Here is a 62,164-nt window from a genome sequence, read left to right on the forward strand (position 1 = left end):
GGGGCCTGTCTCTTATGCCCTGGGACACCCACCCACATATCTGGCCTCTGGGCTCCCTCTGGGTGCAGAGCTTCTTCCCAGTTGTGACATCCGAGACACCTCTGGGCGTGCTAGGTGCCTCCCAGGGACCGGCCGCCTCTGGTGGGGCTGAGTCACGGCCGTGGCAGTGGCCCATGGCTCTAGGAGAGCAGCTGCCTCCAGCCCCGGCTCGGCCCAGTGCAGTCTCACCTCTGTGTCTTCAGCTTCACTGTGCAGGTGGCACAGAAAGACCCGTCTGCAGAGGCTCCTGCGGGACAGCCTGACAAAGGGCCCAGAATCCCGGTTCAGACACTAGACACCACCAGCAGAGAGCCCACGGCCCCAGACAGTCCGCAGCACTCCTGGACCGCCCGTCCTGTGGGTCGTAGTTAGGGGTCAGCATTTAAAGGTCTTATGCCTTTGAGTTGGTTAATAATTCTTTAACTTCACTTTCTGTCGGGAATCGAAGAGAATTCCAGTTGCTCGACCGCTTTACCTGCCTGCACACACCGTAGCCCCAGCGTCACTTGGCCCAGTGACAGTTCCGGGTGGTTGTCCCTCGTTCAGGGAGACCCAGGTCTGCGTCTCATGCTGCCAGATCACCCGACCGCCTGTTCTCAGGAACGCGCTGTACTCTCTGGTCCTGTCTCCTCTCGAAATGGTGGCGATCGTGGTACCCGGTCTCTGGGAGCTTGTTATGGGGTAGCAGATGAAGTGATACCTTGCACGCTGCTCGGTTCACGGTCGAGACCTGTGCTGGCCCACTGGCCAGAGCTCCATAATGATAGCTCATGTGCACTGAGCGCCTACTGTCTCAGGCGTGTGCTCAGAAGGATTCTGTGTGCATTGTCTCCATCATTCCCCAAACAGCCCTGCCGGGCCGCGCGACTTCAGCAAACATTTGGACGAGTTTCCATTGCAGCTTTCCTGGCAGGCGTGACAGGGCGTGACGATGGCACCCCTCCGGCATGTTCTGAACAAAACACGTCCAAGGGTCTTAAAATAATTGTGTTTCTTTTCGGCAGCAGCATCTTTAACTTTCTGACTTGGTTATACAGCGTCGTCAAAGACAGGTTTGTGCTTCTCGAAGGCTCCCAGGAGTGTTGGGAGTGGCTGGTCTGAGAGGGACCATTCAAAGAGCCCAGAAGGTAGCTGTTCCTGGTACGATTTCGTGAGGTGACTGAATTTTACCAATGACGTGCTTCTTTCTGTAGAAAACCCTCACAGAGGAAAGGGCCGACTTTGTTATTCCGAACTTGAAAGCGCTGACCGTGTACTGCGTCAAGGCCAGGGCACTCCTGCACACCCACAAGTGGAGCAGCAGGAGCGCGCTCAGCGACACCGTGTGCCAGAGGACGCAGCCAGGTCAGAGCCCCAGTGCGGGGCCGTGGGGCGCGGGGCTGGCCGTCGCCCAGCGACTCGCGTGCTTTAAAGCCGTCTGGCGCTTCGTTTTAACTGCGGAAACGGAGAGGACGTGTTCTCCGTGAACGCCGTGAATTAGAAGTAGGCCTTCGGGCTAAGTCTTTCAGTTTTAGAAAATATCGTTAGTGCTCAGTTCCATCCATGTTTTTGAATGCTTTACATTTCATCCAATGCCCACATAATTGACTTTCTGTAATTATTACCTTTCAGCATTAAATAAGACTTAAATGTCTTACATGCTCCTCGAAGTCTTATGTGGAAATCAGTTAGTTCTGTTGTGAATTTGGTTTTTCCACGTGGAACTGGGCTGCTCCCGGCTTGTGCTTTCCCTCCTCACATGGGTGTGTCGGGGCCGGGTCCCAGAGTCCTGGGGTGGCCGTCCGTGGGGCTGCCCCCCTCCCGGGGGGCCACTCATGAGGAGCACATGTCCTGCCACAGCAGGTGTGGGCCCAGCACTGCCAGAAATACCTGTAAGGATGTGATTTCGCAGATTTGCACTTACCAGACTCCCTTTCACATGGCCCCGTTTCTCTCCCACGACCCACCACTGCTTTTAACGCGTGTGTGGGCAGAACCCACCTGGGCACTGAGTACTGTGACCTGTGTTTAGGAGACTCTCCCAGCGTCTGGCTGACGGTTGTCTCCTGCACTGTGCTCGCTGTCAGCATCACCCTGTGCGCCCTGCAGGGCCTACGGAGACTGGTTGACTACGTGTTCTTCCCGAGCCGAGCACCGCCCTCCGCCATCAACGAGGTGGGTGGCTCTTCCGTGTCGCAGCGGGATTGTCCTTAAAGGGCAACCGCACCCGATTTCTACAGGATATACGTGTTCTCTGCTATTTAGAAAACAATGCTGACTTCACCTCGTCAGCGGGTCAACTGTGGAAACAGTTGTTTAATGGAACACTGCAGGGGAGAGTGAGGTTTGTCCGTAGTCACGTATTTTTCTGGCAGTTTTACCCCTGGAAGTCTTCGTAGTCCTGGAAAGACCAGCCACTGCCCTTGGGGCAGGAGCTGGGGTCCTGGGCCTGCTGGGGAGGGGCACCTCAGAAGCGGAAAGACAACACGCGCTTCCTCGGTGGCCCCCCGTGAGGTCGGGACAGTCAGGGAAAGGCCTGTGTGCAGTGGGCCTACGCCTGGTGGTGTGTCCCCCTCTGGGGCTTCCCAGGCCTGGCCCAGATGAGGTGAGAGCTCGGGCCCTGGGGCTGGAGAGACACGAAGGAGAACCGGCCGGCTGGGGTGCATCTGCGCAGGCTCTGCAGGCTCGAGCAGGCGCCCCCGGCTGGGCGGGGGCCGGTGCTGCCTCCCCACGGCGTGGTGAGTGGCGGAGACATGAGCTGAGTCCCATGAAAATGCTCTGCGCACATTTCTCTCGTGTCCCTGAGTTTAAAGTCGTTTTGATGCATTCTAATACTCTTCGCATTAAAGAGATTAAACTAGCTGGGGACAACAGCTATTCCCATGTGACAGAGAAAATGAATTTATCATTTTTGTGCTTCTGGGTCTTTGTGGACCGGGTATAAAATATTTATATTTCACGACAAATGCCCACAGTCCAGGCTTGCGCTGTCTGTCCCCTTGGTGCCCCGCCCCGCCAGCAGGGGGCACCTCCCTCGGGCCCCACTCCCACCGGGAAGGACTCCAGGCTGCGTGCAGCCTCGTGAGCAGTGGTTTGGTCTGCGTGGACTTTCCGTACAAAACAGAAGCTGCTAAGACTAGAAAGTTGATTTTTATTATTTTAAGTGATCCATTTCCATTTTCTTTCTTTTTTTAATTAGTACATCACTGAACAGTCACTAAAGAACATACTACTTTCCACTTCCGAGGAGCAAACTGAAAAATGTTTCATAATTGAAAATATGGACACTGTCGCCCTAGTAGAAGAAACTCATCGAACTGGTGAAGGTCACAAGACATACAATTCCCAGACCAGTGAGGATTCGGGGAACTACTCTAACGAAGACGAGAACAGCAGCAGCAGAGCGAGCGACGACCTCGGGCAGGAGGCCAGTGTGTGGCGGGAGTGAGCGCCGACCCCTGGGGGCGTAGCTGGCCTCCGCCCCGGGCTCGGCCCCTCGCGTCTCCCGGTGCCTGTCGGGAGGATGTTTGCTTGTTGGAGGAGAAACATCTCTGTGATGTGGGTCGTAAAAACAGGCCAGTGCTTATTAACCTGTTTACAGAGCAGTTGCAGGAATCTGGCGACAGGCCTTCCACATCGCTTCCCCAAGGGGACGTCTTCAGAGACCTGTCCCTGGGCCTGTCCCGGCCTCTGGGGGCTCTTACTGTGCCTGTCGGTCGCAGCGCTGCTGCGCTGTCACTGGCACGTTCTCCGTCCCGAGGACACAGCCCCAAGTGTCTCAGGAGGTGCTTAGACGTTGGGTCTTTCCTTCTGCCGCTGACCCGGGCCCTAGGGAGTTTCTCTGGAAACGCTGATGGCCACCACGACCAACAAGACTTCCTGAAGGGGTAGCTCGCCCCAGACAGCGTCTCAGGGCCCGGAAACGTGAGACCTGGCGTTTCTCAGAGGAGTCGTGCCCAGAGCGTGGGCTCTGTCCCGCCTTGCAGCTCCCTGAGCTTCCATGGCTCGGGGCTCAGGCCGGCTTCTCTCCGCGGCCGCCCAGATGCCTGGGCCCGACCAAGTTGGGGCGACAGCTGCTGATCGGAATGTGCAGCAGGTAGAGTCGCAGAGAAACAGAGAGCTCCCCAATAGAGAGCTCCCCAATAGAGAGACTGCTCTGGTGTTTTAGGGAGTGGAGAGTGGAGAGGTCGGTGGCAGGAGCCTTGGCTGCGGGCGGGGTAAGCCGAGGAAATCTCGGACCTGGCAGCTAAGAGGCGCCGCTGACATGGGCCCCCGAGACGTGGGAGCGCGTCTCCAGGGTTGGAGACCCTCGGTTCCTGTCAAGGAGCGGTGTCTGGGCCACGGTAGCAGCACGCAGGAGGCCCCGGGCGCTGGCCATGGGGACAGGAGCACGCAGCCTGCCCCGTCTGCTGCAGCTTCACCAGACGCTTGTCCGTGGGCCAGCGGGCCTTTTCCTGAGACTCCGTGGACTTGGGGGCACTGGTGACCTGCCTCAAAACTACCACGCTGATGGCTCTTGGCATGGATAGATGTAACATAAGAGTTTGTGTGAAAGATTTCCGTTGTTAGCCACACTACTGCTATTACTATTAACATAGAAGGTAGACGAGTGTCTCAGAGGTGTGCTTAGTGGCACGGTCTGTTGTCACAGCCACACACACTTAACACCCACACGTGTGTGCCCGCACTGCGTGGCCCGTGGCCCATTACGGGGCCACGAAGACCAAGCCTAGGTTCTCGTCAGAGGATTAGAAATGCTGTTCAGAACTTCAGCGTCTGACCAGAACTTCAGCGTCTGACCAGAACTTCGAGACCTACAAAAGCTATTTTATAAATAGCATTAGAGTTATGTATCTTTTACCCGGCCTGCGATCTCAAGAGCAGTGTCTGGTAGCACCTAAGAATCAGAGAATGCACGGAAACTTTCCTTTTTACCCCTCCTTGCACCCAGTGACTGCCTGACATGTTACATGTTTGTTGTGTCTGGGGTCTGACTGCCCCCACGAGCCTCCGCGCTCTGGGAGAGCAGGTCTTTCCCGTTCCCAGGCGCATCCCCAGTGCCTGCCCTGGTGCGGAGCCTGACACTGTAGGTGCAGGAAACAGCGGTCAAGTGTGAAATGTACAGTTTGATGTGAGTGAGTGTTTCTGACAGTGTCTGTGTGTTCACTGACTTGTAGAAGGACATACCAATGTTTTCCCTGTCTCCTTGTAAAAGCCTTTTGTACCAATAATTCTGTGTTTTTGTCCTTAACCATATTGCTGTAAGTAGTTTTTATGTTGATGTAATAAAACTAGGGGCCAAAAGTCTTTGACTTGGTTGTTGTGCTAGAACTTGGTAAATGTTCATGCACCAGAGGTGCTGCAGCCGGAACCTTCCCCAGGAGTTGGTGGTCCGAGGGCAGGTCCCGGAGCCCCACGGCCAGCATCGTCCTGAGGGGCTGCCGCCGCCACTATCCCACTGCTCGTCCTAGACAAGAAGGCCCTTTGTACTCTTTTCTCAGCTGGTGGTGGACCTGGTTGGAGCACAGCTCACCTGCCCCGCTCTGCTGTCCGGGCCGAGGCTGCCTCGCTTCCCCGGGTTCTTCTCGGGATAAGCACCTCCCAAGGGGACTCCCGGTCCCCACACATCTGCCTCCCCGCAGCTCAGCACTTGACTCTGATGCTGAACACAGTGGACGCCACCAGGAGCCCGTCCACCTTGGTGTTTGTGATAAGCTTTCTCATTTTTTTTTCAAGATGGACAGGGAAGCAAATATTTAATAAATCCATCTCTGATGCCCAACGAAGTCCCTGGTTCTTAAACATGGTGACAAGTACCAGCAACACACAGATTTTCTCCCTGCTCTTTCCCTTGGGTTAAGGGGGTCACAAGTCCAGGTCTGGGCGGCAGGAGGGGGTTTGTCACCAGGGCCTGGTCACTGACGGAGGAGACGGAATGTCGCTGAGGGGAAGGAGGCAAGAGGAGGAAATTCGACGTCTTTCACGCCCCAGGTGAGCCATGTCGTGTGTCGTTCCCCACCCCCCACCCCCGGGAACGCAGGCTCTGGCGGGGGGCAGGCTGGGAGCGAAGGAGCAGTAACTGCAGACGAAGGAAAGAAAAAATCGGTGGGGCAGATATTCTGACTCAGGAAAAGGTCGTGGGAAGGGGGAGGGAATAGAAAAATTAGACCTCTCAGAAGCTTATTTAAATTAAACATTTCTCCTCTCAGCGGCCCTCCCGGCCCTCACCCCCATCCTGAAAACTTCCCAAAGGGGATGGGGCCGAGGGGAAAGGGAGTGGATGAAGAAGAAGAACGTTTTCCTATCTCTCTAAGAAAGATGGTCTGTTTTCTCAAAAAAAAAAAAAAACGATTAGAATTAGTCCTGACATATGTAACAATGAGTATAGTGCTTTCTGGGTACTCAATTCTTGCCTATCCCCTACTCCTCTGGAGTTTTACTTACGAAAAGGGCATTACGAACTTCGTGGAATGAAAGTATACCATCTATTCTGAAGTCTTGAGTTGGGGACTGCCCTGCCTGGTTTCAGAATCTGTAACTGCCCCCACCCCATGGCTAAGGCTGAGTGAGCGGCCTTTGGACCGAAAGCCACTAAGGAGACAAAGCTTATCTCCCTGGAAGGGGCGTGGCTCCTCCTTTTTCCATAACTGGCCCCCAATGCTTGGTCAGTTAGCCAATGACGGGAAAGATTCCTCAAGGGAGGACTGACCTAAGACAGGCCTGATCACATGGAGGCCCCAGGGAAGGACTTGGGGGCTATGGAGAAAGGGGGTGATAGACGGGGCCTGACTCCCCTGAGTCCACGAGAAGTCTCCAAAAATTCCTTGGCTATCTGCCTCCTCTGCCTGACTTAACCCTGAAACAATGACCGAGGGCAGTGCAGCCCTGTGCTGAGAATGGCGGGCTCCCCAGGTGAGCAGGCCTGAGAAAGGATATGTAAAATCCTGTGAAGCCTGCTTTGGTAAGAATGCTCTTAGTTAAATGATAAAGGCCCGGGCAGAAAATGGGTTTGTTTTCCCAAAGTTTTGTAGCCTTTTAGCTGATAGACCCTGATTCAGAAGAAGCCCTAATAGTTCTTTGTGTGCTATCTACTATTTACTGCCTGACAATGATTAATGAGTTGTACCTGAACTCCTACACAATAAAACCAATAAAAGGCTGTCTAGGCAAGGGTCGGGACGCTCCCCCCTTGAAGGAGTAGCCAGGCCGTCCCTTTTCCTCCAGAGGACTCAGTAGTCCGTGTGAATTTGTCTCCTGTCTCATCCATGACACTGTGGGCACGTGTCACTTCCCCACGTAGCAGTCTTCTTGGTGTCCACCTGTCTGCGGGTCAGGCCGAAATCTCCCCAGGGGAGATCTGGGCACATAGCTCACATAGCACCTCTGAGTGCGGCGACACCTCAGGGCACCATGGTGAGGATTAAGTGGGGCCCTGACAGTAGCGCCTGGACAGGCTCACCACTAGGGGGAGGCAAGTCACCCTCTTAGACTCATACCCAGCAGGTGTTTATTGAAACTGATTCCTGAGCGGCTGTCACCAGCAGCCTGCAGACGCCGGCCAGAGCCGAAGGCAAGCACGCCATTTCAAGTTGCCAGATTTGGCTGAATGAAAAGCCAGGACACCCAGTTAACTTTGAATTTCAGATAAACAATTCTTTGAGTATAAGGGTGTCCCCAATATTGCATGGGACGTGCTCATACTAAAAATGTTGTCTGTCATGCCGTGGCTTGGATGCCCCGGCATTGTACTCACAGAAAGAGATGAAGATGAAATTTGTAGTATAAAAGCCTGCCGTTCCCTCCTTGAAATCTTCTAGGTGATTTCTCCCACATACACATGTAGAAGTCATCTGTGCCCTGTCACTCCAGATAAACCACAGAAAACCTTTTAGTCTGCATCTCTCGTAATGCTGAAGGAATCCTTATGGTAAAATATTGTTCATTTGTTTATCTGAAGTTCCCGTGGGGCCAGATGTCCCGTGTTATCATGGCAAACCTGATGATGTTAAGGATTATTAGCACCCCAGGCCCCCACACCAATATAAATAATGCTTTATACAGAAATTTGTACCAGCTCCATTGCACAGAACATGTTTTGTTTACCATTTAAGACAATAGTTAAACCCTGGCTGGTGTGGCTCAGGAATTGAGTGTCAGCCTGCAAACTAAAGGGTCACTGGTTTGATTCCCAGTCTGGGCACATGCCTGGGTTGCAGGGCAGGTCCCCAGTAGGGGGCACACGATAGGCAACCACACATTGATGTTTCTCTCCCTCTCTTTCAACCCTTTCTTCCCTCTCTCTAAACATAAATAAATAAAATGTTTAAAGCACTGGTTAAGAGAGTTAATATTACAAACACTATACAGGGTGAGGCAAAAGTGGGTTTACGGTTGTTCCTATAAAAAACAATGCACTAATTAATAAATAATAGTACAAGAATAAAGTCTGTGTCAGATACTCACAACTGTAACCTACTTTTGTCCCAACCTGTATTGCCAGAAAAATTAATTCTAATCTAATTTGGTCCCAAGGAGAAGGCTCAGGCAACGTCCCCATCGTTGGCCATGCCTCAGCCGACACAGGTCCCGTGTTGCCTCAGCTCACGGCATTTTCATGCCAGTGAGACCCATGTGGGGCTCCTGAGCCCGGGAACTTGCAAGTCGGTAATTTAGTCACTGTGTCCTTTTAAGCCGCTGTGGTAACTTTGTTAGAGCAGCAACAGAAAGGTAGCGTTGATATTTATCGCAGAGAGGAGCCCCTCGGCAGCTAGAAAGGAGCCCCACCCCCTGCCAACCCCGGGACGGTAGCTTGGAGCTGTCCAACTAATCTCCCTGTCACAAGGGGCTTTCAGCTCTGTGACCACCTGTCACACACTGACCAGCGGCAGCCTGGCGTGAACTGAGGTGGCACACGGGTGTGTCTGAGTGCTGCTGGAGGACTTTTGGGCAGAGGCCATGGTGTCTCCCCGTATTTCCTTGGCATTTCATGTTCCCGAGCTCAGGGGACCTTCCAAATGTCTTGCTTCCAAAGCCTGTTGTACCTGAGAATTGATGAGGGTCGGCAACTAGCAGGTATGGGCCAGCAATGCTGCTAAATATCCCAGAATGCACGAGAGAACAGAGAATGGATTTTAAAATCAGCTTTTTAACTCCTATCCAAAAAAAAAAAAAAGCCAAATCTGGTGTGACAGGGATTGCGCTGAATCTCCAGACCAATTTAGGGGAACTTGCCGTATTGACAATATTACATCTTCCAGGCCATGAATGTGGAGTATCTTTCCATTTATTTAGGTTTAATTTCTCTCCCAGCCCTGCCTGGTGTGGCTCAGTGGATTGAACGTGGGCCTGTGAACCTAAAGGTCAACTGGTTCAATTCTCAGTCAGAGCATTATACACTGTATGGATGACATCTTACTAGCCCACCCTGATCGAAGTCATTTGCAGGCAGTTCTAACGACGACGGCAGTCAACACTTTACAAGCTCATGGATTAAAGGGCACACCTGAAAAAATCCAGACACAGCCGCCATTTTCTGGGCAAGATACTACACACTAACTCAGTCACCTATCAGCCTCTGCAATTAAGGAAAGATACATTAAGTACGCTAAATGATTAGCAGAAACTTCTTGGAGATATTAATTGGATTAGGCCCTACTTACGGCTGACTACAGCCGAGCTTAAACCTCTGTTTGACATACTCGGGGGTGACTCAGACTCTAGCTCCCCAGGCAGTCTTACCGCAGATGCTGAGGTAGCCTTGTCTAGGGTAGAACAGGCTATAAACAAGCAAAGTCTTCGCCGTCTGAATTATTACAGACGTTGGCTACTAATCATCGTGTCCACACCACATACACCAACGGGGTGTTTTTGGCGAGATGGCCCCTAGAATGGATTCACTTGCCCGTTTCACAAAACAGGATTGTGATGTCTTACCCCTCTCTGGTTGCCACATTAATATCTAAGGGGAGATTGAGAAGTAGAGAATTATTTGGAGTAGAAATGTCCGAAATCATTATGCCCCACAACACAGAGCAGCTACAGTTCTTATTACGGTTTCACGAGGACGGGCGGATTGCACTTGGCTCTTTCACTGGACAGGCGACATTCCACCTTCCGCCACATCCCTCACCGAAGTCCTTAAACATCCTGCCCTGGCTGGTGTAGCTCAGCGGATTGAGCGCAGGCCCGCAAACCAGATGATTGAGGTTCGGTTCCCAGTCAGGGCACATGCCTGGGTTGCAGGCCGGTCCCCTGCAACTAACGGGGGACTCGTGAGAGGCAACCATACATTGATATCTCTCCTTCTCTCTTTCCCTTCCTCTCTAAAGATAAATAAATAAAATCTTAAAAAAAAAAACCCTATCATTTTTCCAAACAGGACATCGAGTACTCTGCTCCCCCCTCCTGCCACCTTGGGTTTTACTGATGGCTCATCCAATGGAACGGCAGCAGCTATTATTAATAGTACACCATCTGTTAACCAAACCACAGAAAACTCTGCCCGAAGAACTGAAATCGCAGCCNTTGAGGTTCGGTTCCCAGTCAGGGCACATGCCTGGGTTGCAGGCTGGTCCCCTGCAACTAACGGGGGACTCGTGAGAGGCAACCATACATTGATATCTCTCCTTCTCTCTTTTCCTTCCTCTCTAAAGATAAATAAATAAAATCTTAAAAAAAAAACCATATCATTTTTCCAAACAGGACATCGAGTACTCTGCTCCCCCCTCCTGCCACCTTGGGTTTTACTGATGGCTCATCCAATGGAACGGCAGCAGCTATTATTAATAGTACACCATCTGTTAACCAAACCACAGAAAACTCTGCCCGAAGAACTGAAATCGCAGCCGTCATTTTTGCATTTTCTCAGTTAGAGCACGTCCCCTTTAATTCATACACTGACTCTCAATACATCGCTCATTTATTTCCTCACATTGAAGCTGCTTCGTTGCCAGAAAACAAAACAACTCTCTTTCCTTTGTTATAAGCCTTACAAAAGCATATTCACCAGAGAACACGACCCTTCTTTGTGGGGTACATTCAGGCTCATACTCCCATCCCAGGACCTCCCCATGAAGGAGATAGGAGAGCTGATGTATTAACTCAAAATATTGTCTCATCATCAGTAGAAGCGGCTAAGTCTCACGCCTTATTACATCACCAAAACGCTTCTGCACTCAGACTGCAGCTCCGCATACCTAGATAATCTGCTCGTAACCTTGCAGGCAACCGTGGTCACTGTCCTACTCATAGTTCTTGTCTTAGTGCCGGAGTTAATCCTCCAGGACTCAGACCCAGGGATCTCTGGCAGACGGATGTTACTCACGTCCCATCTTTTGGTAAACTCTGCTGTGTGTGTGCATGTGTGTGTTGAGACCTACTCACACGCTGTTGTTGCTTCTGCAAGGACCGGAGAAGCTTGCAAAGATGTAGGACAGCATCTATTTCAGGCACTTTCTTACCTGGGGATGCCCAAGGCTCTGAAAACAGATAGTGCCCCTGCTTATACCAGTAAAGCCTTCAGAAACTCTTGTATTACTTTCAATATAATGCATGGAACTGGCATTCCCTACAACCCCCAAGGGCAAGCTGTGGTGGAATGAGCTCATCAGACTTTAAAAATCCAAATACAAAAACCGCCGGAAGGAGAGTTTAAGCACTGCTCCCCGCATCAGATTTTATATCGTGCTCTTTTTGTTCTGAATTTCCTTGATGTCAACCCTGACGGAAGTACAAACTTCCAAAAACATTGGAATCCGGAGAGTAATAACCCGAAGCCTTTAGTGAAATGGAAGGACCTGCTTACCGGGCGATGGAAGGGTCCTGAGGTGGTTCTGACCTGGGGAAGAGGACATGCTCGTGTTTTCCCGCAGGACGCGGATTCTCCTGTTTGGATGCCAGGTGGTCTGATCCGACCCTACAGACAACCGCCGCCGTCCGACTCCGCCCCCCCGGCCCCCCGGCCCCCCCCCGCCCCCCCCCCCGCCAGCGAGCACACTGCCGCAGAAACTCCCCCAGGAGCGCCACCGCTCCTATTCCAAGCACCTCTCTCGATGAACAAGCCGATTCCACCACTCTGCACCCCGAACCTGCCAGACGGGAGCCTACGCCGGCGCTAAAACCCCTTCTACCTCGTTTGTTGCCACGTTAGCGGTGCTCGCATGTCAGGTTCTCTTGCTTTCGCTTTACATAAGATACATGGGGCATACATCCCTGAACCTGCTATCCTCCTGTTGGCGAGGTGGGCCACTGGAAATACCCCCGTCTTTATAAAGAACCCCAAACTGCTGGGAGGAGAGTCCAGCTCTCCCATTACCCTGCCAACTAACGACCGTTTCACTTTCTCGGGAACTTCCGACTAGCCACCTGTTTGCTTTTCCTTTATGGGTGACCCTCCCCCTCAATTCTCATCTGAGAACCGGGCTCACTGACTCTCCTCCGGCCACCACGGAGAGACGCGAAGACCATCAAGGCCTGTGTGAAATGGGGCCTATAACCTTTATGGCTATAGCGGATGATGAATTTCACCTTTTATATAATATTTCACGAGGGTCCCCTCCTGCTCGTGTTCCCCCTGTGGTCCTCCAGGTGGGCTGTGGGGATCTCTAGAGACAGGGCCACAGGGCACCCTCCGTGGAGTCCTTGTGTGTCTCCGAAAGGAACCCTCCACCAGGCTCAGCAGCCTTCCCAGCCAGTCGTCCATGGGCCTGTAACGAGTCCCACTCTGGCTTTGGGCAAATCGCCTGTTACCCTTCAGCATCTTTTCTTCTGGTTGTGTCTCTGGGGCAGTTCCTCCAAATTCTTCTAGAGGACAATGGTGTTCAGCGGGATGGATGGATGGTATCTTGACCAGGACCATTGACGATGAACAGCATATCCCATCTAAATTATGGCAGTTAAGTTGCCGCCACAGATGCTGTGTGCATAAGACGCCCTAATAAAACTACCACTGCCCCAGAAGTTTATTTTATTCAGGCTTGTGTACAAGCTCCATACGCCATTTTAATAAAAGGGCCCAAAAGTGCGCTAGACATCACTACAGATGGTAGGGAAACTCTTATCTACTCTGTCTCTGGCAAAGACTGCATATGAACTAACTGCATTTCTCAAAGAAGCCAGACAGAGATACTTATAATTGCCCAGCAGCCACCATGTATCATGCTTCCTGGGAACCTAGACGTGCCTTGGTGTGACAGTCCGGGTCTGCACGCTATTCAACAAAGGAGTAATGCACTTTCACGTCAGAAAAGGTTTCTTAGAGCTTTGATCATTGCTATTCGCTGCCCTTACAGCCGTCATTGGAGCAGCAGCAGCCCCCACCACCGCTTCATACAAGGGGTCCATACAGCCTGGCACGTAGATCAACTGACGAAGTATATCACTTTCACCTTGGCAGCTCAAGAAAATATAGACCAAAAATTAGAGGCAAAAGTTACTGCTCTAAAGGAAGCAGCAATCCACACAGGGAGCCAATTACTTTCACTTAAGGGAAGACTTATGTTGAGATGCCACGCTGAATATCAGTGGGTTTGTGACTATAATGCCTCTATAGTTGCTTGGAACAAGGTTCAGAATCATTTGCAAGGTATCTGGAATAATGGTGATATGGGTTTAGATTTAAAAACTCTACATCAGGAAATTCAGGATATTAGTAATTCTAATAATGCTCTTCTACCCGCATCTCAAGTAGCAGCTGAATTTTTAGATAAACCTAAAACCTTTGTCAATGTTTAAGATTTCATATCCTAGCCCTGGCTGGTATAGCTCAGTGGATTGAGCATGGGCCTGCGAACCAGAGTATCACAGTTCAATTCCCAGTTGGGGCACATTCCTGGGTTGCAGGCCAGTTCCCAGCAGGGGACCCATGAGAGGCAACCATACATTGACATTTCTCTCCCTCTCTCCTTCTCTTCCCCTCTAAGGATAAATAAATAAAATCTTTAAAAAATTTTTAAAAAGATTTTGTATCCTTCATAATTAATTTGGCACTTATCACTGGAATTGTGCTAATTGGAATCTGTCTTCTTCCCGTCGCCTTCCAACTCCCTGCAAGAGGAATCAGAGGAAGACAATTCAACGTGGAAACCTTACACTTACACAATAAAAAAGGGGGAAATGTCGGGAGCCGACCAGCAGCCGTCCCTTGACACTGTCGGGAGGGATGAGATGCATCTGCACAGCAGAGGCAACTGTGGCTGGACTTCCTGGCTCTCTCTCCTCACATGTTTGTTTTTGTGATTAATAAGTGGTAGGATTTTTAGACACCTGCATTTCAGGTCCAATGATCTGCATAATTCCAATAAAATTGTACAGAATGATTTCTTGGCCAGAGAACGGAAGTCCCCCCTGATGGGGGAGCCCCTGAACGCCTGAAAGTTGATGAGTCACAGCCTTCACCTCGGACAGGAATATGTATTAATGGAATCAGACAGGTAAAGAAGCAGGAGAAGCTGGTTAGCTATTACAAACTGAGCACGTAGAAACGATTACTAAGGAGTTAGAGTCCAAAGTACAGAAAGATTCTAGACAGGAAGATAGATAGTTAAGTTCGACACCACAAAGGCCTTGTAATAAATTTCCTATAACCACCGTTCAGTCTAGCGTATCCATTTGACCCATGCCAAATTCTAAGAACTTTAATAAACATCTATTCATCAATAAGACAGTTAAACTAACTCTGTACATACGGCTATTTCTAATTGCCTGATTAATGGCTCTCCTGGTCAAAATAACCTTTGTTTAGCATAACTGAATCTATGGAATTTCCTGTACTTTTCCTAGTTACCTCTGTATTGATTTTTTCTGCGTAACTGATCACACACCTGTTCCTTTAATGTTATGCAACAATCTCTATAAAAATAAAGCTAATCAGACTCTGAAAGTTTGGTCAGACCCACAGAGGCTGGCTGTTCTCCGGCATCCAACTGAGTGTCTGACTCTTCACTCGGCACAGGATGGACCTGTGCCGTCCATCCTTTGGGGACCCTGAGACTGGCCGGGGCTGGAACCCAAGGGCACACGCCTGGGTTGTGAGCCACGTCCCCAGTAGGGGGCACATGAGAGGCAGCCACACACTGATGTTTTTCTCCCTCTCTTTCTCCCTCCCTTCCCCTCTCTAAAAATAAATAAATAAAATCCTTTTTAAATTTCTTCCCATGAGTTTTTGTTTTGGTATATAAGCCTTGCTCTTCTTCTTTTGTTTAATTTATTCCTAAGTGTTTTATTTTATTTGATGCTATTAATAATGGAATTCTTTTCTTAATTTACTTATCAAATCATTCATTGCTAGTGTACAGAAACAATGTTTTTGTATATTTATCTTGCATCCTGTGACCTTACCAAACTCTTTTATTAGCTCTTTTTTTGGTGTACTCCTCTGGGTTTTCTCTACACGCGATTCTGTCCTCTGCAAATAGAGATAGTTTTACTTCTTCCTTTCCAACCTGGAAGTCTTGTATCTGTTCACCTTGCCTAATGGCTCCAACGAGAGCATCCGAGACAATGCTGGATAGACACGGAGCCTTGCTCCTGCCTCTGCAGAGCAGCTTGCATCTTTCGCCACTAACTGTGACTTTGCCTGTGTAGGGTTGGGGGGGGGGGGGTTGGTTTTTGTAGTCTTCCTTTACTAGATTGAAGAAATGTCCCTCTGTTCTTACTTCATTTACTGTTTTTATCATAAAAGGGTGTCAGAATTTTATCCAATGTTTTTTCTGTGTCTGCCGCGATGATTTTTCGTCCTTCCTTCTATTAATACGTGTGACTGGTTTTTGCATGCTAAACCGCCCTGCATTCCTGGGATAGAGCTCATTTGGTTACGATGTATGAGCCTTTCGCATTTGGTTGAGGGTTTTCGCACTGATGTTCGGGAAGGACGTTGGTCTGTAGTTTTCCTGTGACGCCATTACCTCTGCTCGGCGATAGGGTGATGCCAGCCTCAGAGAATGAACTGGGAAAAGTTTCCTTGGCCACTTTTTGGAAGAGTTTGTGATGACTTGTTATTAATTGTTTTTCATGTTCAGTAAAATTTCCCAGCGATACCACGCTATTCGGCCTTGTGTCCGTGGGACGCCAGAATGTGATTGGATTGGATTGCTGATTCAGTTCCTCGCCTGCTACAGGTCTGTTCAGATTCCCACTTATTCTTGAATCAGTTTTGTAGTTCGTGTCTCTCTAGAAATGTATCCACCCCACCAGGCTGACCTAATGCTTTGGCATAAAGCGGCACACAGTGTTCCGTATCGTCCTCTCGGGTCTGCCAGTAGGGTAGCGCTGGCTCCTCGCCATCTCCGATTTCGGTCCTTTCAGCCTTTTTCTCTTTCCTTGGCCAGTCTAACTACAGGTTAGTCGACTTTATTGGTCTTTTCAAAGAACAAACTTTGGGTTTTATGGATCTTCTTTATTGCTTTTCTATTTTCTGTTTCTTTTCTTTTTTAATCGTATTTTATTGTTTATACTTTTACAGTCATCGCAGTGTTTCCCTCTTTGCCCTCCTGCACCCAGCCCCCAACTCCCTCAGGCCGTCCCTACACCGCTGTCCACACCCACAGGCCCCGCCTACATCTTCTTCGGCTACTCTGTTCCCCACACTGTATTCTACACCCCCATCACTCTTGTGTAACTACCCATTTGTACTTCTTAATCCCTTTACCTTTTTTTGCCTGCCTCTCGACCCCCTTCCCATCTGGCAGCCATCAAAACACTCTCTGTATCTATAATTCTATTTCTTTTCTGCTTGTTTGTTTATTTTGGTTTTTAGGACCAATTATAGACAAATATGTTATTGCCATTTTATTGTTCATGTTTTTATCTTCTTAAAGACGACCTTGTAACATTTCATATAATACTGATTTGGTGATGATGAACTCCTCCAGCTTTTTCTCATCTGGGAAGCTCGTCATCTGCCTCTCCATTCTACATGACAGCTTTGCTGGGCAGGGCAAGCTTGGATGCAACTTTTCATCACCTTGAATTCTTCTTACCAGTCCCTCTGGCCTGCAAAGTTTCTGTTGAGAAACCCGCTGACAGTCTTATGGGAGCTCCCTGGTAGGGAACTACCTGCCTTTCTCTTGCTGCTTTTAAGATTCGCTCTTCATCTTCAACCTGTGACATTTTAATGATGATGTCTTGGAATGGACCTCTTCAGGATCATCTTGTTTGAGATTCTCTGCACTTCCAGGACTTGTATGTCTATTTCCTTCACCAAGTTAGGGAAGATTTCTGTCACTATTTTTTCAAGTAGGTTTTCAATTTCTCGCTCCCTCTCTTCTCCTTCTGGCACCCCCATTATGCAAATGTTGGTAAACTTGAGGTTGTCCCAGAGGATCTTTGTACTACCCTCATTTTCTTTGGATTCTTTTTTTCTTCTTGCTGTTCTGAATGGTTGTTTTTTGCTTCTTTATATTCTAAATTGCTGATTTGATTCTCAGCTTTATTCCCTCTACTGTTGACTCCCTGTAAATTGTTCTTTATTTCAGTTAGTGTATCCATGGTTTCTGACTGAACTTTTTAAATCCTATTGAGGTCCTCACTGTTTTCCTCGAGCATCCTTGAAACCAGTGGTTTGAACTCTGCATCTGGTAGATTGCTTGTCTCCATTTTATTTAAGTTCTTTTTCTGGAATTTTGTTCTGTTCCTTCATTTGGGCCATGTTCCTTAGTCTCCTCACTTTGGCAGCCTCCCTGCGTTTGTGTCTGTGTGTCAGGTAGAGCTGCTGCATCTCCCGGGCTTGGCAGAGCGGGGTAATGTAGTTGGTATCCGGCAGGGTCCAGGGGTCCAGTGGCACAGCCTCCCCTGTCACCCAAGCTGGGTACTCGAGGTGCACCCTCTGTGTGGGCTGAGCACACCCTCCTCTTGTGGCCGAGCCTCGGTTGCTATTGGCACATCGAAGGGCAACCACGACTGTTCTGTCTGGGCTCACACAGCGTAAGCTACGGAGGGATCTGCAGGCGCTGCTGCTAGTGCTGGGCCTGCAGCACCTTCGTGAGAGATTTGGGGCCAGATGCTGCTTGTCTGAGAGGATTTAGGGGAATCTGAAGCAAGGGCCAAGCCATTGGTATGGAAAAGCCACTGGAAACAGCTTGGGTGGGTGCAAAAGTTAGGTGCGGCAGGGCCTCATGGAGTCACCAGGGCGGGTCAAACAGTGTGAGCCAGGTTGATGGAGTCTCGGATGTGGTGCCTACCTGCCTGCTCTGTGGCTCTGTTGGGGGAAGGCTCAGAAAAGGACCAGCGGCCTCTGCCAGGAGTTCTGTCTGGGAGGAGCCTGCCCCCCAGCTCTCTCCCCGATGCCAGGGTTCCTCCCTGTACATCTCCAGTCTGCTGCTCCCCGCACCGGAGCTCAGAGGGAGCGAGTCCACGTGAGTCTGCATGTGGGCCCTTTGGTCCAGCTGTTTATGTCTTCCACAGCCCCAGTCCCTGCCGTTTTTACAGCCCGAAGTCATGGGGCTGCTCTTCCTGGCCCTGGAACCGTGGGCTGGGGGGCCTGTTGTGGGGCGGGGACTCCTCACTCCCGAGATGTCCGCTCCATTTTTATCCCCCAGACGTGGGTGTGGGCCCAGCCCATTCCACGTCTCCACCCCTCCTACCCCTCAGTGAGGGTTCTTCTCTAATTTCACAGTTGTATGACTTCCATTCGGCTCAGTTTTTGATGGTCCTGAACAATGATTATTTTACCCCTTAGTTGTCATTTTAATGGGATTGTGCAAGGAGGCGAGCCGTGTTTACCTATGCTCCCATCTTGACTGGAAGTCCCCTTAATTATTTTTCAGTCTAACATTTATTACTTACTGACTTCTGCTTCTTTGGGTTCAATTTGCTCTTCTTTTTCTAGTTTCTCAAGGGGAAGGATGGAGATATTGATTTGAGATCTCTCTTCATTCTTAATATTGGCATTTATAGCTATAAATTTCCCCCTGAGTGTTGTTTTAGCTGTATCCCCGATTTGGGGGTGTTGTGTTTTTCTTTTTATTCATCTCCAAGTATTTTCTAATTTCCCTGGTGATTTCCTCTTTGACCCATTTGTTGTTTATGAACACGTTGTTTGATTTCTAGGAACTGCCTTCTGCTAATTGATTTCTAATTGTATTTCATTGCGGCTGGAGAACATGCCTTGTTTGATTTCAATCCAGTAAAACTGAAGGAAACCTTTTGCATGGCTTGACCTATGATCTGTCCTGGAGAATGTTCCACGTGTCCTTGAGGGGGATGTGTCTCCAGCTGTTACTGGCTGGCGAGCTCTGTGGAGGCCTGTCAGGTCTGTTTGATGAGTCATATTGCTCATGCCTTCTGTTTCCTCGTTGATTTTCTGCCCAGTTGTTCTATCATGGAAAGAGGGCTATGGAAGCCTGCAACTGAAAATGTTGGATTTTCTTTTTAAAATATATTTTATTTATTTATTTTTAGAGAGAGGGGAAAGGAAGGAGAGAGAGAGAGAGAGAGAAACATCAATTGATCGGCTGCCTCTTTTGCACCTGTAACTGGGGACCTGGCCTGCAGCCCACGCATGTGCCCTGAGTGGGAATCGAACCGGCGACCTTTTGGTTCGCAGTCTGGGGCTCAGTCTGCTGAACCACACCAGCCAGGGCTGTTGCTGAGTTTCCTGTTTCTCCGCTGTCTGTTTTGGTTCATGTATTTGAGGTTCTGTTGGTACATGTGTATATGTTTATAATTTTTCTTTCTCCTGATGGGTTCACCCCCCTGTCATTATAAAATGTTATTTCCTCTGGCAACACTTTTCGTCTCCAAGTCTATTTTGTTTGGTGTTAGTACAGATGCTCCAGCGCCCTCTTTGTCACTGTGCGCACAGTGTGTCCTCTCCCACACTGTCGGGCTGGGTGTCCATGTGAAGCTCCTTGGTGGACCCTGAAGTGTGCTCAGGTGGAGGACCACCAGAACACACACTTTAAGTCAGGAGAGCAAAAGAGACAATCTGTGGCCATGAGACCTGTTTATGTAGCAGAGTAGTCCTCAAACTTGGAAAACATTTGGACCCCTTTCCGAGAAAGTTTCTGTGCTGCCTCCCAATTTTGGCATATTTTTTGCCATAATTTTCCTTAAATACGTGCAAATTTAAAACTAAATATAATTTTCAGTTCGTAGCTCTCATGAACCACACAAACAAATCCAGTTTATAAATGAATTATAGTCAAAACTGAAGAACAATACAACTAAGGCAAAACCATTAATTCAGCACTTAGGTTAACGCTGTGTCGTTGGAATTAAGTTGCTGGAGCAGAATGAACCCGTTGGAGGGAAGGCTGTTCAGAGTTCAGTGTGACTTGTCTGCCACACCCAGCGACGAACCAGGTTAGCCATTACTTTTTTTAATCACACTCTGATGAATCTCTAATTGGACTGCTGGATGCCTGGATATCCACGTGGCTGACACCACTCGACCCCTTTTGGATGACATAGATCCTGTTAAGTCTGTCCCTGTTCGTGTCCCATCACCTAGAAAGGACCACAATGGCGCCACTACACCCAACGATGCCTGCATGCAAACACGCAGTGGCTTGACTGTGATGGTTCCTGAGCACGCTTATATCCCTCTCTTAAAGATTACCATCAAAGTGAAAGCAAGTTTTTTAATTTCTAGAAGAGAGCTAACACGCCCCCTAAACAGATCTTAAATTTGAAGGACGCCGGCTTGGAAGTGCTTTCAGTGGCGTGCCTCTGTCCTCCCTGAAGGTCTCCCGGGCACGCCGAGGCCCCTGCTGCCCTCGGAGAGCACATACTCACAGCAGGGCTGGTGTGCAGGGTCCCACGTGAAGCCCTCCGTGAGGGAAGCTCTCCGTGTGAGCCCGTTTGCAGCAGCGAGGACAGGAGAGCAAAGGTGAGACTCATGTGTGCTCACCGTCACCTGCCCCAGAAACAGTTTGGTCTTCAGTCACTGGCCGAAGGAAGTGAGACGGAAGGCGTTGTGTAGACACTGAGCCACCACCTCCTCCACGACAGCCTCCTTTGCCTTCTTTTCACGAGCCGGGCTCTGCGGTGACTGAGTCACCGAGAGGGAACCTCCACGTGCGTGGCAATGACCTTGGGGAGCATGGGCCTGACCCTGAGCTGAGCTTGACCTGAAAGGAGACCGCCCCCCAGCCCCTGCACTACACACTCTGCCGCTGAGATGGCCCCTGCACTCTGACTCAGCCCTGCTTTCACCTGTGGGAGAGCCACGGAAGAGGAGGCCGCAAGACAGTCAGTGACAACTGAGAGTGACTGAAGCTTCAGCATCAGCCCCCTCCACGCCCGGACCAAGGCCAGACCACACAGGGTGCCACCTCAAAGGGACAGCCACCATGGAATGCAAGGCAGCGTTCGTTGTCACTCCTCCCTTCTCTGCCCACTGAACCCAGTAACTGGAGTATAAATGGCCTGTGGGGTCTCCTCCTTCCCCAGGGCACGGCAACACAGGTTCAGCTCTGGTGACGCGTGTGGCAGCATTTGGCCAGGACCTGAATGGTGTGTTTGTCTCCATCCTAATCCAGCTAGTTCCCTGAGGGTCCCCAGGAAACAATGGTGAGCCCCTCTGCATGATGAGAAGGAAGAAAAGCAACTTTTCCCACAGTGACAGGCCAATCAGTTTGCCAGGTGCACTCTCAACTTCTCCTAAATTTCTCCTCAAGAAACTGAGTGTTTCCACACATTTTACTTAAAAGGATTTCTTTGAGGCCCAGTTTCCGTGTCACCCAAAGTCACTGCACTTGCGTCGGATTGTCCACCGGTTCAGAGTGCGGGGCACTGTCTGCGGCATTGACTGCACCCGTGTCTGGCTCGGTGGCTGCCCAGCCTGGGGAAGCTCAGCCCCGAGCCCAGCGGCTCTGCCTCCCCAGGGAAGCCAGCAGGGCCGCAGAGGGCTCACCTGGCGCCGGCCACACCCCTGCACCTGGAAGCAGATGGACTCGACACACTTGTGAACGGCCGCCCACTCGCTGCTGAAAGGCCACACAATGCTACTCTCCAGGCTTCGCCCCTTCGCCGCCCGCCTTCCCCCCCCACCCACCCAACCACGCTCAAGCCACACCGGCCCCTTTCTGCTTCTTTGAGCTCCTTCCTGCCTCAGGGGGCTCAGTCGCCCCCCCTGGGCTCCCTCATCCTCACCAAGGCCTCCCTCTCCCAAGTCTCCACTCCTACGTCACCTCCGCAGACAGACCTCTCAGCAGTCAGCCCGTGACCCGACTCCCGGGCCATTTTCTTGGCAGTTCCTGCCACGTTCTGTCATTGTCTTCCGTTCCTGGGACCTAGAGTCATGGAGGCGGAGACCGGCTGCGCCTCCTCCGTCGACACGCAGACCCAAGCTCAGCGCTCCCAGGTGCTGGGCTCCCCACCCTGTTCAGCTGTTTCTCTGACAGCTGTCAGTCTGTTCTCTTTCTCTAGGAGTCGGTGTCTTTTTAGTTTGTTAGGTTTTTTTGTTCATTAAATTCCACATATGAGTAAAGTCCTATGCTGTCTGTCTTTTTCTGATGGGCTTGTTTCACTCAGCACAGTGCTCTCCAGGCCTGTCCACGCTGTGGCCAAGGGGAAGACTTCCTTCTTTCTTACGGCTGAGTAATGTCAGGCAGTCTGTCACTGTCCCACCGCTTTCTCCTCCCCTCATCTGCGGATGGGCACTCGGGCTACTTCCAAATCTTGGTCGCTGTCAGTAACGCTGCTGTGAACACGGGGTGCCCATATGCTTTCCAGGTAGTGTTTCGGGGTCTTCGGATATAGTGTTCCCAGAAGCGGAATCACCGGGTCATAAACCAGTCCCCTTTTTAATTTTTTGAGCTAACTCCATACAGTTTTCCACAGTGGCTGCACCAGTCTGCATTCCCACCAACAGTGCAAAAACGTTCGCTTTTCTCCACACCCTCACCAGCACTTGTTGTTTGTTGATTTACTGATGATACGACTTCTGACAGGTGTGAGGTGACATCTCACCGTGGTTTTAATTTGCATCTCTCTGATGATTAGTGACATTGAGCATCTTCTCATCTGTCTATTGGCCATCTGTATGTGCTCTTTGGAGAAGTGTCTATTCAGATCCTTTGCTCATTTTTTAATTGGGTTGTTTGTTTTTTGTGTGTTGAGTTCTGTAAGTTCTTTATAAATTTTGGATATAACCCCTCATCAGAAATATCATTGGGAAATATGTTCTCCCATTCAGTGGGTTGTCTTTTCATTTCATTTGTGGTCTCCTTGGCTGTGCAAAAACCTTTTAGTTTGATCTGGTCCCATTTGTTTATTTTTTTCTTTTGTCTCCCTTGCCCAAAACAATGCATCAGAAAAAAATATTGCTACAAGAAATGTCTGAGATTTTACTGCTTATGTTTTCTTCTAGGATTTTTATGGTTTCCAGTCTAACATTTAAGTCTTTCATCCATTTTGAGTTTACTCTTGTGTGTGAGGTAAGGAGGTGGTCTAGTTTCCTTTTTTGCATGTCTATCCCATTTTCCCAGCACCATTTATTGAACAGACTGTCTTTACCCGTCGGAGGTTCTTGCCTCCTTTGTCGAACAGCAACTGACCACAAAGACGTGGGTTTATGTTCATCCTGCTCCACTGATCCCTGTGTCTGTTTTCATGCCAGTCCCATGCCGTTGTGATGACCATGGCCTTGAACTGTAGTTTGATATCAGGTAGCATGATTCCTCCAGCTTGGTTCTTCTATTCAGCCTTTAAAACGGGAATCTTGTTACGCGCCGCACCATGAATATGCCTTGAGGACATGATGCTGAGAGAAATCGCCAGTCACCAATATATGTACGTGTCCTGGGATTCTGCTTATAAGAAGTATCTAAAAAGAATAAAAGAAACAGAGAGAGCGGCACTCTCCAGGGACTAAAGAGGGAGAAATGGGGGTTACTGTTCAAGAGATACCGAGTTTCCGTCTTGCAGGCAGAAAAAGTTCTGGAGGTTTGTCGTTCAACAACAAACATGTAGTTAACGACCGAGCTAAACACTGAAAAATGGTGAAGATGATAAATTGTATACTATGTGTTCTTTACCATGCTTTTAAAAAAATCATTCATTGTTTTTTTAATCTGTAATTAATCGTTTTAGAAAAGAAAAATTGGAGGACTTCCGCCAAGATGGAGGCATAGGTGGAAACACTGTGCCTTCTCCCACAACCAAGTTTGGATACAACAAAAGTTTTGGAGAACTAAGACACACCCAGAGACCAGAAAACCGAATTATACGGAAGTCCGACAGCTACGAACCGTTCAATGAGGACGGTAAGAGGTGGAGCCAGCGGCGGAGCTGGGTCGGGGAGGACAGACCTAGGAGCGCAGGCAGCCTGGAACTAGTTGGGGTGCGGGGCAGACTGACCAAGGTCACACATTCGCGCACAGTGAGACGGACCACGCAGGCCCCAGGGGGCGAACCCAGTGGTGGAGGGCTGACAGCGGTGGCACACTCGCGTGCAGTGGAGCGAGGCGCGTGGCCCTGGTAACGGTGGTAGCTGTGGTGCTGGTGGGGGTCGAGGCTGCGGGCGCCGGAGGGAAGCCATTGCCCCTCTTTGACCCCGCCCCCACATACAACATCACAACCCAGCGACTCGACTGAGTTGCCCTTCGGCACCGGTGAGGGCCGGGGTGGCAGGCGGCAGACGGGACGCCAGAGTCCCTCTTTGACCCCGCCCCCACATACAGCGTCACAACCTAGCGATTTAGTTGCCCTGCAATACCAGTGAGAGCCATAGTCCCTCTTTGACCCCGCCCCCACATACAACATCACAACCCAGCGACTTAGTTGCCCTGCTCTAGTGAACACTTTAGGGCTCTGATCCTGCTATGGAACAGGCACGAACAACCCGAAAGATGGCACAAGAAGAACTCAAAGTCCAAGAGCCAATAACTCTAAGCGACCAAGAAATTGCCAGCCTCTCAGAAGCACAATTCAGGACACTATTTATCAGGATGCTCACAGAACTGGTAGATTATAGTCACAAATTAGAGGAACAAAGTCACAAATTAGAGGAACATATGAAGGCTAAACTAATTGAAATGAAGGGAGATGCACAGGAAACCAATAGTGATGGAAAGGAAACTGGGACTCAAATCAATGGAATGGACCAGAAGGAAGAACAAAACATCCCACCAGAAAGGAATGAAGAAATGAGAATTCAAAAAAATGAGGAGAGGCTTAGGAACCTCCAGGACATCTTTAAACGTTCCAACATCCGAATTATAGGGGTACCAGAAGGGGGAAAGAAACAGCCACGAGTGGAAAACGTATTTGAACAAATAATAAAGGAGAACTTCCCCAGTCTGGCAAAGGAAATAGACTTCCAGGAAATCCAGGAAGCTCAGAGAGTGCCAAAGAAGTTGGACCCAAGAAGGAACACACCAAGGCACATCATAATTACATTAGCCAAGACCAAAATGAAGGAGAGAATCCTAGAAGCATCAAGGGATAAGGGGACAGTCACCTACAAAGGAGTACCCATCAGACTGTCAGCGGATTTCTCAAAAGAGACCTTACAGGCAAGAAGGGGCTGGAAAGAAGTATTCCAAGTCATGAAATCCAAAGACCTACAGCCAAGATTGCTTTATCCAGCAAAACTTTCATTTAGAATGGAAGGACAGATAAAGTGCTTCTCAGATAAGGTCAAGTTCAAGGAGTTCATCATCACCAAGCCCTTATTATATGAAATGCTAAAGGGACTTATATAAGAAAAAGAAGATGAAAAATATGAACAGTGAAAGGACAGCAAACACACAGTTATTAACAACCACACCTAAAACAAAAGCAAACCAAGAGGACAGCTAGATCAGGAGTGGAACCATAGAAATGAAGAACACATGGAGGGTTAGAAACAGGGGGGTGGGAGGAGGAGAAGGGGGGAGAAGGCACAGAAAATAGCATAGATGGTAGGTAGAAAAGAGATAGGGGGGAGGGCGAGAATAGCGGGGGAAATATAGAATCTAAAGAAGTTGAGACACGTGGATATAAACTAAGGGGGGAGAAGGGTTGGGGGAGGGAGGGTGCGGGTGGAGGGGAATGAAGGGGGGAATAGAACAACTGTAATGGTATAATCAATAAAATATATTTTAAAAAATTTGATTTTTTTGCATTTATTTTTGATTCAAAAGATTCAGCAGTTTTACAGCTGTGGGTGTCCGTGTCTGTCTGGCCTTCGCTGCTGCAACAGCAACAGCAACCTTCAAGTTGTTACGCGTTTCTCCTGGGAGAGTCTTCGTCTTTGTTTCTTTCCGGCAGCGAGAGTGAGGACTCCGCTGCGGTGGTCCCCAGCCTCCTGTTGATGGGAAGAACCCCTGAGTCCCACGAAGCGGGGCAGGACGCATGAAGAGGAAGCCAACTCAGAGATTCTGAGATGAAAGGCTAGTGGATGAGAAATGGGTGTCACGATCTTCACAGAAAGTAGACATCGGGCAGACGCACACCCACGGCGCGTGCCCTGGCTGCCCACACACCATTTCCTCCTTTCTGCGGGGCCAGCCCATGCCCTTCTCCGCCCGCACACGAGACGGTGTGCTCTGGGCGTCCAGCGTGTGCCAATGTGCTTCGCAAGCAGGTGCACAGTTAGCTGCCCGGGCTTGTGCAGAAGTGAGCTCACGTCGAACAGACCCGCAGCTGGGGCCCCGAGGACGGACGGGCCTGCCAAGGTTCCCAGGGGGCAGAAGGGCAGACAACCTGAGTGCCGTTTTTAAATATTTTCCCGGCCCAGTGTCTGAGAGAATTTTATAAGCCCTGTACTCCCTCACACATTTCATTGACCTCTAAAATACTTCCTGAAAAGTTTACAGAGTTACAAAGGATACACTTTCCAATAGGTTGTAAGTGCTAACATCTAAAAATAGACGTTCCTTATCACTCTCATAAGCATATCCAGCGGAATCAAAGGTCAAAGATGCATACCCACCACCCTGTGCGGCCGTCACCTGCTTTGAAATTACAAACTCTTCTTGAGGCCTGAAATGTGGTCCTTTTTCTCCCTGAATTCATAGTCTTCTTTCCAAAGAGGCTTATGTTGGTGTAATGCATTTATTGGTCCCTTTATTGAGTATCTTTGCAACGAAAAAGCACATAAGTTGATATGCTGCTTTGTTTTTTTTATTTTCTATTACCATAGTCTCTAAATATTAAAACATATGAACAACAGCAGCAAAACCTCATAGCCAAGAAACAAGTCCTTCTTATGATCAATTTCTGCTACTGCTAGGAAGTGTAACTAGGTTAATGACACTTCCCTGTGAAGGTGTCACTTTGTAACAAGAATGTTACGAGGGGGGAAAAGGGCTGGGAGGAGAAGTTCAGGTTGTAAAATAGCAACTCTCTCCTGCATTGAACTACCGCGGCAACTCTTAGCAGTGTATACTTGGTCAAACCACAGATGTTTCACAACTTTGGAGAAATCATTTTCAGCATAACAAGTACAATTTCATGAGGAATGCATTCTTTATGGAAATTGGTGACATTTCTCCAATTACTGTGGATGTCCACGAGTGACTGCGGCTTCTTGCCAGGTTGAGACAGGGTCCACCACCTTCCTGGCCCTGTTTTCTGCATTTTGGGGTGCAGCTTTGAGTTGGAGGAACCCCTGGGAGGAGCAGGGGTGTGTCTCCACTCCTTGGGCCTTTGGATTCTGAGTCATGGGTCAGAAGCTGCTTCGTGAACTTTCATCAGATTACCCCAGTTCAGATGTTAACTTTAACAGCCGCTAATCTCATAAAGAGACACATTGTATAGCTCACGATGGAAGAACACATCACCCTCTGTGGAGCAGTCTTGTCCATCCTAAGCCGGTCACGCCTTGGGTCCACAACCAACTCACAGGAATGCGGGGGAGAAAGGAGCAGCTACCAGCTGCTGGGCAGAGGCAACTAGCAAACCCCAGGCTACGCGCAAGTGATCGGATGTCACGAACAAATCAGCTGCAAGGAAAAACTGTCCATTTTCAATTCTGAAGACACTTTATTTATTTATTTTTAGAGAGGGGGGAAGGGAGGGAGAAAGAGAGAGAAACATCAATGTGTGGTTGCCTCTTGCACGCCCCCTACTAGGGACCTGACCTGAAACCCAGGCACTGGGAATCAAACCAGAAACCCTTTGGTTTGAAAGCCATCTTCTCTGTCCACTGAGCCACACCAGCTGGGGTCCATTTTCAATTTTGATTTAAACAGGCAAACTTCAGAGAAAGAGAGAGGGAAGTTTATGACGTTCAGAGACAATAAGAAATTGCAGCACCAGCCGCATTTTGCGATCTGAGTTACTCATGTATTTTAGGTGATAATGTCCTGGCTCCTTGTATTCTGGAGACACCACACAGAAACGTTTATGGAGGATGTGACAGGGTATCTGGGGTTTAACTCTGAACAGCGCTGGAGGAGCGGCAGTGAGGTGCCCACACCCTTGCTGCCACACACCCACCAGGAGTGACAGGGGACTCCCTCACTGCTGAAGTGTCGCCAGGAGCCGCCCTGGCATTGCCAGTGTCTTCAGGGAATGCCTCACTGAGGAGCTGCCTCACACCAGGGACCCTGGCCGGGGACCGCTGCCTCCAGGGGCTTGTCCACGCAGGGGCTGCCCAGCACAGGACACGCCATGGGGCCCTCACTGCGACAGACTGGACCCTTCCCCTGAACTCCCCGCAGGCTGGCCTGGACCTCAGAGCCTGCTTCCTGGGGACCCATGTCACAGCCAGGGAAACAAGGCCGAACACGGGTGGATTGTGCTTGAGGCTGGGTGTGGTGGGCAGTGTCTGAAGACAGGCCCCACGCTCTCCACACCTGGTCTGGGTGCCCTGTGGGGTGAATGGGACCAGCTTTCTTCCCATGATGAGGTTACGTTCCCAGCACACTTGACCCTGACACAGGGCAACGCTCCTGCGGGGGCCGTAACTTTCCAAGCAGAGTGTTTGCCCAGCTTGTCAAAGGAGAGGGAGTTGGAAGGGACTCCACACGCCCACCGGCCTGAAGATGGAGGGAGACGGGGCCACGGCCCTCGGGACAGAGGGCACGCAGGTCAAGGCCAGGGCTGCATCCTACAGCTTCGATAAGTGAATTCTGCCAACAGCAAGAACAAGCTTCAAGGAGGATTATCTTTCCCTCCCAGAGTCTCCAGACAAGAGCTGGTCCAGCCCACGCCTGGGCTCCAGCTTTAAGACACGCTGAGCAGAGAGCTCAGCCAGCCTCCATGGGTGGTCCATGCACCATAGGCTGAGACACGGGGACGATTCATCTCGGATGACCAGTGACTTACAGGGTTCGAATGTCCATTCCCCAAGTGGGAAGCAACTGTTTGACTTCATTAAAATTGTAACCATATAGGAAATAGTAGCTGAGATTTTTTTTGGGGGGGGGCGGGTAGAGGGCACTGGGTAAAATGTGGCACTTCTTCCAGTTGTTTTTCTGTAACTGTAAACTGGGACAGCACCCCGGCCTCCCGTCTGGCCCTGCACCAGCCGCGACCCGTATCACTTCCCGTAACTCTCGTCTCGATGACGATAACAATCAAGAAGAAATATGTGAGCCGGAGCCCAGTTCTTCCTACTTCGGCTGATCTTTGTCATTTCAGGGAAAGGAAGTTGAAAAAATTAAGGCCAAAAACATTCGTTCGCCTGACGAACCGCGCCCGTGCTTTAGGCCCCGCTCTCTTCGCCACTGAGCCCAAGGACTGCGGCAAATCCGGGCCACCTGCCGCTCTGTGCCCTCCCTTCGGCGCTGAGCCACCATTATGGAGAAGTGTGCGTTTCTCTGGTTCTCCCCGGGCCTGTCTGCCCACTTCCTCAAATGTGCACCGTCTTGTAGAAAGTGCAGAAACCCCCCTTGACTAAGCAGCAGTGTCTGCTTCTGCTTCCTCTCCTGCAGGGAAGCTGACCTTCGCAGGGGGGCGGGGACTTAACACTGCCACCAGAACAAGGGGCGGGGGGGAGGGGGGGGGACTCAACACTGCCACCAGAGCAAGTGAGTGACCGCACGCACCCTCAGGACCATGGGGATGGGCCACTCGGAATGGGCGTCAGGCCTTCCTTCTGAGGTGCCACAATGGTCAGCCTGGCAATTAGGCCCCAAACCATGTGTCTGAGAGACGGGGCATCGAGGTCCAGAACCCGGCTCCTGACCCGGCTCTGCAGCTGCTGGCTGCGTGAGCTGGGCCAGCGGCCCCTGTCTGTGTAAAGGTCTAGCGCTCGGGATGGGCGGGGCATCAGCTATCACCAACGACACCGTGCTACGTGACATGATGCGGCAAGGCGATAAATGGGAAGTTGGGGTGTTCACGTCATGTCACAGGAGTGCTGCTGGGATGAGCAGTTTCTACCACAGTTCACGGTCTCCAGATTATCTGGAAGAGTCTACAGTCCTGTGCTCCAGACACATCACCTTTTTCTAATGAGTCTCCTGTTATAAAGTGAGAGTGGCTGGTGCTGATCAGGAGTCAAACCCACCATACCCACCCTCAGATGCCGTCCCCACCCTCAGATGTCGCCATCACGGCACCTGGCCACTGCTTCCTTCCAGGCCTGAGACAAAAAGCCTCGAGCCACGCTTGACTCCCCCGCTCCCCCGGCCCCGTCTCACTTCCCATCTGCCAGGAAGCCCCGTCAGCACCGCCACCAAAACACGCCGACCCCGACTGCCTCTGCCACCTCCCCAGCTGCCGCCGGCTCTGGGCAGAGCCGGTCCCCGGGGTTCCCACGCGCTCTCTCTCTCAGGTTTGTACCCGAACGTGAGATCGTCAGGGAGGCCTGCTGTGTGCACTCTTCAATTCCACCCCCCATGCACACACATTTTTACCCTTTCCCTGATTTATTTTTCTCTCTAGGAAAAAAAAAAGTTTTAACTTAAATAGCTTGTGTATGTTATGTCTTCCCCCAGCCCCGCCTAGAATGTACGTTCCACAAGGGTAGGAATTCTCATTTTCTTCTTTCACTCCCTCTGAGTCCCTGCCCTACCCCAGCGCCCAGGAAGTGTCTGGCACACAGTAGGTGCTCAGTAACAATTAATGGTGAAATGAATGCATGAATAAACAAACGGAATATTTAGTCACCGGGTTACAAAGGGGCGAGAAAAGTGGAAAGCATGGGGCCCAGTCTGCTGACTGGGCAGGCCCTCCTGGGAGTCACGTGGGGGAGGGGACGCGGAGCCCTCCGGGAAGCAGGTCTCCATTCACCACCTGCCTTTGAAAGCTGGAGCCCGCGCAGGTGGCCACCAACACTGGCACGAAGCTCCTGCTTGTAGACCACCCAAGGTTTTTGCTGTATCAGCCCAAACCAGCTAAGACACTGGGTGGAACGGTTTTCTTTTTTTTTCCAAAAATAAAAATAAAATAAAAAGTTAAAGGAGGCCAGCCAGTAGATTAGCTTTTCCAGCTGTTATGGGCTGAACTGTGTCTCTTTCCTCCCCCCAAACACGTGGGTGTTGGAGGCCTGGGCCCCGAACCTCAGGCCACGACGGCATTGGAGATGGAAGCTGTACCGGGGCAGGTGAGGCAAGATGAGGCCATCGGGTGGGCCCTGATCTGCAGTGACTGGTGTCCTGGTGATTAGCAGACACCTAAAAAACACCTTCACAGAAGCATCTAGAATAGTCTTTGATCGGGCATCTGGGCACACGGGCCTAGCCAAGCGGGTACCTAAAATTAACCATCACGTGATGCCCAATAAGGATCGAGCAGTTGATTGACCCATGAAAATAAGAGCTCAAGCGGCTTGATTTAAGCTATTGTCCCTAAGAGAAAAAAAATACACTGCTTTAAAAATACTTTCAGATTCCCGCATGTTTTTTTAAACAGACGCATGCATTCTCTAACTCACACTCTCCAGAGGGTGTCTTAAAAGAGTTAGAAGAGGGCCCTGGCTGGTGTAGCTCAGTGGATTGAGTGCGGGCCTGTGAACCAGAGGATCGCGATTCAATTCCCAGTCAGGGCACATGCTTGGGTTGCAGGCCAGTTTCTAGCAGGGGATGCACGAGAAGCAACCATACATTGATGTTTCCTTCCTCTCTCCTTCCCTTCCCCTGTAAAGATAAATAAATTAAATTAAAAAGAGTTAGAAAAGGCCTGGCTGGTATGCTCAGTGGATTGAGCACCGACTGCAAACCAAAGGGTTGCAGGTTCGATTCCCAGTCAGGGAGGGCACATGCCCAGGTTGCAGGCCAGGTCCCCAGTGGGGACCACTCAAGAGGCAACCACACGTTGATGTTTCTCTCTCTCTCTTTTTCCCTCCTTTCTCCATTCTAAAAATAAATTAATTAAATTTTAAAAAAAGAGTTAGAAGAAAACAGGCAAGCATTCCGGATGGGGGTCCTGGGCGCCCCGCTCTACGTGGCCACTGTGAATGACTGAGTTGTTCACTGAAGATGGGGACTTTTGTGGTGTATAGATCACACCTCTATAAAGCTATTTTAAAATAACTGGGCAACAAATGGCCCGTTAATCATGTCCAAACATGTCTAGTTCATGACAAACATCCAAAGGAGAGGGAGCCTCAGACCCAAGACAAAACTAGACTGTACAACGTTTCAGCGTGGTCAGGGTCCGACGGGGCACGGACGACCACCGTTGACAGTCACTTTGGCCAGGACCAGTGTGAAGCTGTAGTCACTGTCCATGAAATTCTGTTGTGTTGGCATGTAAATTACTTTGTTCATTTTTAACGAATTAATAAGTATCTCAAACCTTTTTCTCAGTCTTAGTGTCTAACATGGTAGACAGACATGTCAAGCCTTCGTAGGTGGAAGTCATTTGGGGTGCCCAGTAGGACCTTAAGAGGGAAAGGGGTTCAGGTTCGAGAAGCACCGTCCTAAGGAAAAAATGTCACACTGCACGCCCAGCGTGGTCATTCTGTACGCCTGTTCCCGAGGACGACGCCTCCTGTTCACTTCTCGTCTCATTTCCTTAGCCAGAACTTCTGGACCCACGTACGACCATTAGTGGGGGGCTAACTTAGCTCCTGGGCTGCAGTGTGACATTGGGGCTCCACCCCTCGGCTGTCCCGCACGCATGTGTCCCTGGCTGCGCCCTGCCCCATCCAGGAAATGCCGACAGGCGCTCTATAACCGGCCATTGGGATACACTTGTAAACGGACAAACCACCCGTGAAATCAATGAGGAAAAACTTTCTTTGTAGAAGAATTCCGGCCAATACAGGCAAAAGAAACGTAAGAATCATAAAGTTAGCATCTTGCCACTGCCTATGGAATAACGGCTTCAGGAAAGACTCGCCGACAGACGTCAATGCGTGCAGTGGGAAGTTGGAGGAGGGGCGTGTGCCCGGGACCGGGTGCTGCCCCGGGGACCGGCTGCTAGGGACACGCAGTCTTCACAATGGACACAGGGGCCTCCCCTGCATGGCCACTGACTCAATGCCCCGGCTACCCGGGAGCAGTGATGTGATGTGAGATTAGGACCTATTCCTTCCAAAATGTTGAAGCTGAACCTACATGCACCTTTAGCCCAGAGGCAGACAAGCCTGGTGGGGGCACAAAGCTGCTACAGGGTCTGGGGCCCATCTTTGAGAAGAAGAATGCAAAACATTCGCCCACATGAATACTTGCGTAGAAGGAAATACAATGACAAGTTGCAAATCTCAAAAAAGGGTCAGACACCAAGGACATCGCAAAGCCCAGGAAGACAGTGTAATTCATACTTGTTTTAATTGGTTGCCTGACGCCTCTCTGGGACCCTTATCCCTCCACATCTGCTGCCGCCTGTTTGGCCCAAGATGTGACATTATTTCTGCAGAAATAATGTGCTCGGGCCTGGAGATGGCTAAACCCGAGATGTGATGAGGCTGGAGGAAAGGTCCCACCCACCCCACCCCCACTGGGGACAGCAGGAAGCCAACCGTGGCCACCTTGTGTCAGGTGTTAGGATACCACTTCAGAGGGCTCCAAGCTGTGGACAGGGTGGCCTGCCAGTGGCTGCAAGGTGGATGAGTGACGAATCCTCAGAGAGAGGGACACAGACTCCAGCAACCACCGGGCAGGGCACCACTTCGGGCTGGGACGATGACGATGCTGATGACGACAGTGACGACGGAGATGAAAGTCACATTACGTGAAGTGAAGTCGACCTTTTCGAAGTGCAAGTTCAGCGGCACTGACGGCACTCGCAGCCCCAAGCAACCGCCCGCCAGCTGCTGGTTCCAGAGCACTGTCACCGCCCCTAAAGGAGCCCTCGTTCCCGCCAAGCAGTCACGGCCCACTCCCCTCCCCCGGACCTCCCGCAACCTGCTTCCCACCTCCGTGGATTTGCCTGTTCTGCACGTTTCATATAAATGGAATCACATGCTCCGTGACCTTCAGCGCCTGGCTGCTTTTTGCCATGTGATGTTTCCAAGGCCTTCCACGACGCCGCCTACCAGCGCCTCCTTCCTTTCTGGGCAGAGGAGCGCTCCTTCGCGCAGGCAGACCGCACGCGTCTCCGAGGAGTGGTGCGTTTCGCACCGACCTCCGCTGGGCTCAACCTCGCCCCGGGCCCCTCAGGAAACGGGTTGGGCCTCAGCGAATGCCTGTTTCTGCTGCTGTTTTTAACCCCCCAGATAAAACGTCAACATGTTCTCCCTGCAAAGCAAGGCAGATTCAAACAGCACTCATTAAAGCGATGAAAGAGACGCCAGCGTTCTGAGTGTGCCGCGGCAGCTACGAAGCCCGAGCTCGGTCTGCCCACGGGGCCGCAGGGAGCCCCGAGGATCCGCCACCTCCCTCACTGTCCCCCCACCCCCACCTTTAAGCGGGCTCAGGTCTTCCTCAACTCGAACAAGTAGACACAGCTTCCGTGGGCCCCACCACTTCCTCAGCTCCCCACCAGGCCTTCCACCACTCGGCATCCTCACTCCCACACGCTGCCCCAGCAAATCCTGGCGGGGGGGGGGAGCCCGCAGCTCCCTCGCGTCACTGCTGGCCCTGCCGCCACACCCGGGCTTCGGCCCAGCCCCTCCCGTCCTTTTGGGGCCATGGCTGACTCTTTTAACCAGCCCCCCGCTTCTGAGAGCTGCCTTTGCCTGCCCGGGTCCTGCCTTCCCTGTGCTCCCTGTTCTCTCCCCTCTGGTTTGGCTGCACGGCCCTGGAGCACAGCCTGCAGGGCCCTGTCTCGTTCTCCGGAGGCTCACACGCCTCATCAGCTCTCAACGCAGATTTGCGCAGGTAAAGTCTCGGAGCCGTTTGTGCACATTGGCTTCCAGAACTCGGCGGGGCCCGCCCACCCCACCCTGCCCGTCAGCGAAGTGACCAATCCTCACAACCGCTCTTCCCTGGGGCCTCGGAGTGCCCCCAGAACACAGTCCCCGGTGTCTGCACACTCGGCCCCCCGAGGCGGTGGGCGCGGGGAACAGGAGAGGCATGCTCCCCGTTCCAGGAGCGGCTGCCGGGCTGTGTGACGCGGTCCTGGGTGGACCCGGAGGCTTCGAGGAATCGTTTCCTGAGCCTCTTGCTCTTCTTGGTGTTTACTGTTACTTTCGCACTCAGCTAAGTAACCTTTGATACTGTGTGGTTATAACAAAATAACCACATGTCACTCTGTGTCGTCTGCCAACGGCAAAAACTCGAAGGGCTCTCACCACCGGTAAGTGCGTCTTGTCACCTCAACCACAGAGAGAGCAGAAAGCACGGTGCGAACCCTCAGCTATCCCCACCCTGCCAGTCGGCTACAAACCACAGGCGGACCTGGCCGGCTGCGTGTCCTCGGCCAGGGCCTCAGTCCACCCCTTTGAATGGACTCTAGGCCACCTGAGCTGCGCTGGCAGCAGGTTCCACGCCCGCCGGCCCTCTGAGAGGCCTGGGCAGTTGCAGGTGGAGCCCCTGGTCTGATCTGATTTACACAAGGAAAGTGATTTGCAGCCTGTGGGTGCGGCGCTTAACTTTGTAACAGTCGGGCTCCTCCCGCTGCTGGAAGGTTTAGCTCGGTCAGGAAGTTGGGGTTAGGGTCGGGAGCAGTGGAACACTGCTGGCTTTTCCTTGGCGCTGCCCAGGCTACGCCAGCGAGGCGGCTCAGGTGATCGGCATTATCACATCACACGCAGCTGTTGCTGGAAGTCTGTCCTGGCAGAAGCCTTTTCCAGAAGAATGTGTACCCACAAAAAAGTTGCTTTTGGAGAGGAGGAACTTCAAGGAAGAAACCCGCTTCCCAATTACCCCCTCCCTCTCCGGCCGTGGGCTAATGGAAACTGTGTGTTGGCCTCTGCCCCTGGGTCCTGGCATGGGGATCCCGAAACCCTCGTCATGCCCTGGGTGACAGGAGTGTCTTCTGTTCAAATGAGATGACTCTGGGTCAGCTCCTGGGTGGGTCCAGGATGAAACTGGTCACCACAAAGTCAAGTCTTGACCAGAAATTTCAACCTCCCCACCCCTGGCACTTCTGAGAAGGGAGAAGGGCTGGCAGTTTCTTGCAGAAGGAAGCCTCTGTAATGCCCAGCAGGATGGGGCCTGGGAGCTGCCAAGCTTGCGAAGGCACCCCCATACCAGGACGGTGACGAGCCCGACTCCACGGAGACAGAGGTACCTGTGCTCCGGCCCTCCCAGACCTCGCCCCACATCTTGCTGCACCTGCCTGCTCACCTGTCACCCTCCCCCTGTTCTTCAGTCAACTGGCCAACGTAAGCCAGCGTTGCCCTCAGTTCTGTGAGCAGCTCCAGAAAATCCACGGGACCTGGGGAAGGGGTGGTGGGAACCTCCGATGGCAGCCAAGTCAGCCAGAGTTGTGGGTAACCTGGGGGCCTCCCATTTGCAACTGGCGTCTGGAGTGGAGGGGGGGGCAGTCTTGTGGGACCGAGCCTTTCACCTGTGGGGTCTGACGCTGTCTCCAGGTGGATGGGGTCAGGACTGAGTTGAATTACGGGACACCCAGCTAGGGTGACAGAGAATTGCTAAGTCGAGGGAAACCCCTGACACTGGTGACCAGAGTGTCTGAAATGCTGTGGACATACTTGTGGGGACAGAAGAGTCTAGAAGGGCAGAGCAGTGTCTCTCTGACGTGCCTACCAGGAAGCCCCAGGGCGGGTGGCACCCCTGGGCCCTGGCCCCTCCAGTGCCTCTTTGCCATCAAAAACTCAGAGCCTTGCTCACAGACGAACTTCTACAGATTCACAAGGAAGACAGATAATCCTTCCCACGCCCACCTGCCTGAACCCCGAGCTCCAGAAAACAACGTGAACTCTTCTTTCCCCTCTTTCCTAAGCTGGGCTTTTATGCCAAGTGAGCAGTGCGCCGGCTTGAACGAGGGCAGTGCGCATGCCGGCCAGCAAACAGCCCCGCAGGGTGCGGCCTGTGGGGTTTGAGACACGGGAATAGCTGGCGTGGGGCCACCTGGGGACGCCGGGCTTCAGAGGTCCGTGTGCGAGGTGAGGGGCTAGTGCAAGACTGAAGGGGTGTGAGCGCTCAAGGCAGAGCTGCTCGCTGTGGAGGGCCACCTGCCTGTCCGGTGTCAGACAGTGGAGGGCTGAACAGGCCGCAAAGATGTCCGTGTCCTAGCCCCCGAAAGCTGGGAATATGTCACCATGCGAGGCCAAAGGGACTTTGTGGCAGTGACTAGTTAAGGACCTTGTGATGGGGAGAGTCCCTGCATTGTCTGGGGGGGCCCAGTGGAAGCATCGGGGTCCCTGCACGGGAGGCGGGGCAGAGTGTGGGAAGAGGAGACGCACTCATCGACAGGTGAGTGAGTGAGGAAGACGTGGGGCTCAGGTGCCACTGTCCCTCAGCTGTGGGAGAGGGAAATCCCACCATTCTCGACAGCATGGATGGACCTCCACGGTATTACGCTCAGTGAAATGAGTCTTCTCAAAACACACACACAACAACAAACCCATGAATACAGAGAGCACACTGGTGGTGGCCAGAGGCAGGGGGGGGGGCAAAAACGGTTGAAAGAGGTAAAAAGGTATGAACTCCCAATTATAAGATAAGTAAGTCCTGAAGTGCCAGGCACACCGTGGCGACGCTAGTTAATAATGCTGTTGTATACTTGGAAGTTGCTGAGAAAGACAATCTTAAAAGCTCTCATCACACCCTGACCAGGGCGACTCGGTTGGTTCAGCATCGCCCGCAAGACGAACACTCACCAGTTCGCCTCCAGTCAGGGCAGAGGCCTGGGCTGCAGGTTCAGTCCCCAGTGAGGGGGCAAAGAAGAGGCCACGGATCCACGTTTCTCTCTCACATGTTTCCCTCCCTCCCTTTGCCCTTCCCTTTCCTCTCTCCCTAAAACATAAATAAATAAAATAAAAGTTTTCATCATAAGAAAAAAATGCATAACTACGTGTTGAGATGGGTGTTAACTGGACTCAATGTAGAGCTCACTGGTAATACATACCTACACTGAATCACTGTGTTGTACGCCCAGAGTTACCACCGGTCAATTACACCCCAATTAAAAAAAAACAAAAGAAGAGGGAAGGAGACGCTCGGGTGGGCACAGGTGGAGGCATGGGGAGGAAGCAGCGGCCCCGCCCCAAGTAAGGCGCTTCTGGAACCCGGAGTCGCTGGGAAACAAGCCGGCCAGGTGCGGGCTTCGGACCCAGAACAGGAAGGGGACGGAGTTCTGTTTCAGGCCTTTCAGTCGGCGGTAATGTGTCCCAGGAGCCTGAGAAATCTCCCAGGGCCCCGGGAACAGAGGCCCAGGCAGCCTCCAGGGAACGGGGTGGCCCCAGCCTGGGTCCCCGCACCGCGGGGAGTCCCTCCGGGAGCCGATGAAGCCCCCAGAACCGTCTCGACAGCCCACGGAGCCCACAGAAGGCCTCCCGGGCCTCGCCAGGCTCTTTCCTGGTGGCGGGCCTCGTGCCCCTCGGTGGGTGAGCGGCTCTGCCGCCAGAGCCGGAGTGGCCATGAGACCAGCAAGTGGCCCCCCGACCCGGCTCACGCGGGTATTGCGTGTGGCAGCGCAGACGCAGGCTCTCGGAAGGTCACTCCCGCCGCTTCCCAAACAGCCTCTGAATCAAGAGGCGCGTCCCCGCGATGGAAGCGCGCACCTTCTCCTTCCGGGCCTAGCTGCAGCTGTACCCGCTCTTTCACCCCCTGGTGTCACCAGAGAGCAAGACCCCTGGTCTCATTCTGCTCGGCCACCACGGTGACATGCCACGCGTGCGGCGGCCTCAGTCGCAGACACTGATCTCGCACAGCGCGCGGGTTGGAAGTCCGAGGTCAGGGTGCGAGAGGCCTGTTCAGTGAGAGGACCCTCCTCCCATCGCGGGGAGCCCCCTCCTGACCTCATGTGACCCCATCACCCCCAAAGGCCCCCCCTCTCAACACCGTCGCAGGGGCTTCTTCGCGTGAATTTGAGTGAACAGGTTCGGGCCACGACAACCCTCCAGAACACAGACAAGCGCGTGTGCGCGCACAGAAGGGAGACCCCGTTCTCCCCGGAAACGAATCTGCAGTGCGCGTTTTACAAGCGGCTCCAGTGCGCGTTTTCCAAACTCAGGCGGAAACCGCACGACGCTCCAGCCGGTGGAGCAGCACCCGCCAGGGCTCCTCTCCTTTCAAAGGGGTTAAAAGGAGCAGTGAAACCCGCCCCGCCCAATTCCAGTGTGTCATCCATCCTGTCTTCCTGGGGAATGGAACGCAGAAGGTAGTATTTCCTGGTACTCTTGCAAGGGTCCCACACAGGTGCGAGAAGGGGAGAAAAGAACGTGTAGATTTGGAGTGAGGTTTTAGGGGGGCCCTTCTGGGGGAGCAGAAGTGCACTGCTGGCAGGAAGATGACAGGAGGGGGTCTGAAGGTGGGGAGAAGACAGGACGCAGTCCCCCTGGGACCGGCAGTGAATCAGGCCTTTGCCTAAGTGCCGGCCCTCCGACCTTGCAGCTGGCACTCCTTGGAACAGAGGACACCAAGGAAGGAACCAAGGTCCGCTTAGCACTGCTGGGGGTCCTGCTTTGGGTGCCAAGCTCCTGCTGCTTTTGTTTGAATTTGGGCGACACTCACCCCCTACACTTGGAGGCATGGATGGGTCTCAACAGAGACCCATGCCAGGGAAGGTGGCAGAGTCTTCAGGGAGCAGAAGCTCAGGCCCGAGCTGCGGTTTTAGACTAGATTGGGGGTATGGGGAGGAGGTTAGAGGTGAAGGGGGGGAAAAGGGAGCACAGGCGGGGCAGGCAGCACGGGAAGAGATGGAGTGCACATGACCTCGCCAAAGCACACCTTCCAAGACTGGTGGAGGGAACAGCAGGGGCTGGGCTGCAGGAGGGTGAGAGGTGCCATGTGAGGGGCACGGGGCTCTGAAGCCCGGTGGGGCTGGCCAGGAGCCCACCCTGCTGCTGAATGGCTGTGTGACTTGGAGGTATGATTGATCAGTTTTGGGGCAGAGAAGCAGGACCACCACATGACATGGTGTGTGTGTGAGACACGGGGATTCGACCTTAGGCAGACGCGTGAGTTAACTAAAGTCTACACAGGGCAGTTCCCCTGGGGCTGGAGCCTGGAGTTCTTAGGGGAGGGGGTCAGGAAGAAAGGGTGGGCAAGGAGTGGGAGACACAGGGACAAGCGGGAACCTGAGGCTGAGCTGGAACCCCCATCCATGTCTCCCCATCTCCAGGCCTCTGACTCACACAACTGCATGGAGGGTCCTGTAAGAAGGCTGGCGCCCATGTTCGGGGAGCTGAGCACACGCCTGGCCCAGGAGACAGGGGCTGCCATGGGGAGATCCAACAGGAGCTGGAGGAGTCTCGGCCCGGCCATGGTCCCTGCCATTCCAGACGCCAGCAGACAAGTCACAGTGCTGTGACCGCAATACCCCATGCCCTGCCCTGACCCCCCATGGGAAAAAGAATATGGCTGCACCTTGACATTGCCTTCCAAATCTTGCACAAATGCACACCTCCTGGCCCTGAGGACTGCACGGCCTGGGGAAGGCAGTCATGGCTTAGTAAGGTCCACCCAACACAAAGGCACCCCCCGGGCAAGTTACTTAATTCTCTGAGGCTCGGCTTCCTCATCTGAGAAATGGGAGCCATGACTCCCCCGCCAAATGTAGAACTGAGGGAAAACGCATGCAGTGCACCCCCTGTGACCCAGTGTTGGCTTCTCTGCCCCCTCCCCCCAAGGGAGGGTTGGGGAGCACTCTAGACTCTGAGCAGAAGGACGATATTCAGAGACGATCAACCAGGTGGAAAGTGGCAAATTAGTGGGAAGGGATGGGGCGACTCGGGTTTAGTAAGGCTTTAGTTTATACATTCATGACTACATGAGAGCCCTTTTTGGAAAAAATACACAACTAAGAAGATAAAATGATATAGCAAAGTGTTTATTTAGAACGAGAAAATAAATCACAAGCTACCAATTTTTTAAAGTGGCTAAACACCACCACCATTGCACAAATATATTTACACCAGCTCACTTCTAATATTCTTTTACCTACATCTTTGACTGTACTCTGCCTCTCTGACAGCCTCTTGTCATCTGCTCTCTAGAAAGTGAATTCAGTCTTTCCTTTAGAATCACTGACTGAAACGTTTCTTATTCTGGTGGAATTTGAAGGTTTTGCTACCACAGACACAACGTGCACTCAATGCCTATTCCTGCCCTGCACAGCCTGGCATCAGGACTGGTGACCCGGCGGCCTCGGGGCCGCTCTGTGCCCAGTGCTCCTCGGTCCTCCGAGGAGACGCCGTGAGCAGCCAGCGCAGGAGGGCTGGCTGCGCATCAGCCCCTCTTCGAGCCCAGGAACTTCCGGAGGCCCGGGCTTTTTCTCAGTCCTCCCCGACCGGTGCTGGGCCCTGAGATCCGGCCCTTGAATCTGCTGCACACCCATTGTCCGTGCCGCCGGGTGTCCACCACTTCCGCTTCATTCTGATCTGTCGGTTGTTCCGATCGTGGCCCTCTTTGCCACGATCTCGGGTTTCACACGGGTTCTGAGGGTGGCCATGATGCCGAGTAAGGCCACCTCCATGGCAGCCACCTCCGTAGGCAATGCTGAGGAAGAGCCGTTTCTTTTTATCAATCGTTTAGATGTTTCTTTAAACTTCGCCACTTGTCATTGTTTTTAATGTTGAGACATTTCTGGAGGAAGTGGCACGGCCACACCAACCCTGCCTGAGCAAGCACCGTGAAGGAGAAGTCGAGAGGGAGGGGACCGGGGGCCAAACAACTGTGGGGAAAACCTCTTACCCGGCAGATTTTCACAAAAGCATATGACCGTGTGGGCCCAGTGCCAGCAGGCACCCCCTCCCCCCACCGTGGCCGCAGGAGAGGTTGTGTAAGGGAGGGCCCTGGGGTCCCAGCTTCCAGTGCTTTCACAGTGGTTCTGCCTCCAAAGAAGAGAAGCTGCAGACAGGGCCCCACCTAAAGGTGATGCACAAGCAGCTTTAGGTGGGTGCCATGCGGGGGATGGAACCGGACACCCACTGTGCACTGATGGTCAGGGCTCCCCACGGAGTGGGGAAGTGGAGGCCAGACCGTTTTTTTGAGAAATACTGACGGGTGACCTGTCCCCATCAGCGGGGCCCTGCAAGTCACCTGTCGTGACTTCAAACACCTTGCAGTCTGAGAAGCAGGAAAGTGGACATGCCAACCACCAAGGACTTTCCATGGCCAGCTGCTGCAGGGCTGGGGACAGTTACTTGCTTTGGGGACATTGTGCCTTTGAGGTGACAGCAAGCTGCCCATCCAAGTAGGAGGTGGGTGTGCTCCCTCAGCACGTGCTCTGTTTCCCAGGGGGAGAAACAAGTAGCCCGTGTGGGCGGGGGAGGCTGGACCACCACGCCTCTCAAAGACCACCGGCTTGTCACTGCCCCTGAAACTGACACAGGAACGGCAAGCCCTCCCTGGCCTGGACGAGGACAGATGCACGTTTGTCCTTTTCTTCAGCAAGACATGTTTGCTTCCTGAGTATAAAACATGTCCATGGGGGAGAAAAAGGGAAGCCTTAACCTCCACCACCGGCTGCCCACTTCACGTCGCATTCCCTGCACCCGTTTCCCACTTGTCAGGTCATTTTCCCGGATTCTGGCTTAGGCCCGCCTTCCTCATTTGCCATGCAAAGGTGTCTCTGTCTTAAAAAGCTCACTCGAAGCATCATGCAAACTGCCAGGTCAGTTCCTCACACAGCTTCACAATGGGGGCCAGCTTCAGGAGTTCGGCAGAGGGAATAAAAGGCAGGAAGTCCCAAAGCAAAGCTCCGTGTTGCCAAACTCGCAGTGGCCGGCTAGCCCGGCTGCGGGCCGGGGACCCCACTCTTTACTGCCGGTCTCCCCTCCCCCACTCCCTTCTCCACCAACTTCCTTCGATGCCGGGCTGGTTCACGGTGCGTCTCCGGGAACCGCCGACTCGGATCCTTCGGGGCGGCGCCCCGGAGCGACCGCGCAGGCTCGGGCTCGGAGGGTGGGCCGCCCGCCCCGCAGCCGCCGCGCGGCGCTTCCTCGTGCGCCCGGAGGGGCGGGCCGGAGCCCGCCGCGCCGCGCCGCGCCGCTCGTCCCCCTCCTGCCGCGCAGGGCGCCCCCAGGAGGTCGCACGCCTGCCTCACCCGGGCCTTTCCAACTATGTAAACACCTGGTTTCCCACATACTTCGGAGTCTGTTAAGAAAGCAAACATTCAAACTACAGGCAGGCGTCCTCGCGGCGCCAGGGCGGGGGTCCGGCCCCCCCGGGCCTCGGGTTTCGCTAGGTCCCCCCAGCGGGTAGCCAGGCCCGCGCCGCCGCCCCGCGCTCCCGGAAGCCGGCTCGGCGCCGCGGGGACCCAGCCGGGGACGCGCCGGGAGCCCTGGGTCGGCTCACAGGGAAGTCCGGGCTGGAGGGGCGGGCGGGGGCGGGGAGTGGGAGGGGAGGGGCGGGCCGGTCTCGGGCGCACCCGGCGCCGCCTCCGCGGCGACCTGAGCGGCTCGGCGGACCCCGGGCCGCGGCCGGGCGCGCCCTGAGCCTCGGAGGCCCCGCGCCCTGAGCCCCGGAGGCCCCGCGCCCTGAGCCCGGCCATGCGGCCGCCGCCGCTGCTGTGGCTGCTGCTCCATCTCGGCGCTGCGGCTCCCACGGCAGGTAAGCGGGCCCTTGGCCCCCAGGCCGCGCGGAGGCGTCGCCCCAGCGGGTGGGGATGCGCGGGGAGCCCCGCTGGAGGGTGCGGTGGCGGCGGGGAATTCCGGGCCTGCGGCGGGCGAAGCCCGGGGACCGCGGGGCCCCGCGCCCTTCCCGGCGTCCCGGCGTCCCGGCCTCCGCGCCGCCCCCCAGCTTCTCAAAAGGAAGGACGGAACCCCGGGCCAGGGCCGCCCCCGCCGGCCGCCCCGACCGCTCGGCGCCTCCGCCCGCTACCTCGCCGCTCGGTGCCGGGGCCGCCGGCCGCGCCCCGGGATTCAGAGCCGTCCCCCGCGCCCCACCCCGCGGCCGGGTGTGTGTGGCTGCGGGGGTGAAACCAGGACGAGGTGGATGGGGGAGGCCCAGAGCTGTCCGGACCCCCGGTGTTAGGGGGCAGCGGCTGAACCAGCCTTGGCCCCAGCTCTGTGCCCACCCGGACAGCGCCTCCCCTGGGCTCTGCCTCTTCTTACCTCGGACACTAGTTGACCATACTTACGAGCCACTATTAACGATTTTAAGAAAGGAAAAACCACAGAGGTGTCGGGGTTGGGGGAGAACATTCTCTGTACGTGTGTGGTGGGGTTCCTCCCCGAGCAGCGACAGGCGTCTTGGCCGGACAGCAGGACGGGCCTGGTTTCCTCCGGTTTGAAGTTTCTCGGCTTCCTTTCTTCCTCCAGCGCCCCCTGCCCAGGCCCTTACATTCCGAGATCCTTGATAAGAGGGGCCTCACCTCCGAGGACCTCATTCTGGCTTTCCCCTGGAGTGGCCCCAGGGTTCTGGTTGGGGGTCTTGATCCCTGACTCCACACCCGCGCCAGCTTCAGGCTCTGAGCAGCCGTGGTCCGCACCCTCCCTGGGCCTCCTACAGGTGACTTTTGGGGTTTGGCAAAATGTTGGCAGTTACCCGAGCCGGGTGATGTGCAGGCAGTGGTCCGAGAGCTGCCTGTGCCGTGAGCACAGAGGTGCAGAGAAGGGTTTAGAAACGTCCTCTGGCTTTGCCACATTCACAGGGCACGTCCATCTTCCAAGGGCTTGGCTGCGGTGGACCCTGCCAACGCCTGGGGCTGTGTGGTGACTGGGGGTGATGGGGTCCCTCACCACAGACCCTTAGAAGAGCAGCTTTCTGTTGTATTAGCCTCTATTGTTGTGGCCCTTTGAAATTTCCTATCCTACACAATTTCCAAACTGGGATATTTTTAAAAGAAACTCTTCGTTAGTCGAAACACAAGGTAAAAGAAAATAGTAACGATAATTACACAGTAAACGGGTCACAGAGAAAAATGTCCCCACTTTTCCATAATTTACAAGTGTCCTTTAGTTTTAGTGCCCATGAAATTGCTTTTGTGGTCAGAACAGAAATAAGAAGGCTGGAAACAAATGTTATAAACGGAGACTTTTACTGTCTACCCTTTGGAGGGCGTTTAGAGCTGTTGAATGTTGCCCTTGGCTAGTCTGTACCGGTTCTTTCAGCTCAGCACTGGAGTCAGCTGACTGCCCAGCGATTCCGGACCTGTTTCGGCTCCTGTTTGGAGCGACCATAGCTGCTGCTCAGGTCTCCAGTGGGTTGGACCTGTGTGTGCCACAGAATCGTGTTGCCACGGTGTGCTCACTTGAGCACACGATCCTCCTAATGTGCCGAGAAGCCGCCGGGAAAGATGGCAAGCCCCCGGCCGCAGAAACCCACTGTGGAGGGTGTACGCCCATAGCTCCCCTTGTCCGCAATTTCGACAGTTGAAACTCCTCCGTGGTTGGGGTGTTTGGGACAAACTCTCTCAGTGACAGTAGTAACTACCCTTCCTGGGGCCAAGGTGCAGAGGCTCATAGATTGGACACCAATCTTTCTCAATTTTTTCTCCCATTCTTCTGAAGTAGATCACAGCCCTCGTTTCCTCCCAAACAAACCAAACCATCCCATTTTTGGAAGCAAAATACGGTCTGTATAAATGAGCTGATGTCCACTATTGGCTAAGGAGGGCAACTTCCTGGTTATGGCTGAGGATTGAAGGGATTTTAATTTTTTTTTAGATTGAGCACCTTTATCACGTGAGCTGGGCCAAGAGGGCCTNCTCAATTTTTTCTCCCATTCTTCTGAAGTAGATCACAGCCCTTGTTTCCTCCCAAACAAACAAACCAAACCATCCCATTTTTGGAAGCAAAATACGGTCTGTATAAATGAGCTGATGTCCACTATTGGCTAAGGAGGGCAACTTCCTGGTTATGGCTGAGGATTGAAGGGATTTTAATTTTTTTTTAGATTGAGCACCTTTATCACGTGAGCTGGGCCAAGAGGGCCTTTGATCACCCTCAGCAAGAAGCCTGCCCCTGGCCCCCCAGCACACAGCCGTGTGTGTGTGTGTGTGTGCACGTTCGCACGTGCGTGTGAATGTGCTCGGCCATCCCGGCCTGGTCTCCGAGCCGTGTGTGCAAGCTCGCCTTGCAAGGACTGCCCCTTGGGAGACAGCTGATGGTGGCATTCTTCTTCCTGTCACCACGCTTCTGAGTTTTTTGTGACTATGGTTGTTGAAAGCCCCTTCCTCCTCAGGTGTCAGCTCAGCCCCTGCACGCACCCGCTGTCCTTGCTGTACGCTCTCGGTGAACCCAGCATGGGCCTTTCTGGGGGCCTTACTGCGGGCCTGTCCCCTGTCGGTGCGTCGTGGGCAGCATCAGCCTCAACAACCTTTGTTTTGCACAGACAGCACTGGGGACCCAGCCGGCGCCCCCCCCCCCCCTCATGGATGGAGCTTCCCGGCTCACGATTTTGCCTTTTCTTGAGGCCGGAAAGAGCCAGGGATGTTTTCTCGCTTCTCCCCTGCAGGGTGCCAGGAGGTGGGCTCGCTGGGACCCATCACGATTGGCACTCGGCATCATGATCCACAGATGTCCAGATCTGAAAGGGTCTTCAAGTGCTAAGATTAAATGATGAACTTTGGTGATCATCGTACTGCATCATCTGTGTGTGTTGGGTGGGGGTGGGGGGGCTGTGCTGTGCTCTGCTAAGACCTGGGAGAGCCTGTTCTTGACTAGAAGTCTCACCGCCTGGGTCCCAGGTGGATCGGGCTGACAGGTTGGGGCAGGAAGGGGGTGCAGATGCAGTGCCGTGATGAGCGAAGGGGACATGCCCGACACCCAGCTTCTCTCTCCTTGCCGTTCACCGTGCGGGAATCTCCGCCCCATAAGCCCTGGCAAGAAGGAAGGTGGGGTGGGGCTTTGTACACCCATTTAGGGCTGTGATTTTCTCTCTTAAGAGCCGGGTGTCAGGGTGTCATCAGCCCCCCCCCCCCGGCAACCACCTAGGGGGACTGTGTTCCCTGTTGTTTCTGTAACAAGTGACCACCAGCCACGTGCCTTAAAGCGACACACTTGTTCTCTTATAGTCCTGCAGGCCAGAGGTGGGGTGCAGGTCTCGCTGGGCTGTGACCAAAGTGTTGTCAGGGGTGCGCTCCTTCTGGGGAACTCCAGGGAGACTTGTCTCCTTGCCAGTGCCCACCTCTAGAAGAACACTCTCGTGACTTCATTGGGCCCCCCAGATATTCCAGGGTAACCTCCCTGTGTTTAGGTCTCCTAAGTAGGAACTAGAACTTCACTGGTTCCCCTTTGCCACGAACCGAATGTGCAAGGTGGGCAAAAACAGGGTGCGGTGATTACAGTAGCTCGACTACATCAAAGGAGTGTTGCAGCCGCCCACCTGCATTTTGCCCACCCAGCGTATTCACAGGACACAGCCATCTGGGTGGGGGAGACGCTGTTCTGCCCTCGGCAGGGTCAGGCTGTTGAATGCAGTGCCTAGCGCAGCGCTGGGCGCCCGCCTGGGGATCACCAAAGCCGGGGTCCGGGGGCTGCCTTTCACCGGGCACCCGGAAGAGCCCCACCTGAGAGATCGTGGCCAGGCAGCAGCGTCTGGTGCAGCCTCCCGTGGGAGGTCTCGCATCCGGCCCGCACTATGACCGTGGGAGGGGTTGGCAGCGCTTCCCTGTTGCTGTGGAAACTGACTCGGTGTGGTGTTGGCAGGACCCTGTGGCATAAGTGACACAGGTGACATAGGTGGCAGGATCAGGGATCCCGCTGAAACCCTGCGTCCTAAACCCTGCCCTCCTCCCACTGCGGACAGCAGGAGCTGTGGCCCTGAATAGGGGCCTCAAGAGCCACCTGCCCACTGCCGGCTGCACCCCCGAGTCCAGAGCAAGGGGAGGGCGAGGCGAAGGCAGGGGAAGCCCTCCTGGGCTGTGTGCAGGGCTGGAGTGGAGGGGTGAGCCCCGGGGGCACAGAGGCCGAGGCCGCATGCTCTCCGGAGGGCCAGTGCCTGCGCGTCAGCATGGGGATGCAACAGCCCCCGGCCGACAGTGCCAGCCTTCCCACTGGGTAGCACTGGGTGCACCATGGGCCAGCCGCCTGGCCGTGGGCGTCCTGCGCTCAACGCTGCTCAGGTGTCCACTTGGTCAGCCCTTTCCAACGCTTTGATGCCTGTGCAGCCGTCACCCTCATTTTGGAGATGAGACAGGCAAGGCACAAGGAAGTTAAACAACCTGTCCAGCTCCCCCCAGGGTGCATGCGGCCAGGAACACAGGCAACCTGGTGCCAGAGGCCCTGTTCCTGACCAGAAGGACGCAGCCTGGCCGCCCCTTTGCCTGGCGACCCTGTTTCCAGCTCCTGCCCTCCAGAACTGTGCGCCCCAAAGTGTAGGTGGGGGCGCGTCGGTAGTGATGTGTCTCAGCGTCAACAGGAACCTGACAGAGGAGTACAAAGGGGTCTCTGAGGTTCCCAGAGGGGTGCCCAGCCCTAACTGAGCACTCGCCCTCTCCCTGGGAGCAGGACTCCAGCGGTCAGCTCAGTCATGGTGGGGTGGGGGGCGGGGGGGGCTTCGTCGGGCCAATGCGCCTGCCCTGAGGGAGCAGCCCTTCTGGCTTTCACGAGGCCTGGCATCAACTGGGACAAGTGTCACTGGCTCAGGAGAGACCTGGAGTGATGGTCAGCCCAAGCTTGTCGCTGTGGAGATGATGGCATGTGAACAGGTGGCCACAGACTCTGGGGACTCACCTGTCAGAAGGGGAGGCTGCGGGCCAGGGGCAGGCCCCTTGGCCCACGCCCCTCGGTACCGGACGCGCTCGCTGAGAATGTGGGCTTGGAGTTTTCGGCTTCGGGCTGCAGAGCAGCTGCTTTCCCACTTTTCTTTCTGCTCTTCGGGCGACTGCCGTTAAGCTTGTCTCACAGAAAGGTTCATCTTTACAGAGCTTTCTTGCCAGAGGGTGGGCTCTGGGCCAGGAAACCGGGGCCAGTCCTGCACGGTATCTGGGGGTGGGGGACTGGGGGGTGCGTGAGTCCCCGTCACTCGCTCCAAGGAGGGGATTTCTTGGGCAGTGGGCTGTTCTGGTGTTTGTGGTTCTCCCACATCCACGCTTCACCCAGGAAGCCTGTTGGGAGTGCAGGTGGCCTGGTCTTGGGGGGCCTGAGACTGGGGGACCCAGAGCTTGTGATGCTGGGGGTCCCAGAGAAACACAGCTGCTCTGATGAAACAGAGGTCTCGCCCTCCCACGTGCCTTTGGGCTTTGCACGCCTGCTCTGGTGTGCATGTGTGTTTGTGGTTTTTCACCCGATGCCTTGGTACAGAGCCCCAGGTTAGTGCATGTCGCGTGGCCACCGATTTACTCTGCACCATAGCCTGTGGAGATGCCATTATTTGCTCATGCTTTACTCTCGAAGGGGACACTGCCTGTAAGTGACCCACCTGGTCACGCTCGCACACTGGCAGGAAAACAGGTTTCCCAGGCCAGCCAGACTCGGCCCCCAGGGCCTGCCCGGAAGAGCTGGCACTTGCAGGTGGAAAGGCAGCCCCACGCCCTCTGCTTTCCCACGGGCTAGGTCAAGCGTGCATCCTTAGTCACAGGTGGGGCTGGGGACCCCGCCAGGGAGATCAGGTAGTGCCACTTCCGCACGTGGACAGAACCTGAGCTGTCCCATGGCAGCTTTTCAGTACGTTTGTAATTGATTTGTCTCCCTGCTCCCCTTCTCTCTCTCCCACCTCTTCCCCCACTTCTCTTAATCTGGGTCTCTTTCAAGACTCTCCTTCCCAGCTGCCTGCCCCTCAAAACCCGAAGATCCATCTGTACAACGCCGAGCAGGTTCTGAGCTGGGAGCCCGTGTCTCTGACCGGTGACGAGGGGCCAGTGGTATACCGAGTGCAGTTCAAATAGTAAGTGGATGTTTCTGTGGGCGTCTGCCTAGGAGTCTTGGGGGCGGGGGGAGCCCAGCCAGATGCTTGTTCCTGCCGCTTGGTAGGAGTGGGAGCTGATCCATGGGAATGAGTACTGTTCTCTGGCTTTTAAAGTCTCCAAGGACAGAGGATTCACAACCGGAGGCGTGGGAGAACTCCGCTGTCCAGCTGCACGGCCACTTAGTTCCGTGAAGTTCATTCTCTCATTTTCAGAAAATAGGCAACACCAAGGTCCTTAGTTGTTACTTGCTTCCCTCGTTCAATAAGTTAGCATTGTTGGCGAAGTCATTTTGTATCATCAAGTAAACAAAGTGAGAGAAAGGGCGAGGCCCAGCACCTGTGAGGATGGAAATGCTCATGCAACAGCCCAAAGTAGATAAAGCGACCACCATCACCGTCCCACCCCACCCCCCACCCCACCACCACCACCATCCTCCCTCACCACCACCATCAGGGGAAAAAAATTAAAAACTTAGCATTCATGAAGATGTACATCAAAGTGTATATTCACGTCCGTTAGCAGAAAAGGGCCACACTGTGTCACGGTAACTTGTACCTGAGCATTACTAGGCAGTCACTAAGCAGTGCAGTTGGGTGTCGCCTGCTGGCCGTGGCAACTATGTAAAGTTTAGAATGAATCTGTGGTCGAAAACGGGGGCGAACGTGGGGAAATAAGTTGTTAGAGGAGTGTGTTTCCAGGTGATTTCTTTTTCATCTTTAAATGTCCATTGTAACCGTGTTTGCTTAATAAAAATAGATCTAAACCAGGCTCGGGGGTCACCTCTGAGTCATATGTATCTATTCCTCAAGTCATTACCTATGTCACAAACACGATCACCCTAAGAAAGTGGGCCCGTCCCTGCGGGCCAGCAGGGCCACACTGGGAGCTGCAGTGCAGCGACCACAGCTTGCAGCCCAGGGCCTGGCAGAGCGGGGCTTCTGGCCCCCACCTGGGGTGCAGGGGGAGCTGGCCCTGCTCGGTAGCCAGCAAGCATTGTGCCCCAGCCCTGGATGAGGAGTTTTCATAGGGAAAAGCCCCGGCCGATGCTCTGATGAGCATTCCTCAACCCTGAACAGGGAAGTACGCCAGGGGTTGGCAGCGTGAGGGCCTGGAAAGATCAGAAATATTTTTTAAAGAGCTTTTGAGTTTCATGTCACAGTCTACCTTGTATCACCTTGTTTTCTTTTTGGAAAGCATTTTGTAGGCAATTTTTTCAGGCTAGAGGTTGGTTTTGGTAACAGAAACCAAAGCTGGAGTGAACGTTGAATGTCCCTGTTTGGAAAACTTACAAGGCCACGAAAAACTGAACAGGCTGATTGTGTTTTTGTTCACAGCTACAGATTGGATGACAAAAGACAGCTTTGCTTTTGGTTTTGTTTTAGACACTTTTACTTGTTTTGGGCCTTTAGTTAATTAAGGCAATATTGGGTTGGCCAAAAAGTTCATTTGGTTTTTGTCCCCACGATGGCTGTAGTAGTGCTTAGTTGTCTTTAAGTTCATTTGAAACCATTTTGATAGATTGTATTGTGACAGTTGTCCTATCAGTGTGCATTAAAAAAAACATCCAAATTGGTGAATTTTTGTACAGCCATTTTAATATTGAAGATGGAAGAAAATCCTACACAACATTTTCTGCACATTATGCTTTATTATTTCAAAAAAGGTAAATACATAGCTGAAATGCAAAAAAAAAAAAAAAAAAAGATGTGTGCAGTGTGTGGAGAAGGTGCTGTGACTGACCGAACGTGTCAGAGAGGTTTGCAAGGTTTCCTGCTAGAGGTTTCAGCTGGATGAGGCTCCCGGGCCGGTAGACAGACCAGCTGGGGTTCACAGCGGTCAAGTCGAGGCAGTAATTTAGAACAATCAACCTCATGCCATGTGAGAAATAGTTGATAATACTCAACTTATCCAAATCAATGAAGTTACTGGTGAAAGTGAAAAATACGTCTTATATTACAGAAAAAGCCATATCGACTTTTTGGCCACTGCAATATAACCAAGTGGAAACAACCCACATTCATCTGTGGACAGATGAATGATAGACAAAACGTGGTGTATTCCTACAATGGGATATTATTCAGCCCTAGAAGGGATAAAATACTGGTACATGCTGCAACATGTATGATGCAGATGTGCTAAGTGGAACATACTAAGTGGAAGGAGCGAGTCATGGAAGATCAGGTGGTGTATGATCCCATCTGGCCGGCAAGAAGACGTTCCCATGAAACGTCCGGAAGAGGCAAGTCTGTAGAGACAGAACGCGGCCAGGTGGCTGCCCAGGGGTTGGGGATTCAGGGGAGAATGGGGCGCGGCTGCTGATGGGTGCCAGGGTTTTTGGGTAGATGGCGAAAGTGTTCTCAAACCGATTTTGGCGGCCACGGCACAACCCTGCAGAATATACCGCGCGCTGCTGAGTCTGCACGTTCAGTGCGTGCGTCGTGTGGGGTGCGAACTGGGTGTGGACGCAGCGGCCTTTACGAGGTCAGCTGGAAGGACACTGCCACGCCCCGTGGCGGAGAGAATCCTGGGAAGTGCAATCTTCTTTCTCGTTGCAGCGCCTCCGGCAGTGACTGGTTCGACCTCCCACCGTCGCACTCCCACAGGGTGAACTGCTCGAGGATCGCAGCTACCAAGTGCAACCTCGCCCCAGCCGGCCAAGAACCGGCCTTCGAACCGCAGTACAACCTCTCCCTGCGCGTGCGCGCCGAGCTGCGCGGGCGCGCTTCTGTCTGGGCAGAGGTGCCGTGGTTCCAGCGCTCCTTGAACGGTGAGTGAGCCCCTTCCCTCCCTCCTAGGGGACCCTTGCAGCCCTGCCCCTCGCCCTTGGCAGCCCGCAAAGAGCTGGGGGCGCAGACAGGGTGCCCAGGGGACGGGATTCGCTGAGACTCGAGGCCGGCAGACCGCGGCCTGCGCGCCGAATGCGGCCCGCCGCCCTGTTTCTTAAATGAGGTTTTACTGGAACGCAGGCACACCATCTTCTAACGCGTTCCCTGCGACTGCCGGCCCGCTGCCACCGCAGAGTAGTTGCAGCGGCGCCGCCTGGCCTGCAAAGCTGAAACCTGCCCAGGCGCCCCCCTGGCGAAGTCTGCCGGCCTCCGCACTGGAGGGCACGCTCACGCGGGGGCTGTTCTGGCACGACCCCTTTTACGTTACGGAGAGACTGTGCTGTAACTCTGCAGTGCCCGCTCGCCTTGGGATTCAGTAGAATCTGGTGCCCGGTGGCGGGAGGGGCGCGAGAACCCAGCGATCCCAGCTTGTTGCTCCGAGGGTTCGTTTGTTGCGTGGGCCCCCCTCCCAGGCCTCTTCCCTGTCTGTGGTTCGTGCAGACACACGGTGTGGAACTTACTGGGGTCTGGATTTAAACAAACAAAATACAAGGCAACTGAGGAAATGTGATCGCTGTCCGGATTTTCTTAGTCGTCACCCAAAGATAGGTTTTCATTACTTTAAGAGGAAGGAAGAGAGAGAAACATCGATGTGAGGGAGAAGCGTGGATTGGTTGCCTCCCACACACGCCTGGTCCGGGATCCCTCACCCCCAGACCCGAGGGGTCAAACCCCCAACCCAGGCTGTGCCCTGATGGGGATCGAACCCACAACTCTTTGGTTAGGGGAGCCGCTCCAACCAACTGAGCCACACCCAGCAAGAGCGCTCTCTAGATACTTGGTGGTAGATTATGCCATTGTTTGTTTATGTGTTTTGTAATGGTATTTTGTTTGTTTTTTTTAATTTAAAAATAATTTTACTAATGATGTGAAAGCAGTATTTTGAAAGCAACGTTAATGAATATCTTTCACTCTTTTAAAAGTTTTTGTCTATGTTTTTTAAGGGGGTCCTGTCATTTAGAGACACCTACTAATGTTTAGGGACAGTAACTACTTTGTGGCTGCCTTTGTTGACAAGTCCAGGAGCTTTGTCCCAATCTCCTGTGTCTGAGATTTCCTGCACTGAACAGCTGATGTCAGCAGAGGCGAGAGGTGACACAGCAATGGGGAGCACAGGTGTGAGTCTGTGTGGCCACACCTCACAGTGCGGGCTGCCTGGCCCGTGGCCACCTCTCTGGAAGGAAAAGATGTTGGCAGCCATCATCCCCTGAGTCATCTGTGCTCAGAGAGAAGGCAGTTCGTGCCCCTCCCCCTTGAGAGGGTTGGTGTCAGGTTCCAGACCCAGGGCCCCTTCAGAAGGGCAGGTTGCTGCTGCTATTGCAGCAGTTCAGGGGTTCAGCAACCTAATCGTCAGGGTGTACCCCGTTTGTTTGCCTGTGCAGGCCTCTCTGAGCTGGGAGGGCCCAGCCTGGACGGGCCCAGCCTGGACGTTGACCTGAGTTGCTCCAGTCAATGACACATTGAATGCTTGCTTGATAAGGGCTGGTCCTTCCATTTCTAGCACACAGTGAGCCACAGCCCTCGGCTAGCAGGGACCGCCCAAAAGCCGTAGCCAGCAGACTCCCAACGGTAAAACTTCCCACACGCCGCACGGCAACATCCTGCCTCAATAAGTGGGGAAACACACATGTTAAAGTTCCATGAACACCACTTCTGTTCGTCTGTAGATAAATTATATGCTGGAATTATATGCCAGAATTATATGCCGAAGTACCGAAGTGGTAGGTGAGGGCTACTGAAATCTTTCCACCTCAGCAGGCAAGTATGGCCTTGGTTCACCTGCCGGCACTACGTCCCTAGAAACCTCATCAAGGTGGCGCATCCGTTAGGAGGCCAGATGGCACGGCTCGTGGCCGGCGTCACTCCTGACCGGGAAACTGCATTTCAACTGGGACAGCCTGAAATCCTGGCTGGAAGCCCTACCCTGGGCACACCCTTGCAGGGCCCCTGGAAGCTGCTCTTTGTGAGGTTCTGAGGAGGGGGGTTGACTTTGTGGCTCTGCGGCCAAGGGAGCTCCTGTGCCTGCCCAGTGTGGGTCTTCTCACACCTGCGCTGTCCCCAGAGAGACCCTGGGGACTCGCTCTGCCGGGTGGCTGCTGCTGCAGCTGCCCTGGGGCCTTCTCAGGCCCACTTGTGTCCCTGGTGGTCTCGTGTGCCTAAGCGGGACCTCATCGCCTGCATAAATCTGTGTGTGCTTGTGTGCACACCACGTACGTAAGATGCAGTGGACATGCACACTGTCTGTGACATAGCCTAGTGTGTGTGTGATTCCTGCCCTGTGCATGTCCAGAGTGTGCACGTACACTTACATAGTTTTGGTTTCATTTGTAATTCTATTCCAGTGACCATCGGGCCTCCAGAAAACATCCGGGTGACCCCGGGACAAGGCTCCCTTACCATCAGCTTCTCCCCACCCTTCAATGTTGCGCCCTCTATGGGCCACTTTTCGTATAATGTCCATTACTGGGAAAAGGCAGGAGGACCCCCACAGGTAAGAGTGTTTTTTTTTCAATTTTTGATTTTCTTTTCTTAGAGTTTCTAATACAGCAAAAGAAAGTAGACCTTGAAATGGACGAAGAGAACAGGCCACCCAGTGTCGCCTTAGAGTCTGAGACCTAAACCAACTTTTTCAACTAATTTTTTAGAGAGAGGGGAAGAGAGGGAGCGACACACCCATCGGCCGGGGCTGGCGGCCTTTCACGTTGTGGAATGACGCCCAGTTCCTCCTCACTTGGAGGGACGCCTCTGCCAGTCCATCGGGGCAGGGGGCCCTCTGTCTGATGTCACATGGTCCCCGTTACCTGGGGTCCAGACGTTGCTGACATACTGCTCATGGTGCCTTTGCCACACTCTGGAGTTGGGAGAAGGTTCTGGCGGGTCAGTTTCTGCAACAAGGAACCCACCCTGACAAGCTTTAACTGTATCAATCCCTTGGGTTTGGATGGTTGGCAAAGCGGGCCCGTGGGAACAGGTGGGAAGTCCACTGGAAGGACAGAGAGTGTCCAGGGAGGAGAGGCAGGCGACCAGGTGGACAGAGGGGCTCATACGTCTCGCAGGGACAAAATGACGGCTTTTCATCACCTGCAGGGCCCGGCCCCCCACGCCCCATTTATCAAGGTTTCATTACCTGTGTGAACGTCAGGATTCCGAATCCCAACATCATCATCCTTTTTATAATAACAATAAGAGCGTGTGTGCATCAAAGGCTTTCTTGGTGTTTGCACTGGGTAGCCGCGCAAGGTGTGTCCTCCAGGCCCCTGCTTGCCCAGGGCCAGCCTCCGGCAGCCCTGGGCTCCTCCCCGCTCGCAGTCTTCCTCCTGCACCCTTGGCATGTTCTCCTTCCCATCACTGCTTCGAGATGGGTCTGAGGTCGCCAGGATGGCAGAGCTCACAAAAGAACAGCTCTCTGGGTGCAGGGCCGGGGGGGGGGGGGGGCCCAGATCCCAGGCGGGNGGGGGGGGGGGGGGGGGGGGGGCCCAGATCCCAGGCGGGCAGTTTCCCAGTGATGGAGTGCAGGCTACACCACTGTTCCCAGTGACTACCGTGTATTCTGCTGTCTCGGAAAACAAGAAAGCAGTCCCTTATAAGAAGTCTACGTTTCCGTAACATGGTACATTTTTTTCTCATTTTCCTGTGTAACAGTGACCTTTGTCCAGGACGAGGGGGAGCAGCCAGGGGTGGGGACGAAGCCCCGGGGGTGGGCAGGGCTGGAGGGGGTGGGGTGGAGAGGAGCTGGACCCTCCGAGGACCTGCTCATGAATAGCCAAGGTCATTTTGACCAAAACTGTGAGAGGAGCCAGCGCGTTGTAGGTGGGCCTGAAAGCAGGTTGGCTGTGAAAGGCACGCTCTTTTCCTAGAATGGTTTATTTGCCCTGTTGTCGTACTTGAAGTATCTCAACTAGATTAACCACAAACTACGAAATGCTCATTTTAAAGGAGAAAATTCCATCCTAGAAATTGTGTTTTTGGACCCCGAGTTCCTGCAGGGGGTCCTCGGGGGCCCTCAGAGGCTGCCCTAAACCCAGCGGCATCTTTCTGCACACCGCCTGCCCGAGGTCACACCGCCTGCCCGAGGTCACACCGAGACCTGCCCGAGGTCACACCGCCTGCCCGAGGTCACACCGAGACCTGCCCAGCCCCACCGGCTGGGGTCTCCGTGCAGCCGCGCCGCCTGGGCCCGCGCTCCTGCTCTCGCTGCAGAGTGCAGGCGTCCGTGAGAGGAGGGAGGAGCTGCCCGTTCACGCGCGTGGCTGTCGTGTCTCTCACGTAGGTTAAAGACGGCGTGGAGAACAACTTAATTGAGCTGAAGGACTTGAAGCCTTTACGAGTGTACTGTTTACAAGTGAAGGCCACGCTGGTTTGGAATGCGGGAACGACGTCCAGACAAGGCCTTTTCAGCAACGTGTCTTGTCATGAAACAGCAGCAGACGGTGAGAGGGGCCTTCTGGTGCCCTTTCTGAGCCGGGAAGGAATGCTCCTAGAGGAGTGGCGGTGGGGCACACTCGTCAGGGTGGGGGTGACGGAGGGGGACGCAAGGACAGGGCGAGAAGGCGGCTCCTCCGTGCCGCGGGCCTGTGCTGACGTCCCTCGCCCTGGCATCGTTTTTTAAAAACATATTTTACTTATTATTTTTTTAGAGAGAGGGCAAGGGAGGGAGAAAGAAAGGGAGTGAAACATCAGTGTGTGGTTGCCTTTCATGCGCCCCCTGCGGGGACCTGGCCCATGAGCCAGGCATGTGCCCTGACTGGGAATCGAACCGGCGACCCTTTGGTTCGCAGACTGGTACCCAGTCCACTGAGCCACACCAGCTGGGCCTGGGGTTGTTTTAGGGGTGCCTTCCGAGCTGTGAGCTGAGTGTGTGGGGCAGGGACGGGCCCATGTCTGTCCACTCCACTGGGACAGGAATACAGTTACAGTCGGCAGGAGAAAAGTCACCTGATGTTTGTATCAGCTGTGGGCTGGCCCTGCATTCACTTCTGTGTTCTCTCTTCAGCCTCCACCAAGCTCCAGGAAGTCACCCTGATCACCGTGGGGACCTTCCTGTCCCTGACAGCCCTGGCAGGGGCCTGCATCTTCCTGACCCTGAGGTACAGAGGCCTGATCAAGCACTGGCTCCACACTCCGCCAGGCGTCCCCGTCCAAATAGGAGAGGTACGTGCGCGCGCTGGGCCGTGGGGGTGTTGGCACCTCGAGGACCCAGTGGGCAGAGCTGTGGGCAGAGGCTCAGACTGAAAGCGATCTGGGGTGGTCTCTGCAGTGGCGTGCGCGGCACCCTTACCCACAGCTGTGCTTTTTGGAGAGCACCCACAGGGAGGCCTGGCTAGGGCCACGCAGGAGACAGAAGTCGGGAGCATGAGCTTTGGGGCAGATGGGGCGCCCTTAGGATTCTTCTCGAGTAAATGCACCCAGATCTGGGAGTTCAAGGCTCTGCATACCAGGGCCCAGTGGGGGTCACTAAGGCTTCGAGAAAGAAAAGTTGGGGGGTGCTTCTGCACTGCCCCAGCCCCCAGGCTCTGTGAGGCAGCCGGGCCCCTGGGGACAGTCAGGGTATTGTTAGGATTTGCAGCGGGCTGATAGGAGAATATTTAAAAGTATTTGCTTCTGGGGGTCACACAGCGGTGGCTTCATTGGGAACAGAGTCTTCCTGTTGCCGCCAAATGAAGAGGAGGCAGACGCAGCCCCAGCCCATGAAGACGGCAGTCCTTCTAGAACAGAGGGTCAACCTCGTGGTCACTGGGGACCACATCAGCCTCACGGTGGCCTTCGAAGGGCTGAAATAATTTGGGGACTGTATAAATGTAACTACTCCTTCACTGTTAAGGAGTTGAAATTACACTCGGCCCTTTGAGGGCAACTATGAGGCTGATGTGGCCCCCGGTGAACATGAGTTTGACACGTCTGGAAAGAGCGCTAGTCACCTGTTTCCTTCACGTGTCGTGAGGCATCAAAGTGCCCGGGCACCGGGCAGACCACTCGTGACGTCCCGGCTCGGGCTGCCCTGCAGATACGGTGAGACTCTTCCATGGGTGGACCTGGGACAGTCAGGCTCACGGACACAGAGGAGAATGAGTGGGGGGTGCCAGGGACCGGGACGGGTGTGGCTGGGCCACCAGCGTGAGGCCCAGAAACCCACTGCCCGCTCGGGCCACAGCCACTCGCGCACAGTGCCTTCAGTTTGGTTAGGAGAGTAGAACCTGGGTGAAGGGTTCTCACTGCAACAAACCCCAAAGTAACCAAAGGACGTCCCTGTTAAAGTGACACACCAGCGTCAGAGCCTGGCCGCCCACCGCCTCCACCATCACGCTCACCTGGCGCCTCCTGCCCGTTGGTCCTGTGAGCTTCAAATCTAGAACCCAGAGTCTTTCCATTCACTTTTCTGGGAAAGAGGAAAATATCCATCACAGGCCACCAACGTTACGTGACAGTAACATCATGTAACATGACAGTGACAGTGACGAATCCTGTGTCCAGGGCGCACGGGATGCTGTGCCTCCCTAGTCAGCAGCTCCAGTCCGGCTGTGTTTCCAGGGCTGGGCACTGGGGTCTCTGCAACCCACTGCCACTGGGGCTGAGCCTTCAGGCTCAGGAGCCAAAGGGACAGTTGGGAGCAGAGAAGTGTCACTTTACAGCGAGGGCTCTGCCTGCTCCTCCTGGCTGCGCCTAGGCCCGGGCTGCTGTCTGTAACTTCCCCCGCCCCACCCAACCCAGCCCTGTTGGGGACACAAGACCCCGCTTTCTCCTTTGCTGAGAGTGAGTGTGGGGAATAATTCGTACCCCTGCACCCCAAGCCACAGGGCAGAGCTCGCTTTCCCGAGGTGATGGCCCTCCCCGCCTTCAGAGAGTGACCTGGGCGGGGCCTGCGCTTGGGCCTGAGCTGCAGCGCAGCAGCGGGTCGAGGGGTGCTGGGTTTAGGGGTGTCCTGTTGGCGCACAGAGTAGGGAGTTAAACCTGAATAAAAGAGGGTGGCGCCAGCTGAGTGGAAGCTGTGGGGCTGGGCCTTGGGGCTGATGGGCTGACACCTGTCTGCTTTCACCCTTTTCAAGTACTTAAGGGACCCGAAGCAGCCAGTCCTCGAGGCCCTGGACCGCGACAGCTCGCCCAGGGAGGACACCTGGGACTCCGTGTCCGTCCTGTCGGCTCCCGAGGAGCAGAAGATGCTCCCAGGGACTTGGCACCAAAGCCCCGGCTGTCCCCAGCCCGCAGGAGCAGACTCGGAACTGTGACGGTGCTGCTGTCCTGTCGGGACGTTCAGAGCCCCGGACCCCACGGTCCCACTGCACAACAGACGTCCGTGCCCCCGAGATGGGAGGGTGTCATGGGGGAAGCAAGTTTATTCTTCCTTTAAGAATTTTCTAATCATGTGATTTTCTCAGATGATTCTACAGAAAAATTAAGATTTCTCCTGAACACTAAAAAGACACGTGATTATTTCTTAGCAAAACGGCTCTGGGACCCCTGATGCGCTTTCTGTTCATCGCTGGTCTTCCCCCAGCAGGTCACAAACCTGTCCCAGCCTGTCCCCGAAAGGGACACTGGCGGTCCATCACATTCAGTCTCTTGGCTTAAAATGTGATGACCCCTGTAAATACTTTCCTAGTAATTTAAGGTTTTCTGGTTGTTGTTTTTTTTTTTCGAACTATGAATAAAGGACTGTGTAATTGTTAAAAGTCTGTGTGAGGTTTTTTCCTCTCCACTTTGTCATCTTAGTTTGGCCTATTTTCTGCACAATTTCAGTTTTAAAATTGCTACAACTACAGTTGTGTTTTCTGAAGTGACACCCAGAGAGCCGCCCAGACCTCACGGTCACTCCTCCAGCACGGGTACATCTGTGGCTCGATCCCTTGCAGAGGTTTGAGAGGTGTCTCAGGTGTGGCTCGGTCAGTTGGAGCGTCGTCACAAAGCCGGAAGGGTGGAGGGTTCAATTCCCGGTCAGGGTACACACCTGGGTTGCCAGCTTGATCCCATGTCAGGGAGCATGTAAGAGGCAACTGATCGATGCTTCTCTGTCACATCAATATCTCCCTCTCCTCCTCCCCCCCTCTCTTGGATCAATGAGCATGTCCCCAGGTGAGGATAAAAAAAAAGTATAAAAGGGTTTTCAGAAGCTGCATCCACGCCTCCTTTACTGTGAGGGGCCGCAGTGGCTGACCGGCCGTGGCGAGCACCCGCTGGTGACAGTAGCCAGACCCACTGTGCTGCGAGGCTTCTGACCGCGCGTGAGGACGGGCTCTTCTGTTCCAAGGACGCGGGCTACAACCTACATGCCTCAGTATGTAGGAAATGAGCGTGTCACCCCCCCACCCCTGCCCCTACCACACACGCAAAGTGACACGGCTGCTGTGACGTCTGCTTCAGAGAGAAGCCCCCCCACCAGCAGCCTGATGTGACAAGGGGAAGATGTGCTGACTGTAGGCGCCGGAAGCTTCCAGCACGAGGTGACGGAACTGCATGCATGTGTGTGCGCTTTCAAGCTCGCTCGCTCGCTCTCGGTCGGGGGTGGGGGTCTGTGCTGGTGGTGAGGAATTGGCTCTGGGGGCTCAACTTTCTGGCCAAGGTCTGTGTATCCTGCCATCCAGGGTGACGAGGTCAAAGGACACCCAGGCAAGTGCCCTGGGAGGCCTCTGCTCCACCCGCTGGGTGCACCTCGAGTTGGGGCGGCTGTAGAGGAACAGTGAGAGGCTGGACGTTGTGAGCACCTGCCTGGGCACGTGTAGGAAATGAGAGGTAGGGGAGCATCCTGTGCTGGGCCAGGCACAGCCCAGGGAGACGGCACGGAGGGGACACAGAGGGGACATGGAGGCAGCCGACAGCACAGGCGGAGGTCCAGCCCCACAGGAAGTAAGTGGGCAGGTTGGCTCCGTGAGAGCTGTCGAGTGTTGGGGTCCAACCTCGGCAGGCCTCAGTGTCCCTGAAGGATAGACAGCACAGGCGACTAATGAAGAGTCAGACGCCCGACTGGATGCCGGAGAACAGCCAGCCTCTGTGGGTCTGACCGAACCCTCAGAGTTCGATTTAAGCTTTATTTTTTAGAGATTGTTCCATAACATTAAAGGAACAGGTGCGTGATCAGTTAAGCAGAAAAAATCAATACAGAGGTAACTAGGAAAAGTACAGGAAATTCCATAGATTCAGTTATG

General features: G+C 53.6%; 2 protein-coding genes across 3 annotated transcripts in view; both read left to right on the top strand.

The window, feature by feature from the left end:
- Window positions 1-5,325, top strand: part of IFNAR1 (interferon alpha and beta receptor subunit 1) — an 18,024-nt gene extending 12,699 nt beyond the window's left edge. For both annotated transcript variants that reach the window (XM_037065282.1, XM_037065283.1), the window contains exons 9-11: window positions 1,233-1,383; window positions 2,051-2,193; window positions 3,218-5,325. In XM_037065282.1, coding sequence (XP_036921177.1) covers window positions 1,233-1,383; window positions 2,051-2,193; window positions 3,218-3,466 — 543 coding nt within the window. In that variant the 3' untranslated portion in view covers window positions 3,467-5,325. The remainder of the gene's footprint in view (window positions 1-1,232; window positions 1,384-2,050; window positions 2,194-3,217) is intronic.
- A 38,471-nt stretch (window positions 5,326-43,796) lies between these two features.
- Window positions 43,797-60,697, top strand: IFNGR2 (interferon gamma receptor 2). Its single transcript, XM_037065285.1, has 7 exons — window positions 43,797-43,901; window positions 49,988-50,120; window positions 52,698-52,909; window positions 55,370-55,518; window positions 57,298-57,457; window positions 58,021-58,178; window positions 60,071-60,697. The coding sequence occupies exons 1-7, from the start codon at window positions 43,841-43,843 to the stop codon at window positions 60,248-60,250; spliced, it is 1,053 nt and encodes a 350-aa protein (XP_036921180.1). The 5' UTR covers window positions 43,797-43,840; the 3' UTR covers window positions 60,251-60,697.
- The last annotated feature ends 1,467 nt before the right edge of the window (window positions 60,698-62,164 follow it).

The sequence above is a fragment of the Sturnira hondurensis genome, unplaced genomic scaffold (genome assembly GCF_014824575.4).
Source record: "Sturnira hondurensis isolate 20B ecotype Veracruz unplaced genomic scaffold, ASM1482457v3 Scaffold0015596, whole genome shotgun sequence".
Classification (NCBI taxonomy): domain Eukaryota; kingdom Metazoa; phylum Chordata; class Mammalia; order Chiroptera; family Phyllostomidae; genus Sturnira; species Sturnira hondurensis.

What these genes read in the sequence shown, in the direction of transcription:
- IFNGR2 (XM_037065285.1), top strand. Translation starts at nt 43,841, where the DNA reads ATGCGGCCGCCGCCGCTGCTGTGGCTGCTGCTCCATCTCGGCGCTGCG. An exon ending in TCATGAAACAGCAGCAGACG is followed by an intron (nt 57,458 to 58,020) that starts GTGAGAGGGGCC and finishes TTCTCTCTTCAG; the next exon opens with CCTCCACCAAGCTCCAGGAA. An exon ending in TCCCCGTCCAAATAGGAGAG is followed by an intron (nt 58,179 to 60,070) that starts GTACGTGCGCGC and finishes ACCCTTTTCAAG; the next exon opens with TACTTAAGGGACCCGAAGCA.